The sequence below is a fragment of the Cucumis melo genome, chromosome 12 (assembly GCF_025177605.1).
Source record: "Cucumis melo cultivar AY chromosome 12, USDA_Cmelo_AY_1.0, whole genome shotgun sequence".
NCBI classification, from domain to species: Eukaryota; Viridiplantae; Streptophyta; class Magnoliopsida; order Cucurbitales; family Cucurbitaceae; genus Cucumis; species Cucumis melo.
In genome coordinates, this window is record NC_066868.1 from 21,780,952 (window position 1) to 21,853,040 (window position 72,089).

Consider the following 72,089-nt stretch of genomic DNA (forward strand, 5'->3'; position numbering starts at 1 on the left):
TTTGTCAATATTTTTCTCATATTTCAGTTTTGACATTATTTTTTAAAATAATATTATTAAAAAAATTTACCATGTGAAATGTGTACTTTGATTAATACAATTAATTAATTTTCAATATAAATATATAAGGGGTCTTTTCAAAAATATAAAAAAGCGTCAAAATATTTACACTGTATAGAACAATTCCAAAAATGGAAAAGGCTGAGAGGCCCACCGTGTAAAAAACAAAAATGTTTCGTCAATCATGCCGTTAATAACACTCGCGTAATATATTTGCGATCGTTTAGATATGGTTCAAATATACGCGATTATTTAGATATGACTATAATTTATACGCGATCGTTTAGATATGGCTATAATTTAAACGCGATCGTTTAGATATGGTTCAATATATACGCCATCGTTTAGATATGCTTCAATATATACGTGATCGTTTAGATATGGCTATAATTTATACGCGATCATTTAGGTATAGATATAAGGCAATCGTTTAGATATGATTATAATTTATACGTGATCGTTTAGATATGGTTCAATATATATGCGATCGTTTAGATATGCTTCAATATATACGCGATTGTTTAAATATTGCTATAATTTATATGCGATCGTTTAGATATGGCTACAAGGCGATCGTTTAAATATGGTTATAATTTATACGCGATCGTTTAGATATGGCTATAATTTATATGCGATCGTTAAGATTAGCTACAAGGCGATCGTTTAGATATGGTTATAATTTATACGCGATCATTTAGATATGGCTACAATGTACATGATTGTTTAGATATGACTACAATTTATCTTTTTAATTCTATCGTTTAATTTTGTTACACGATCATTTAGATTTGGGGACCCAAATCTAAATGTTTTTTTTTTAAAATTTGGTACACGATTTTTTTTTAATTCTTTTGGTACACGATCGTTTAGATTTCTTTACACGATCGTTTAGATTTATTTACACGATCGTTTACATTTGGCTACTCCAATCCAAATGATTTTTTTTAAGATTCTTTATACACAATCTTTTATTTTTTTTACACGACCGTTTACATTTGGCTACTCCAATCTAAATGATTTTTTTTCAAGATTCTTTACACACAATCTTTTATTTTTTTTACACGATCGTTTACATTTGACTACTTCAATTTAAATGATTTTTTTTTCAAGATTCTTTGTCTTATGCACAGTCGTTTAGATTTGGTTACCCAAATGTAAACGCGTAAAAAAAAAAAGAAGAAAGATGATGGAAAGATTAAACAACATAAAAAAGAATAGAAAAGAAGAAGATATAAATATTAAATGATGTAAAAAAGAATCATAAAAGAAGAAAGGCGGTTGAAAGAAATCAAAAAAGAAGAAATACGATAGAAAAAATTCGCAGTGAAAAAAAAAAAGAAGAAATATGATGGAAAGATTTAACGACGTAAAAAAATAATTGAAAAATAAAAAAAATGATGGAAAAAATCGTAGAAAAAAAAGAGGAAAAGAAGAAAGACGATGAAAGAAATCGAAGAGGAAGATGATGAAAGAAATCGCAGAGAAATCTTGAGGAAGAGAAGGACAAACCTGGAATATTTAAAAAATGGCTAAGTTTATTGGCTTTATTACACGGGTTGTAAATAGTTTGGTGTTTTGTAAATTTATGTAAGTTTTCCAATATATAATATCAAATTATTAAATAAATAAATAATTTATGTATATATATAATAATAATAAAATAAAATAAAATATAAAAAAATGAAAATTAAGAAAAATTTAATGTATATTCTCATCACTAGTGTAATTGATGAGTAAACTTTGTAAATATTCTATTTTACTCTGTAAATATTGTTCTGTCATCCAGAAATCCAGGAAAAAATTGAAGACAACAAACGTCTATAATGACCAAGTCCAAGAGCTAAAATGAAATTATGTATTTCATGGAGTGTTCGACTACGTTAGATGGTCTCGACCATAAATCGGAATGATGAAGCGCAGTGACTCTGTTAGTCAGTCAGTAATCCATCGTAAGGAATACGATTAATGGTATACATGATTTACTACTTGCAAAAAATGCCAACAAATATGGAAAAAAGCTTCAATTTCTCCATGGATCAATGACCGAAAAATCTTTTATATTTTCTCACTTTGTAGATAATAAATACGCCTAATAAATAGTTGTATAAATATGCATAAATATGCTTACTTATTAAAGCTAGGTAATAGGTTTTAATAACTATTTATTATGGATATTAAAGAAGTATAAATAAGTTTAAGTTTTCCAACGTCTTTTCATTTTTCTTTTTGTATAAATAATTTTAGTTTTTAGGATTTTAAGATCAACGAGAATCTTATCAGATAAGGGGTCATGTCCTGTCTGATTCGATCTTATCTTTTTTTTTTAATCTTATCGGATAAGGGGTCCTATCCTATCTGATTCGATCTTATCTTTTAATTTTTTTCTTAACTTTAACTACTTGTTTCAAATAAATCAAGTATGAAAACAAGTAAAAACAAATGACATGTATTTAAGATAAAAAATAATCATATGTTTCAAATTATCCAAAAACCCAAAAGAATGTCCTAAAAATGTTAAAACACGATGCAAATAGCCTAATAAGTGTGATTTTCAAACCCAAAATCTACCTAAAAAGTCCTCAAAAAGTGTCTAAGTGACATTTTAAGTCTTAAAACAACACTTACATGCCCAAGTGCGACTTTGAAACTAAAGTCTAACAAAAAAAAATGTGCTAAAAAGTGTCTTAACTCTAACTACTTGTTTCAAATGAATCAAGTGTAATCACAAAACACAAAACCAACTACAATAAATCTTAAACTTGTCTAAGTGATACTTCTGCAAACCATAAAATCAACTACAATAAATCGTTAAGTTTTCTAAGTGATACTTCTACAAACCATCTAACAACCTAATTGTGAAATGTCGTTGTATACATGATTGACTACCGAAACTGCAGGATAGCCACAAAATATTTCAACTCAAATACAAATATAAATGTGAAATGTATGCATGATTGGCTACCGTAACTACATGATAGCCACACATAATTTTGAGGCATGCTTTAACAATATAATTTTTTAATTTTTAATTTAGAAAAATACCTAAGTGTTTGAAGATGCATCCTCTTCCTCTCCTAGGTCCAACTTTTTTTGTTTATTTCAGCCCATCTTTGTTCGCATTTTGCAAGTTTATGGGTTAACTTTTCATTAGCTTCTTTAACGTCTCGTTCTTCTCTTTCTCACATGTAAATGACACACATTACTACCTAACGATTCACCACTTTTTGGGTTGACAGTTTGCATTGGACGACCACAAAATAGTACATAGTCATATTTGCAAGCGTAGATAGAATCATATCCTAACTCAAAGTCACAAAAGATTTATCTTAAACTTTTCTTTTTTCTTTCTTTTTATTAACCTTTCATTACCACTCTTTTACTATTTCTAGTTTAATTTCCACTTTATTTCATTTTCATAGATATATATATTATCTTTCTTGGAGTGTTGCTTTAGTTTAATTAGTTTAAGTTTTAAATATATATAGTTTGTTAATTTTTTTTTAGTTTTAATAGTTAAGTGTATAATAGTTGATTTATAATGTTTGAGAGTTTCTTAGTTTGATATCTACATTTTACAATGTTTCAACAAAAACATGCCAAATTTTGAAAACTTAAAAAAGTTGTTTTTGAATTTTGGTTAAGAATTAAACTATCTTGTTTAAGAACAATGCAAATCAAACCATGGTTTATACGGTAGTATATCAATAATATATATCCATAAGATTTATCAATGTTCATAAGAGTTATCAAGATTGAATTATCAACATTTAGTGAGAATAATTATCAATGTAACATTCAATCATAAGAACTATCCATAAGAGTATATATTGTAGCATATTTCTAAATGTAACAAGTTGGATCGAACTTACAGCTGGGAGGGTCTACGAGCCGACAAGAATTTCAGTAAGGGATCCGTTCATCGAAGAGCAATGACTGCAATAAATGAAACCGGAGTCAGTCGTTCTGTGTGAGCGAAGAAAATCTGGGTACTCGGGTGCGGTGAGCTGTTCAGCACAAAGAAAATCAGGGTGAGAGGTCGTCGGCAAAGGAAATCGACGGAGAAGGGGAGTGCGGCCATTTTTCTTAAGTCTGTAGGCGTTCCAAGTGAGTAGAAGTTCGGGTGAGGGTTGCCTACAAAGAAAATCGGTAGGTAGAAGAAAATTGGGTAGAGGGGTCTATGGGTATTTGCGTAAAGAGAAGATTGGAGAGGCTGCGATAGGGGAAGGGCGGCGGCAAATTGGGGGTCGACGGCGAAGGAAGGATTGTGGCAGAAGAAAATCAGGGGGGGAGGGTTTATGGCTATTTGTGTGAGAAGAAGAATGAGTTCACGTGGGGTTGCCAACGAAGAAAGTCGTCGAAGCTGGGAGTTGGGAGAGGTGGGTTTCGGTGAAGACAATGGGGAGTAACGCCAGGTTTGCATGAGAGAAAAGAAGGAAAGGGAGGGGAAAATATTAGGGCTTTTTCTTTAAAACACTTTTGCTCACGTTATAAGTCTTGTGTCGCCTTATGTATAAGTCTTGTGTCGCCTTATGTATAAGTCTTGTGTCGCCATACCTATAAGTTTTTTGTTGCCAAAAATATGTATAAAAATGTGGGGTTTTTCGCCATGTAAATTACATCGGGAAATATTTAAAATATCTATCTACACATGAAACGTGGCCATAAACTACAATAAATGTTGGCAGAAATTCAACTAAAAAATTTTCCTTTACACTACACAAATTTTTTCCAACGTATATATTTTTGTTGGCAAAAATGATGATGTGCCCACGCAATACACAACCTTTTGCCCACGTATATATTTTCGTTGGCAAAAATGAAGATATGCCTACGCAATGAATTTAGTCGGCACATCATATCTTTGCGCACATTTTTTTTCATTGCTAGAAAAAATTGTCAGCAGAACCAAAAATTCTTGTCGTGAATTATCGTTTTACCTCCAAAATTGCATCTTGTTTCTTAAGCCTCAGCTGCTCATCTGATGAACACAATTGGTTTATGGTCTAACCAATAAATTGAGTCTCTCTCGAGTCAATGAGAGGGTGGTCCTTTTCATCTAAAACTTGGATTCAGAACTTAAGGAAACAACCTCTCTATTATTTCCCTAAAAGTCTTATGTCCACCAACTATCCACCCGATTTTACCCTTAAATGGAAGATATATTGGGTGAGAGCTAATAAGTTATCCTCATCTATGCAGATCTAAGGATAATCTTACGTAAACGTGAGTTCATATTTAGTTATGGATTAAGGTCATAAGTTATACCTAGATCATCAAAGTCGAAATAGTTTAGTTTCACACAGTAAATAATTATGTTATGATGTAAAAGTGATTATTTCATGGTTCAGCCTTATATGTAAACTCTTTTACATATAATGACCTCATTCACATGTCTATACATGAGCAATTCGAAATCACACCCCTTGTACTAAAACAAAGTGGCCGCATCCATACTTTCTCGAGAATTAATAAAGTGTCCAACCGACCTACTCATATACTATAAACCATTTAGATTATCTACTCGAACTTGATTCACATTTATGTTAATACATAAAGTTCAAGTACTCATATTATAGTCAATGAACGTTAGTTTATTAAATTATAAGTTTATAACAAGCAAATGTCCTATTTAATATAAAATTATTTAACAATACCTCAATAACAAATTTAGTGGATAATAAAGTAGTTAATATTCACAAATCACGGGTTTTAGAACATAAAACCAAACATTTCGTTACAACATAGTTGAGAGAAATTTTAACTTCGAGTAGTTACCGATAATTTTATATTTTACAAATTATCACCTTGAAAACAGTAAGGTTTAGATGAGGTAATTTTTGTTCATTTCGATTATCTCCTTTTAACCTTTTCCAGGTAAGTTGAAGTTGATCTAACCCAAAGCATTTTTGGAACTTGATCCTGATTTAAAGAAAATCATAATAACTTTGAATGTGCCATATGTTTTATAGAAACTAAGAGGAAAGCCCATTCTTTTAACTTTTTTTTTCTTAGACATACAAAGTGTACACACAAAGAACACAACATCAAAATCATCAAACATGTTTTAAACTTTTCTGAGAAAAGATTATTGGGTTGCAGAAAATATAAAATTTTAACAATTTAAGGATGGAAGAATTGGTAAATTTGTGAGAAAGAGTGGGAGAAATTGGTGGGTTAATTGGAAAATCAGCATAGTTTTGAAGAAAAAAATTGGTGGTTTTAAATCTATTTAGAAAAATAGGATAGTTTTTTTTTATTATTATTATTATTCAATAAATTGTTTTTCATAGATACCCATATGCATTTTAAAATTAACTGGACGTGGAAGTTGAAACTATGAAGGTTGTATAACTTTTCCACCAAGTAGAAAGAAGAAAGAAATTGGCTGTATTTTCTCCCACAGATTTTTATTATTAGTAGTAGTAGTATTCTTGTGTTATAAGTTTGTACCCATTGATAAATAAGAAACTCTGGACCACGACCAATTATTGCATAAAAGATTTCTTGAAATTTTGGACCAAGTACGACCAATTATTTAATAAAATATATGTCTATTACAAATTTTTAGACGCAAAGTGATGTAGTTTATATTTTTCAATTTTAATTTCTTGCCAATAAATAAAGACAAAAAAAGATAAAGAAATACACCAATATGAAAATCATGGGAATTAAATTGATATTTTTTTTTTCCAAAACTGTTTGATTATTATTCTCATTCCTCAACTACCCCATTGTCTTTCCCTCCCTCACTCCCCCACCTTTCATCCTCTTTAATGTATATAAGTTCGTTTCATATAATAATTTAGGTTCTAATTTACCTTGTTACTCAATTTTTGTAATACTATATTCTTTTCCAATTTGTAATGTATATAAAGCTCATTTCATAAGCTCCACGAGGATACCTTTAATCTTTTAAAATATAAAATCAATAATAATATAAGTTATAGTAGTATTAGACTAATAATTATATTTTTATAAAAATTTTAATATAAAAATTTTACATAATTTAGAGTTATATCCCATCATTTTTTACTTCTATCTAGAATTATGTTTCATTGTTAATTATAATTAGTGATAGAGATGTTTCAAAATTAATTTTTATAGAATAGTGAATACAAACTTTTTTTTAGTTAGTCTCTTTATTACAAATTTAGTTATGAATCAAAATATGATAAAGTTTAATTTATTTTTTAAAAAAATTAATATTATATCTCTAAATTATATATAGATTAATTTTGAATTATATTATATCATTGAAGAATATTGAAAGAAGTAGAAGTTATAAGGAAAAAGAAGAAAAAGAGAGTTAAGTAATATATAGAAACATGATAACAATGACTCTTGGAGAATTTGAGGTAGAAAATGTTCGTATATATAAAATATTAGTTTTTTAGAAAATTAAATAGTTAATTTATTGTCTTTTATTCTCTTAAAATTTAAATGTTTGTAACAAATATTTATAAGACGTCCATAGTAGCTATGGAATATAAAGGTCATATAATATTGTTAAATTAAAAATTTGAAAATGTGTATCTAAAATTATTGATTTGAATTTAATTAGTTTATTTTCATCATATTTCAGCTTCCAACTCAATTGGTTTTATGCTTATGTCTAAATATTAAATTAAGTTTATCATCTAAAAGAATACTAATTTTAAATTTTAAAACACATCCTCCAAGAGAAAATGTTTGAAATTTTAGAGTGTTGATCTAAAACAACTTATGGAAGAGATATACTAACTTAAGATAAAAGGCATAATGAAATATAAGGTCTTATATCATTTTTATTTTCTCAATTTAGCTAGAAAAAAAATATGATAGAAAAGAATATGCTAGAAATTTTTTATTCTACTCACGTATATAACTAAAAATAACAACAACAAAAAAAATAGTTTCAAAGAAATAGAAAATAAGATAATATTTACGCATAAATGAAATAAGATATTTGTATAGATTACTAACACTAAAGAAATAGATCTTGTTTCTTACTTTTTCCTCTCCACCAAATTAATTGTGCAATTTTCTAGATTCACTTTTTATCTTTATCTTCTAATCTTTCTTGTCTCTTTGCACTTCTCTCTCCATTAAACAATGACTTGTTGCTTCAAGAAAACAATGAAATACCATACATTTATATATTGAAACGGTTAGAGAAATGGAGAAGAAGGTTAAAATTTACTCATTATTCATGCATTGAAGTTGAATGACAAAATTGTCATCAAATGAATAATAAGAACATTTATAATCAAAAGGGTAAAATGGCAACTAAAAATATTCTCCATGTATAGAAAGCTTTTATAGATAGTATGGATAATATGAAATATATATTTACAAAATAACTAAATGTACATGGGATGTATATATGATAAATTAGGTAAATATAATCTTGTATATATAAATAACCACACATGAATAAGAAACCGTAAAAAATAGATCAACTGATAAAATATTAGTATAGTTTTGTAATTTATGTAACAATAATTATTCATTGAATACAACCATTTTGAACTTTAGGTTAAAATCTGAAATAAGTAAACAAGGAAAATGGGAGAGAATGTATTATACCAATTTAATATGAGAGATACTGTATTATAAAATAACACAAATATTTCCCTAAAATTAAGGGATATATACCATTTGCATTATTGAATAATTCAAAAAATATTAAGATTTTGCAATCTTTTCTAAAGTTTATTTAGGTTTCGGGGATATTATAAATATTTTATTAAAGGTTCTATTTTTGAAAATTTCTTAAAATCTTTATAATAAAGATTAATTATTGAAAAGATATCTCTTAATGATTATTATTAAAAACATTTTTTTTTTCTTTTAAAAAAATGGTTGTAATTATTAATCTTATGATTAGAAAAGAAAAGTAAGATACTAAATGCCACGGACCAATTATTGTTAGAAAACTTGAACTGATGAACAAAGGTAGATAAACAAAAATAGACCAAGTTCGAAATCGTCTACTTAATTTTCATAGTCAATTTGTGAGTGATGTTTTTATTCTTTTTCTGATTTTTTTTCCTTTTCTTTTTGTTTTTTGTTATTGTTGATATGTGGATTTTATGGTATGGGGTCGATGACAAAGGCAGCCATCCTTGTTGAGGACGGCAACATATCGTGGCCCCACGATTGGAGAATGGTGAAGAGCACGTTGTTAAATTTATTTTAAATGTAATATTATTATTAACGTGACCGGTATGTATTATATGTTGTTTTATTTGTTTCAGGCCTAGTACTTTTATTTTATTAAGCATATTAGGTAAAAAGATAAAATCTTAATTAAACACTATGGTGAATGATATCAATAAATAAAATCTTAAGGACTGGTCGTTCTGTCTCATTTAGATAATTCATTATTTCCCATCAAAAAGTATAATTAAGTTTTAAAGGAAAAAATTTGCAAAATCTTCTCATTCAAAGATCTTGACATATGTTATTTTATACAATATTAAAGTCTTATTGTATAATTATGAAACTAAAGTTTACGTATGTATCTAGGACCAAGTTTCATGAACACGCAGGAAGTGGCTCTTCTTGATCGGAAAAGGCAAGAGGATGATAAGAACAAGTAATCACAAAACATGAGGGTTTTTTTTTTCTCTTTTTCATTTTGGTGTTAGGTTAATAAGGAAGAGTTATTAGGTGGGGTCATCTCATTCAGTATAGTTGTTGTTTGTTATTATTAGTTTTTGAAACAACCCATCATTAAGTTAATTTTGCACACCTACATTTGGTACAAAAGTAGAAAATAAACAGATTTATCCTTCGTTTTTCAAAACCAATGTGTTATACTTAATCAAAGATGTTGTCTACAACTATGAAAGTCTCCTGCCTCTGTCCTTTGTTTCAAAAGACTCGTGATCAAAACATGCATAATTCCAATTTTCACAATTTATTCTTACCAAAAAGCACATGGCAACTTCAATAATAACCATTTTGTTAGGTTTACAAAATGATTTAGAATCCTCCCACTGCTAGAAATTTTTTTTTGAACTAAATCTAAAATGTGTTATGTTTGTAAATAGTTTCAATTTTTTGCTATATTTGAAAATAAAAGAGATATGGTAGATCAATAGGTGCACCCGAGCATCTCCACTAGGTGGACACAACGTCCTTAATGTCTTCATCATTTCTGTTTCATTAATGATAACACAATAATACAGGAAGCAAAAAATGTATAAAAAAAGCCAGAAATAAACCTACACAAGGGACCCAAAGAGATAAGAGTATCAATTCCCGGCTCAAGAAAATGACCCTTCATAATGACATTAACATTTTTCCGCATTAACTATCAACTATCCGCACGTTGAAAATATTTAAAATCTCACATTCTTATAAACAGTTGCTTTTTCCATTATTTGTTAATTTTGAGGTAAAACTTCATACCATCTAATATAGCATCAAAGTTGAAGCCAAAATGAATATTAGATCTAATAAAATGAAATGAAAGTTTAGATGAAAAATGTGAGCCTAAAATAGAAACACCATCTTAAGAATCTTTACATTGAAAAGCAAGAGATTGACTCTCATACCTTCTTAGCTTTATATATAAAATGAATAAGTGATATTATTTCATTCCTATTATCAATTGATTTTGGGATGAGAATAAGTATTATCTAATACTAATTATGTTCAAGAATCATGTGTTAGTAGTTAAGCATTTGAAACACTAAAAGAGAATAATCTTAAATATGAAAAAAAAAAAAAAAAACTTGTTTTTCTAAGATATTTTGAATTATTTCTTTATGTGTGGTGTTATTAGAGGTTGATAAACTTTTGACATTGCTCCCACTAAAATAGGAAGGAAAATTGGAATGGTTTTAAATTAATTAAACTATAAATAACTTTATATATATTTAGGAGGAATAATTATTATTATGGTAGAAATTCCAAGAAAAAGTTGACATCTTGACATGAAAAATCTCGAATAGAGGCATGAATTAAGTTCTCTTTCAATTATCATTATTTTTCTTCCTCCTTTGTACAGTTACTGTGTGAAATAAAAGGTAGAAAAACCCAAAGTAAATACCATAAGAAAAATTATTGATGTCATATTTTATGAAGGATCTAATAATTATTTCACTTCAACACATATATATAGTCTCAAACAGTGAGATTCAAATACTTTATACAAAAAAACTAGACAACCAAAAATAAATTTGAAAACATTAGTTTAATAAAAATGGAGTTGTATTTTATGTTTTTAGATATGTTTTTTTTTAATTTAGAAATTTAGTTCTAATTCTAAAAAATATTTAAATGTGTTTTGATACTATATCTTAGAGATATTCTATTGAAATTATTTACAAAATATAGTAAAAAAAAAAACTTCAATATGCTACGAAGAATTTGATCTATTTTGTTATATGTTGTAAATAATTTCTTTTTTTTTTCTTTTTTTGCTATATTTGAAAATGTCTCATATAATTATTCTCTAAGATTAAGTTGACAACAATTTATTATTAATTTATTTATAATATAATTTAGGTTAAATTATAAAAAATGTCCCAAAACTTTGTGATTTGTGTAAAAAGTATCCATAAACTTTCAAACAATTTTAAAATGTCCTTAAACATTAAAAAACGGTTCGAAAATACTCTTACCGTTAGTTTTGGATGAAAACCGTTAAAGTTTTGTTTCAAAAATAGTACTAAACTATTAAAAAGTTTCATAAATATCCTTAAAAATAAAAATAAAAAATACTCTCGTTAATCCAAGTTTTGCACCAAATTTCTTAGCACTAAAAAGAAAAACCAAAATTTTTAATCAAAATCTTAGTTTTAAATTTTCATCAACACGTCGATATTTCTGTCAATATTTTCATATTTTCATGAGTTTATACTAACAGAGGTGGTGAATCAATATTTCCATCACATCTTAAAAAACATTCAAGTTTGCAAATTTGGAATTAATAAACTTTTTATTTAATAATTTAAATTTACTTTTTGATTTTTTATAATTTTTTCAAAATTATCGATCAACAAAATCCCACAAAGTTCCAAAATAAAAATTTGTCCTTAAAACATGCTAAAACAATAATTAATCAAACAAAAAATCTCACACTGATAGATTTATCGAACTATTACTGTGTTTATAGTCAAATATATTTTTTATTTAGCAATCAACAATATGTTTATTACGGCAATAACTATAGAGATTGGTTATGTTCGTGATCTATCGGTGTGTATTAATAGTTAAATAAAATTGAAATTATGAATTTAACTTAAAGTTTAGGTTTTTATTTTAGTTGGTGAGAAAATTAGACTGAAATTTGAATGAATGAGAGTATTTTTAAATTCTTTTTAAATTGAAAGATATTTATGAATTTTTTAATAATTTATTGATATTTTTTAAATAAAGTTTTTACGATTTTCATCTAAAATTAAGGGAAATAATATTGTTTTGTACACCCTACAAAGTTCAAGAACACATTTTTTAGTTGAACCTATAATTTATGTTTAAAATATTGGTTAACGTGACATCCTAAGATTAAAGTAATTCTTAATTTAGTTATCTTAACTTTACGTTGAGTTGATATTGAGTGTTATTTTTATGAAATTAATTAAGTGTATGTATGTGTTCAATTAATAAGGTGTGGTTTTGATGGAAATAGTAGTGGTTGTGTGCAGGGGTGGTGAAAAGAAAAGATAATTATTGGAAAATAATTAATGAGGAGGGAAGGGTTGATATGGTGAGGAGATAAGAAATTAAAAGAAGGTCAGAAAGAGTGGATTAAATATGTATAAATGTGTATATATTTAACTGTTTGGGATAAGGAAGAGGGAAAAGTTAATGGAAAAATAATAATAATAAAGGTATTAATATTATTAGTAGTATTTTATAATTAGGGTTTCTTCTAAGTTGTGCTAATTAAAAAAAAAAAAAAAAGAAGAAAACTGAAAAACCCTTCTTCTTCCCTAATGGAAACCCTAGCCGCCGCTGCCGCCACCTCCGTGTGTCTTTGTCCGACGAACCCAACTATCTTAATTATAATATGGTATTCTCACAACATGTGCTTGCTCAAGATGATACATCTTTTGGATTCATCATTTTTGATCAATCTCATTGTATTTTATTGGATCGAATATAATACTCATCTGTCTCTTATACTATATTTGATAGTACGAAATTCTATATAAAAGCATTCTTATAAGGAATATGTTCTTATTGTGAGATTCTCAACATACCTCCTCAAGATAATGTCTCTTTTGAGAGTTCATCAATCTTTTATTAAATCTCAATTTCATTTTATTAGATCTAAATAAACGTTTGGATTTTGTGGGTTTTGATATTATATTTAATAATATGAGATTCCATCTCAAAATCAATTTAGCAATGAGAGGAGCAGTAATCCCTTTGATCTTTACAACGTATGATTCTTAGCAATATATATGTTTGAAACTTTAACATGGGTTAGGAATATTGTGTCATTCGATTTTCTTGGTAGGGGGATTGAACCTCTAATTTCTTAAATCAAACGTCATACCACTAAGTTAAGCTCACTTTATCTTTAAATTTAAATAATTATAAGAGATTACAACCTAGGTAACAAAATGAAAAAGTTTATGAAGTTGACTATCTTTTTTAATATTCCAGCTTTGCTCTTCCCTTTTATCTTTTTTCTTCTCCTCGTGCAAATTTTTTTCCATCTTCTTTCTTCTCTTCCTTTTCTTGTTTTTTTTTCCAAACTGTTATTTGATTTCAAAATTGTGTACCAAAGAAAAGATCTATTTTTTTTTTCAAACTGTTATTTGGTTGTTCAAGATCATGTAGTAAATATAAAAGATATTGGAAAAACTTCGTTTGGATTTGGGTAGCAACTTCTAAATGATTGTGTACAAAAAAAAATAGTCAAATTTAAACGTCTACCAAATAATCTTTAAAAAAAATCATTTAGACGATCAAGTACCCAAATCTAAAGGATCGTGTAGCAAAAGAATCTTGGAAACAAATCGTTTAGCGAAATCTAAGCGATTGTGTAGTCAAATTTAAAAGATCGTGTATAGAAGATTCTTACAAAATTTGAACGATTGTGTAACCAAATTAAATGATCGTGTACAGAATCTTGTAAAAAGATCATTTAGATTTAACTATCGTAGACCAAACAATAGTCCAATTTAAAACAAATATATTACGCGTGTTCTTGACGACATGGTTTGATAGAACATTTTTGTATTTTTCACTATGGGCCTCCTGTACTTTCTTCGTTTTTTAAATGGTTACTTTAGAAATATTTTGACGCTTTATATTTTGTTTAAGATGGATTGATTATAACCTTTTCATTTTGTCTGTAATTCAAATATGGAAGCATTTCTAAAACTATCAAATTTAGAGATGTGTCCAAAGTTTCTCTTATATAAACAAACTTCAATAGGGTGGATTAAGTCGTTGCTAAAAACATTCAAACGGTATAAAAGCTTCAAATTTTCCCAATATTTATACAGAATCATAAAGTAAATTGAACAGCTCCAAAATGTTGTTATTTTCACGATGAACAAAATTCATCAATTTCAATATAAAAAATGATAAACTAACTGGAAGTGTCTTGAGATCTCCCTAGCTAATTATATAATCTCAAGACCAAGTGCATATATGAATTTTGATTATTTAAATGTTTGTAAGTAAAAAGGAAATGTGTATAAACTGTTAGGGAAGTGAATCCATACGAACCTTAAATCATATCTATAGATACAATTGGAGTTTGATTTGACGCATCAAGATTCCATAAAATTTAAAGATATGCAGTAGAAATATTTGAAAAATAATAGATGATGATTTTAAAACTTGAGGGCTTATTCCTATCCTTTCAAACCTTTTTGTGAGTGTCTAATACTTCTTTTGCAGGCGATTTTATCCAATTTTCAGAGCAAGCTCTCCTAAATTTTATTTTGGTTTAAATCATCACCTACTCTTGGTATCTTATTTTATTTTGGATCCTAATCTTTTAAAATTTCATTAACTCTCTAATGAAAATGACGAGGTAAATAAAATAATCTTGAAAATCTAAGATTTTAATTATTAACTAAAAGTTAGATGATAAATTGATATTTAATTATATCAGATAACTCAAAAAGTTACTATCTTCAAGATTTTGATCATCATCGTTATAGTGTATTGTCATTCTAGATATTACTTTTCAACTAATACGTTAGATGTAATTCATCCACGTATAAATTTTTAGTGCCTCAAGTTTCATATTTTTTTTTCTTTGGGTGGGGTGGGGTTGTGATTCATTTTGTGAATACTGATCTGCAATTTTGTAGAGTTTATTTTATACATATGTTGTACTTATTTTATTTTTCTAATTTATTTTACCTTGTTATGAATATTAATATTAATATGTAGTCTTATTTTAAAATATTTTTTTATTCTATTCAATGTTGTCCTTTTGATTTGTTTCAAGATTTCAATTTGGAAAGAATAAATTAATAGAGGGTTGGGGAGTCTGGAGAGGGAAGAGGTGAGATGTGAGAGATTTAAGTTTTAGAGGAAAAAGAACAAAATTAGTTTTAAATTTTGATTTATCTAATTTAAGTATGTTGATGATATGTTTCTATGTTGGAATAAAAGAGTCCTTATAGAATAAATCTGCAAGATTTTTTTGGTTATATAAATTTAATGAATATGAAGAAGAATCTAATCATCCAAAGTTACATCATCATTTCCTTAAAGTTAGCAAAATTTTCAATGCAACCACAAACTAAATTTGAAGTTCGAAAATCCAAAATAAAAATTTTAAGAACCAAAAATTTTATTTTTAAGTGTGTTTACAATATTAATCAAAGGTTTTAAAAATATTTATAGCAAATGACAATGAATTTCATAATCAATTAATTGGAATTTGTTATTATCATGTCACATCTTCGGGTTTGGTAGGATATAATTAATTAACTTGTTGCATGAGGCACAATCATTTTCTAGGTTAAGTTACAAAAATTCACCTCTTCCATTAAATGTAAATATAATAAAATGAAATAAACACAAATTAAACACCAAATAAATGCTACGAATTAGGTTGGCAGATTTGTAAACTATTTTTAACAAATCAAAAATTTCGTCGGTGGGTACTTTCTGTATTTTTTTTCTACGTTAAATTACAAAATTTAGTCAAATCTTCAATTAAATATAAGTATAATAATAAACATACTAAACATAAATGAAAGGTAAGTAGATATGTATAATACTTTCGATAAACTTAAGGGGAATTAAATTAAATTTATTTTACTGCATGTAATTTTATTTTTTTTAAGAAAAAACTCTCCTACCAACTCCTTCTCTATATAATACCATGCATTTTAGCAGAATGAACATCACAAACCATACAAAATCAAATTATATCCCTTTATAAATTTTTGTGATCCAATTTTGAAATGGGAAGCATCAACGATGAAATCGCTGACATCGACTTTAATGTCGTCAACCCATTAGATCCAGAAGAATTCAGAAGTCAAGCACATAAAGTTGTGGATTACATAGCTGATTATTACAAAAAGATTGAACAATTCCCAGTTGTTAGCCAAGTTGTTCCTGGCTATCTCCGGAAAACCATACCCCAAAACTCTGCTCCAAATTCTCCCGAATCTTTAGAATCTATTCTTCAAGATGTCAGCCGATATGTCGTTCCGGGTATTACTCATTGGCAAAGCCCTAACTTTTTTGCTTATTTTCCTGCTAGTAATAGCACTGCAGGTCTTCTTGGAGAAATGCTAGGCACTGCCTTCAATGTCGTCGGTTTTAACTGGCTTTCGTCCCCCGCGGTCACCGAGCTTGAAATGTTGGTGCTTGATTGGTTTGGTGAGATGCTCAATCTGCCTAAAGCCTTTTTGTTTTCCGGTGGTGGCGGCGGTGGTGGCGTTATTCAAGGGACTACTTGTGAAGCGATTTTATGTACATTGGTGGCTGCAAGGGACATGAAACTTAAAGAGATTGGAAGAGAGAAGATGAGTAAGCTTGTTGTTTATGGTTCTGATCAAACTCATATGTCCTTACAAAAGGCCGTGCAGGTTGCAGGTTGGTGAATCCCACTTATATATAAACATGAAATTTTTATATATTTTTTATTTTCTGAAATGTATCATTATACCATTAGACTCAAATTTAAAGATAAAAGAATAGTTTTTGTAATTGAAAGAAGATATATAGGCAAATACTGAAAAGGTATATTATTTTCTTGTTGCCATCTTTCTCAAAACTCAAAAGAGAGAAAAAAAAGGTTGTCTTTATTTGATCAAAAATCAAAGTATATATTAAATGCATATACGTGTTTTATCACGAAAACGACCCTAAATGCTGTTTAAATTCTATTTCCATACTCAACTTTGAATTATTGTTCTACTTTTTTTTTTTCAAAATTTTGAAAGGGTTCGTTTAGTTCTTTTAACTTCTAAAAGTTATTTATTTTGGTACTTAACTACTACTTAGATCTTGTTATATGCTTAATAAAATACTTAGGTAAGTTATATTTTTAAATGAATTCCGAGATTGAACCAAAATTGATAATATAAAGATCAAATTCATCATTTCAGAAATACAGAAACTAATATCAATTGAAAATAAATGTAATTTTTTTATTCAAAAAAAAAGTTAGCGTTTGAACTAACAATAATTCTATTTATATATATATATATATATATATATATATATATATATATATATATATATATATATATATAATTCAATGCTGTGCATAGTTAGTAGAGTTTTTCCAAATGAACTTAAATGTTGTGCATTTATTTCAAAAACATCCAGTTATTTATCAAGTCTGGTAAAAGATAGATCAATGAATTTTAACCACATATGGAAAAAGATATAGTATTGGTTGGAATCTATTATATATATATGGTTAGATATTGAAATATCTATAATAAGTCATTCATATTTTTATCATAGGCTTTTCTGAGGAAAATTTTCGAGTCATTAAGACAACAAAATCAGAGTCATTTGGATTGTCTCCAGCCTCTCTAAAAATGGCAATTCAATCCGACATCCAAAAAGGCTTTATCCCACTGTACCTTTGTGCAACTATCGGAACGACTTCAACGAACGCCGTCGACCCACTTGACTCGCTTTGCGATATAGCACAACAAAACGGAATTTGGGTTCATGTGGACGCTGCATATGCAGGAAGCGCTTGCATTTGTCCGGAGTTTCGGCACTTCATGAATGGCGTCGAGAAGGCAAATTCGTTCAGCTTGAATGCGCATAAATGGTTCTTCTCGGCGCCAGATTGTTGTTGCTTGTGGCTGAAGGATCCGTCAGGGTTGAGAAACTCTCTCTCAGTGAACCCTACGTATTTGAAAAATAGGGCAACTGATTCGGGTGAAGTGGTGGACTACAAAGACTGGCAGATTACGCTGAGTAGAAGGTTTCGAGCAATGAAGTTATGGGTTGTGATGAAAAGCTATGGAGTGGCAAATTTGAGGAAGTTTTTGAGAAGCCATGTGAAAATGGCGAAGATTTTTGAGGGGCTTGTGGAGAGGGATGAGAGGTTTGAGGTTGCGGTTCCAAGGAATTTCGGGATGGTTTGTTTTCGATTGTCCCTCGATGAAGTCCAGAAGTCGAATATGTTTAGCTTGAAATTTTTGGAGGGAATTAACAAGACGGGAAGAGTTTACATGACACATGCAGTCGTTGATGGAATGTATTTGATTCGATTTGCCGCCGGCGGGACGATGACGGAGGAACGACATGTCATCATGGCATGGAAGCTCGTGCAAGAAGTAGCCGAAAAGATCTTGAAGGGGGTTTAAGGTTGTTTTGGTTGGTTATAAGTACGAAGGAAACCATTGAATAAAAGAAAGTTAAGAAATTGGTAATAAAAAAGTTCTTTTTCTTCAGCAGAGAAGTGATGAAGATTGGAAACTATATGGCCCTAAAGAAAAAAAATGGTGTTTTAAATTGTTGAATTATATGCACGTTCGCATTTTTATTCTCTTATTTGTTTGGAATTGAATTTGTGGGTGATGAGCTTAAATGTTATGTATTTTTTTTTTTAAAGCACTTACATCTCATGTATTCTAAATCTCACAGGATGATAAAATAATAATATACTATATTTAATAGTTATGATGTTTTCATTTTATTTTATCCAATGTTGAAATTGTTATTACCATCGGTCTTATTGCCTAAATATGTTTTTTAAACTCTCTAACATTTATTCAATTTATCGGTTGTTGTCTTAAAGGTTGTTTTGTGATTTTGAAAGTCTACGGATAAGAATGACGTTCTAATTGTTTTAACCCATTAATATTAGTAAACTATCTTTCCTGAGCATACTACCTTCAAATGTAGATGTTGTATCACCGAACTTGATTACCAATCTCCGTGTGTTTTATTGTTTTGTTTTTCTTTATTTTTATTGTAGTTATTAATCATGTTAGATAGGATATTTCGTGTGACATCTTACACTCCACAAGAGAACCATCATTATATAATTTCGTACCCATAATTTCAGAAATTAATTTAAACTGACTATGTAAAAAAAAAAAATGGAGCATCCACACTAAAGCTAGCCGCCCTAGCTTGTTGAGGAAGTCTAAAGCCCAAGTTCTCAACTATGATCCAGTGTCTCCTTCCAAAGTATGAAGAAAATATTGGAACTTTAGACCTCACTTCTAAAACAAATTTATATATCTTTTTTTTTTTTTTCTTTTTACATTTAAGGTTGAATACAGTAGTCTTCTCCTTTATTAAAGGGATCAAATATATGCTTCAATTCTATTGTGGAAATGATAGAATGATTGGTTTGGTTTTCCATTAGAATTAAAACCATACGAAAACAGCAAAAGGATTAAGCATATGAGAATTATATATATCTTTGTATAGAAACTACTCATCTGCTTCTGGGTCTTCTCTACGAGGTTTTCTTCACTACGACTTCTGTAAGAATATAATCTGTCTCGATGAAAGCCTCCTTTGTACGTAGGGGTAATCAATCAGTTAGGCACGTCGTTTTTGTACAAAAACTGAGGTCTAAAACTAACTTAATCCTAACAGAAACCAACAACCAACTGTTGAATAACTGAACCGATCAACCAAACCGCGAGTCGGTTTCAGTCGGTCGGTTTTCTGCCAGTTTTTCCTTTTTTTTTTTTTTTTTTTTTTTTTGCCATCAATGGCCCATTGGACCTGGCAGAAAACCAGGCCCTTAATGGCCCATTCAGTTCATAAGGACCCTCGAATATTTATATTATATTTATTTATATAATATAATATTAAATAATATTTATCTTATATATATATAGATATATTATATTTTATATATACACACACGAGGTTTTGTTCGGATCGGTCGGTTTCAGGTAACAAGGCGGTCAGTTCTTCGAACCCTTTTAATTAAGCCAACAACCTATCATATTTTTAATAAAACCAACCATCAAATATTTGTTCGGTCAATTTTAATTGTTTTGATCGATATTTTCGGTGTCCATGCTCACCCCTATTCCTTTCATAAATTCAAAAAAATTGGGAGGAAGAAAAATGAAAGAACTTTTCTTTGTATTTCTTGGAGGAAAGTTAGAGAGTTTTCTACAAATTTTTTTGAAGAATTTAATACCTCTCTTTCTAATTATTAGTAGCCTAATTATCTTTTAATAAATCTATATTTGTCCTTATTGGTTTTTATAATTGGAGGATAACTTTTCAATTCTTTCTCTTCTTCTTTTCGGTTTATTCACTTTTTTTTTCGAGTTATTCATGTGCTTTTTTAGATATTTTTTCTCTTGAACATTTTTCCTCATCTTTAACAATATTCTTCCTCATCTTCGACAATATTCTTCCTCTTGAATAGTCTTTCTCTTCTTCGACAATATCAAGATCGTTTATATTCCTCTGTCAAGATTGTTGCAGTAAGTTTTTTTTTTGTAAGAATTATTATAAATATCGTTTTTGTCTGGATTGTTTAGACAATTATAAAATTTCGTTAAGAATTCTATATTTCGTAATGAAGATCATTTTTGTTTGTGGTAAGAATTATAAATTTCGTTTTCGTTTCAAATGTTTAGAAGATCTAAATATTACTGTAAAAATTCTGTATTTTCATTATGAAGACCGATAGTTTGAAGTTTTTTACGATCATTTATATTGAACTATATCTAATATCTATCAAATGTATCATGTGTGTATCAAGTGTATCAAATTTATGTAAGGAGGATATTTTGACATTTTAAATTCTGTATGTGGGTTGAGCATTGCTTTTGCCATTTTTGCAAACAATAAAATTATGTGTTATGGACTTAATTATTATAAATTATTTATCATAAACTTTATTTTATTTTATTTTATCAATATTAAATTTAATTAAAAAATTACTTATTTAAATATTTTATTTATAAACTAATAAATTATTATATATAAATAAAGAATATTGCTCCTTTCATGTATAGTAAAATGAAAAACCTCTATTCTTTTTTTTTTTTTTCTCATTTTGCTAAGAAACAAAAATGGGATACAGATAAATATATAAATTATTTTGAATGACAATGCAAATTAGTTTAATAAAATTTAATATTTGCTAAAAAACATGAAAAGAAAGTGTATGATATAATATGATAAATAATTATGTAAAAAAATAGTAATATTATATATATTTTTTAAAACAATAAAAGAAATGGTTTCGTAAAAAAGAAAAGGAAATGAAAGTAATTTATACAATGGGTTTCACCTCAAATAAGCATTCCAAACTCCAACGACAACATTTCAATGAAGATAAAAACAAAACTATACTATTTTCTTAAAAAAGTTTAAAACTGATGTAAAATTGAGGAATGGAACGGTCTCCAAAAGGCCACTATTAAGAAGATATAATAATGATAGTAATGATAATATAATTAGAAAATTGAAAAATATATAAAGAAAAAGAGAAATAAAATATGGAAATAAAATAAAATAGAAAGGAAGAGGAGAATTATGGATTTTAGACCAATGTTCGTTGATTTTTCTTTACAAATTAATTGTATTCTTAGATCCATTATAATTTGACAAGTAGGATGTGAGGTTATCTATACACTGAGGGTGTATGGATAACTTGACACATTGACAAATAAGGTGACCTTATTTAAACATTAAGAGCTTATTTCATATGGTTCTTTTTTCTTGTTTCCTGTTTGTGTTTCTCATTTTTTAAGAAAAAAATTGTTTGATAACCATTCCCATTTCTTGTTCCCAAAATTTAAAAAACGTTTCTAAATATTGGATAAAATTAGAGAAACAATTCTTTCCCATTTCATTTGATTCCATTTTTTATATATTTCAAATTTTTAGTTGGTTCATTGGTAAGAGACATGTCTACTTTCACTTTTGACCTAAAGGTCTTGGTTCAAATTCCAAAGTTTGACGATTTTTTTTATTTATTTCTTTTTTATATTTCTTAATTTGTTTTCTCTTTTCTTATTTTATTAATATTTTTTTGTATTTATATGTTTAATATTTGGTTAATTTTCATAAATATAACAAAACACCAAAATATTTACGATATGTATAACAAAATAAAAAACCCCATGAAACCAGTCAATTTTTTTAGATATTCCAGGTTCGCCTTTGCTGTTTTTGAATTTCGCGCGACTCCGATTTCTTCCTTCTTCCTTTCCATCTCTTTCACAGCGGCAATCACCGGTGGTGTCTCCTCTTCATCTTCTGCAAATTTTTTTATATTCTTTTGAAATCATGATCATTATATTATTCTACAATTATTATTATTATTCTTTTTCACTACAAGTAATAAGAGATATCCCGATGCCTATTTCGGGGTCAGGATAAAGGACGTCGTAAGAAGATTCTTTTTGTGACGTAGTAGAGGAGGTATCGGCATTGGTGTGCTATATCGACGTCGACGTGATGACATCAAGAGAGCATAAGCCTTCCACGGCGCCGTGCATGAAGACGTCAAGGAAACATTTTATTTAAATATTAATATAAATTTTCGTGACACATGCATGTACACGTTGTCATTGTTCCGGCCGACGTGGAAGAGCATGACGTCGGGGGAAGTTGAAAATATTATTAAAAATGATATAAATCACGACGCGTATAGGCATGGCGTCGGTAGTTGGTCCATCTACGACGATGTTGCGTTGACCACGTCGACAAAGGTTGAACTATTAAATAATCATGACAACCTTTCCGTGATGCCAAAGATGAGCACATCGTGATAGATCAACCTTTTTCCGACGTAGAGGTTAGTAACATCATGAGAAACTGTGAGGTTTTGACTAATTCTAAAAATGTTTTCATGACGTCATAAGTGACTGCGTCGGCCTTACATGAAGAAAAAATGATGCAGCCTCTTATGGCGTTGCTATTGGAGGGGTTTTCTCACGATGTTTTTGGGATGCGTCAGAAGAACCCCTGTTATTATAGTTTTGTGTTCACAGAACACAGACGAAAGAAAAGAGAAAGACGATAGAGAGATCGAGTTTGAGTCGTTTGCCATCGACCGTCGGCACCGTCCATTTAGTCCTTGCCCGCCACCGCCACCGTCCTCCTATCGTCGTCCACTTAGTTCGTCGTTTCTACCTATAAAAATGTTGTATTTGTTTTTTTTTTCATTTCTAAAAAATATATGTTAATATATTGTATATTTGTATAATTTGTAGATTGTGTATGTATAGGTAAATTGGTAGATCCAGAAAATATATTAATAAGGGGCTAAAAGGAAAATATGGAAAGTAAAATACATCAATAAGATTTGAACCTAGGTTGGAGAGGGACTAATAGACGAAGTAACTAGAGGTGTAAGAATAACCTGAATAACCCGATAACCCGGACTACCCAACCCATATAATATGGGTTGGGTTGGGTTAGTTTAAAATGTGGGTTGGGTTAGGTTGAAAATTTTGGTTTTTCTCGGGTTGGGTTGGGTCTCGGGTTGGGGGTTGAAAAATTCGGGTCAACCCAACCCAACCCGAATTAATAATTTATATATATATATATATATTTATTTATATTTATATTATAGATATTTTATTATTTATTTAATATTTATGGATAATGTTTAAAATGTTGAACTTTTATGGATATTTGAAACTTTGAATTTATAGATGTTTGAAACTTTGGATATGAGTGTTTATCGACATCGTACAACAATTTTAAACCGTACAAACATCAAGAATGAAAAAATAATAATACAACCCGACAACCCAACTCAATCCAACCCTTTGGGTTGGGAATATAATATGGGTTATTCGGGTTGTCAACTCAACCAACCTGAAAAATATGGGTTGGGTTGAAAATGTCCCTCAACCCAACCCAACCCAACCCGTTTACACCCCTAGAAGTAACCATTAAGCTAACTATAGATATTAAAAAATAATTAGTTTTCTTTATATATATTATATAAAGACGATAAAGTTGAGAGGGGCTCGAACCCCCTAGGCCTATACTAAATCTGTCGGTGGTAGGTTGTATATTGTATGTATGTTTATTATTAAATTTGTTGCATTAATAAGTAAATGTTTTTGGAATTTAAATTAAATTGTATGTATAGATTGTATATTGAATTTGTTAGAGTTTTTGAATTAAAATGTATATTGAATTGTTTCAAAATCAAATTATATATATATGTGAATGGAATTTTGAAATTTGTACTATGTTAGAGTTTAAATTATTGGAATTGCGATAATAATTATTGAAATTGTGATTGCGATTGTTATAGAGAGATTTTATTGTATTAAAATTTTTAAATTGATGAAATTGATGAATTTGAAAATTTTTATTGATTTGTTGTGGCTATCCAGCAGTTATGGTAGTCTGTAGTTAATTATTTGTGAACATAGTTTGTTTATTAGAAGTAAGGTAGCATTTATTTAGTTAGAATTATGGTAGCCCTTAGTGCATGTTAATTTGTTCGCAGTGTTAGGTAGTTTCTAAAGCTTGTTGGTTGGAAGCGTTAGATTTTTTAGTTTAAACTTAGATATAGTGAAAGTTGGGATATTGGGTACTTTTAAGGTGTGGCTTATCCATGGAGTAAAGTTAGCATTTGAGAGGAGATAAGACTAAGTACAAGTATTTATGTTCTAGGTCTTTGACGATTGACAAGGGTTGGATAAAACTTATGAATAAGTTATCGGTTGAGTATGATAGGTAGTTTTCCAATTTTTAGAAGTTGCGAAGTATCACGTCGATGAGTACAGATAGATAAGTTGTTCATACAAGAGATGTATGAACTAGAATTGGGACTCATTAGTGGGTGTGGAGAGACATTTATAACGATTGGAATATGTCATTCTTACATAGATTAGGTGTATCATGGAGAGTCAGTGAACCTGTATAAAGGTATAGAAAGACATCATGGAGCATTTCCTGATTGGTTTATAGATCAGGTATGTGGAGTATATAAATCCATTTGGAACTTTCCTAGACTTATTTTAGACTTATATTCATTAACAAAACAATTTTAGGTCACCGAAACGCGTGAGAGGGATAACCTTTCTCATCGAAACGCCAAGGAGGTTAACGAGCTAAAACCTCATCTTCAGGAAGTAGAAAAAGAAAGTTACAGAAAGCACGAAAAAATGCTCGACAAATGGAAGAAATGAAGAAGATGATTGAAGAACTCACTCGGGTAGGAAGAGGACCTTGATTTCATTAGGGTATGTAATTTTCAACTTTTATGTTCTTTAATTTCTTATTGGTGATATATATTTAAACTTAATTTCGGTATCATTGTAGGTTCGAAGGGATGGAGGAACTGTATTCGCACCGCTTATATTATGTTTTAGTTTTTTATTTTTATTTTTCCTTATTCATGTACTTTCCGAACTACAAACGTGTATTTTTTGTATATTTGAATTAATTTTAATATAAATTCGATTTGATATTTTATTAAATTTTACTTTAATTGTTTTTAGAATTTGAATGAATTTAAAAGAAATTTGATCCCAATAGCAAAAAGAAAATTAAATAATAAAAAATTATAGAAAGTTTTTCCCGATGCAGCGTCGGTCCAAGGTATGACGACGCCATATCAATCGTTTATTTAAGCTGGCGTTCACGATGACATCAACAATACCATATTGTTGACGTGTTGATCGGACGTCGGCAATACCCTATTGTCAACACTTTGAGCAAACGTCAACATTACCCCATTGTCGACGTGTTGCCATGTCGGCGAAGCATGCATCGGACAAAAGCCTTTGTTGACGTTGCTCATTTGTGCGTCGACTTTTTCTATCACGATGTCACGCGCACTCACGACACAAGTCGTGACGTTTGCTTTTGCATCAGTATAGCCTTTCCTGATTCATTTTTTGATTTCTGACGACACAAGTATGCGTCGACAGAACTCATACTTCTTGTAGTGTTTCATTATACTTCTATTGTTATTATCTTTATTTTCAATCACTCATCAATCTTGTATTATTTTTTTTTAATGTGTAATGGACAGAGATTGACTACATGACACTACAAGAAAATGGAGCATTCCCGACGCCGAAAATCACGTCGGCATAAAGAACGTCGGGAATAAGGGCTTTCCCGACGCCCTCAACAACGCGTCGGGAGCTGCGTCGGGAAAACCATCTTTCCCGACGCACCACGAAGGCGTCGGCAAGAATACGTCGGAAAAAACCCCTTTTCCCGACGTCGTGAACAGTGCGTCGGGAGAGGCATCGGGAATAGGGGTTTTTCCCGACGCCGCGTGAAACGTCGGGAAAAGGGGTTTAATGAGCGTCGGGAATTCCCCTTTTCCCGATGCATTTTGAGGGATTTCCCGACTCCACGTCACTGCGTCGGGAAATCCCCTTTAAATTCGTTTCAGTTCTGTATTCACAGAACCGAAACCGAGAGGAGGAGAAAAAGAAAGGAGAAGAAGAAGAAGTCGCCGCCGTGCATAATCCTTTTGTTCCGCCGCCGTCCGTCGCCGACCGCCCTCGCCGTTGTTCCTCGTCGCCGTCTGCCACTTTAGGTAAGTGAAATATGTAAATTTATTTAGTTTAAGTTTATGTTTTAGGTTTTTTTTGATAAAAATTAGTTTAGGATTTTTTTTTATGAAAATTAGTTTAGGTGTGTGCTAGATCATGCTGACTAAAAAATACTATGATCGGATTAACTCTGTTTTACATTGTTCAAATAAAAAATGTGAGTAGGGTCTGCAGTTTCTCTTCTTTATTCTGTTGCAATTGCTATAAAATTGGCTTGATTTTCTATTTCGTTGTTGATGATTTTATTGTTTGCATGGATGTTGTTTCTGGTTGAGATTTATGTGGTTAATGTTGCAGAAATAGGAAAGGAAGATGAAGTATCGGGAAATATTGGTTCTGGTTCTATGTTTGCTTGGGTTTGTTCTTGGAGCAGTGAGCAATTTCTTCTTTCTTTCTTTTCTTTTCATTGTCGATTATAGTTTCTGCAAGTTTTACTTCTTTTGGATTAAGTTTGTTGCAAAATTTAAGGTTCCTGTTATTTCCTTGCATTATTTTAAATATTTGCCTTGATTTTTGGCTATGATTCAGTATGGATTGTTGGAAAGGCAGTGAATAATTTCTTAAAGAAAATGGGAATATCATTACATTTTCACCCATAGGTAAAGTGTTTGGCTCTAATGGAAGTGGAATTCAATTGGGTAAAGTTAAAAGTGTTTGATAGAGGGTGAGATTTACTTATGCAAACTGATTTTAATGGTTTAAGTAGGAGAATTCAGTTTGGTGAAAGAAAATGTTTGAATGGTGTTGTAGGTGTTTGATACAGTAGTCGGGGAAATTGCAATTATTACGAACTGAACCAAGTTCCACAACAGGGCTGATCATAGTTGCGCCAGTTGAAGATTCAAAATCCACGTGTTGGGTGTTCTTGATATTGCTTGTAGAATGATTGAAGTCATATCAAACTGAAAGCTAAGCGATTGTGTAGAAAGTCAGACGATCGTTGAAGGTTTGAGAAGGCGTTTAAGATTTCTTATTTAAGTTTTGTATTAGGATCTTGTTTCATGTACCGTTGTAGAATATATAAACATAATATAAGATTCCATTTTGTGTATACAAATGTAAAAGACAAATATTATAGTTTCTAAAATAATATTAATTTTATTGATTTATTGGGGTAAAAAAATATTTATCTACATGGACTCAATGTCGGTTTATAAAAAATGGACAATAATGAAACATTTTAATAAAAATAAAATTAAAAAAATGGGCCCAGAACAAGGCAAAGATGTCGTTTTTAAACTGACATTAAAGAGATCTTTAATGTCGGTTTAGAAACAACATTAAAAGCATCTTTAGTGTCGATATAAAAATATTTCCCGACGTTCATTACGTCGGGAAAAAAACGTCGGAAAATAGGTTTTCCCGACGCATCTCCCGGCGTCGGGAAAGCCTTTCCCAACGCCGATTTGGTACGGCGTCGGGAAAGCCTCTCGCGACGCATTTCTCTCGACGTTCTTCCCGACGTCGTTTTGTACGTCGGGATATCCTTTCCCGACGTACTTTGCATTTTCGCCGACGTATTTGTGCGTCGGGAGTACCCACGTCTCTTGTAGTGTGATTGTTTACCATAGGACTTCTCGAAACCATTGTGTGTCATGAAACTATACGATCATGTATCATAGACTATACGGTCGTGTATCATGATGATCTACATGATCATTTACTAGGGCTTTTCAAAACCATCGTTTATCATGAACTATACGATCATCTATCATGAACTACATGATCGTGTATCATGAATTACACCAATCGTTTATTAGGGATTTTTCAAAACCATCGTTTATCATGAACTAACAATCGAGTATCATGAACTAAGCTCTTGTGTATCATTTTCTACACGATTGCGTATCAGATCATTCGGAAGAACTACATGCGCGTGTGGCCGGTGTTGATACTACCTACACGATCGTGTATCATTTTCTTCATGATTATGTATCATTTTCTACATGATCGTTTATAAGAAAAATCACACACGTGCGTGTGATCGATTAATCGCATGTTAACTGGGACATTTTTTATAATTCCTATTAAGTGTCTATGGGTCTTTTCCTTTCTCAAAATTGTTTTATACAGTATAAATATTTTTTGATTTGTTATCTTTTTCAAAAAAAAAAATCGCTTAATATTTCTTAATTTTTTCTTCCTCTATTAATTTTTCATATTTATATTTTAATATTTTTTAATTTATTTTTTTCCTTTCCTTATTAATCTTTAATATATGTTTAATATTTTTTAATTTGTTTTTATTTTTTTCTTCTCTTTGTTTTTCTTAATTATATGTTAAATTTAATTTAAATTTTAAATTTTCAATATTAATCTTAATCTTAATGCATTATTTGATTATCGAATCTTACATCTAATTTTAAAATCTCTTTTCTATTTAGCTATATTTATTTTATATTTTATATTTATTAATTTTTTATATTTATGTGTTTAATATAATTTTGAATTTGAACAAGTTTAATATTTAAATTTAATATTATTTAAGTTTTAAATTGTGAATACGTTTATTCAAATAAAAATAAGCCATTTTAGAAAATAGCAACATAATAAAACTATTTACGAAATATAACAAAATTCATTAAACTCTCTATATCTCATTTAAATTTTTTACTATATTTTGTAAATAATTTCATTTTGTTTGTTATCTATAGTCATTCCTCTTTCTAAATTTTAAATTTCAAAATTTAAATCTTGCAATAAGGATGTTTATATGTTATTTTAATTTTAATTTTATTATTTTTAATATAAAAAAAATTAGTTAAAATTTTATATTATACATTTTTTACTAAGATAATCATTCAGGTTATCTTTAATATTTTACAACTATGACATTTTACATACTAATATAATTGAGTTGAATTTGAGTCAACATTATTTAAAAGAAATGAATTGAATGAAAGATTATATTTCAAATCAAATTTTAACAGCATATGATTAATAAAAGTTATTGTATTATAATTATTAACTTTGCAATGAGATTTATATGTATTTAATAATGCTAATATTTTATAATTATTTTTTTTCATATTCTAATGAATTCTATATATTTTTATTTTATACATAATTAAATTATATTTAAACTAAAAAAAATGAAAATGTTTGAAAAAATAACCCAAAAAACGAAAAACAAGAAATACTTATCAAATCAATTTCTATTTAAGTTTCTTTTTTTTTTCCTTTTTCAAGAAACAGAAAATGAAAGATAGTTATGAAAGATCTCGTTTTTTTATTCTAATAAAACAAAAAGCAAGAAACAAGAAACAGAAAATAGGAAACAAAAAACAGAAAACAAGAAACAAAAATGTTATCAAACGGATCCTAAATATCTATAAAAGTAAGACACGTGACATTATGCACGAACGACTACACCATTATTATTATTATTATTATTATTTATTTATTTATAATAAAAACGAGGTGTTTTCACTAATTTGTTTTTCATAGCTAACGTGGTGCAGTAGAAGTAGAAGCCGAAGTTGATATAAGAATAACTTTTCCACCAAGTAAAAAGAAGAAAGAAATTGCTTGGAAATTGGGTGTGATTTTTATTGTTAATATAAGTGGGTACCAATTAATAAATAAGGAAATTTGGACCACGACCAATCTATTGCATAAGAAATTTCTTGTTTCTTCTTTTCTTTCTTTCCAATCAACATAACCAAATCCTGACTCCTTTTTGGCGACTCTGTCCGTCAACCTTCTCCTCATTTTCCTACGTTTTGTTTTTTATATGTCTAAACATAATTTATATTTTATATACCTACTCATATTTATTCCAATTGTTTTAAAAGTTGATGAAATTTCACAATATTTAATTCAACTTCTAATTGTTACTTTGTTATGGACTCTATTTTAAAATACAATATTCAAATAAATAAAGTGGGTAACAGATTCAATTGGATTTTTGAGGCATCTCAACCTCTCAATTTCTATATTTGACTTAAAGTTTAGTGCTTAAGGTTTCTTGTGATGATTCTTCTTATTCTTAGTGTTGTGAAATAGTGTTTGATTTTCTTTTTCAATTTTAAAATAGAAACACAAATTATTATTGATTGATAAAATATAGCAAAATTTTATATTTTATTAATGATAGACTAATTGATAGACACCGATATGCTTATATTAGTCATATTAATAGATAATAATAGAAGTCTATTAGTGTCTATCGGATTTTACTCTATGTGTTATAAATACTTTAGTTTATTTTATGTAACACCCAAAAAATTAAGAAAATTTTGGAGTTAATTATCTTAATTTTTTTTAATTAGATTTAATTTATTGGGCGTTATTTTGAATTCATTTAATGAGAATTATTTAATTTTTGTGGGAATTGAAATTAATTAAATATTTGTTAGATGAATATTTAATTAATTAGAGGTTTTGGCATGTGGTGTTTGTTGAGTTTTGATTAAATGGTATGTTATGAGGATTAAGTAAACTTGTGGATTTTTTTTTTGTATTGTTGAAGTTGAATTAAATTAAATAATTATGGATGTTATTTAATTAAATTGTGGTGTGTTAAAAGGAAAAGATAATTATATTTATTGAAATATAATTACTTATAGAAAAGATAATTATTTTGGAGAAAGATAAATAATAGTTAATTATTGTAAAAGATAATTAATTATTTCAGATAAAGATAAATAATAATTAATTATTTTGGTAGATAATTAATTATTTTGTAGAAAGATAAATATTAATTCTGGAGTGGAGTTGTTATGGTTGGGTTAAGATAATTCATGTTAGGAGTTATAAGTAATTTATTGGAAAAGATTTGATTGATTAAAATAATAGAGGATTTAAGTTAATTTGAGTTTTTGGAGGGAAAAGTTGGTTTTTGGTGAAATTGGATTTAATTGAGTATATATATTTATTTATTTATATATTTAATTAATAATTTAGAAAAATGAAGTTAATTATATGACGAAATATAATTATATTTGTTTGGAAAAGAAGATAATTCATGAGTAGAGAGATGATTGATTTGATTGGACGAGAATATATATATATATATATATCTAGAAGATAGATTAATGATTTAAATAAATATATGTTTAATATAGATTTTGGTGAGAGAAAAATAATAATAATAAAGAAGTATTATTATTAATAATGGTTATAAATGCCTAAAATATTATGCATTTAAGACATTTATTGAGTAAAGATAATAAGAATAATTTTTTTTTTTGTATTATATATATATCCTAAAAGGAAAAAAAATAATAATAAATATTATTGTTATTATTTGAGTCTATAAATAGCATTGGAGCTTAAATTAGAAAGAAAAGGAAAAAGAAAAAAGTTCTTTATCTTCTTCTCTAAGATAACTCTCTGTCGCTACCGCCTCACTTGTTTTAGTTAAAATTGGTCTCTTTGGAAAGCTTGAAGATTTAAAGTGATGAATTTTTTATGATTTAAAGATAAGATAATTTTTCAACCTCCAGTTAAGTAACCTTTGTAAGCTAATGAAATTAAACTAATATTTTGTTAATTTAATTTTGGATCTATTTGAGGATTCTTTAAAGGTTCAATTGACTAATTTTTTAAGATTTAAATCTTGGATTTTTCCCAGTCAAGGTTGAATTTGTTTCAACCCTCAATTTTTAGAAAGTTAATTAATTTGGGAGAATTTTTTGATGTTAGCCAATTACTGATTTTCATTAATTAAGATACTGAAATTTTCCTTTTATGATTAGGATCAAGTTAGTTGGAGAATTTTTTCTATCAGCTAGGGAGTACTTTGTTTGGCTAAAATCTCTAGGTAAGAGATTTTTTTACTAGACTTTCCAACTGAATTTAAGAGACCGCATGTAATTATGATTATTCATTGATGATAGCTAAAATGAACTACCTTTAAATGTGTAAGAGCGTTTTTGCGTTTTGATCAGCCATTAATGCTTTAAAATCAACATAAAAAAGATAGTCATAGTAGAAGATTGTGACAACGACCACTAGTAGGGTTGTTAGGCCACCAATTCTCCAAGAAAAGAAGCAAACACTTAGAAACTATAAGATGTTTCAATCCCTATCTCAATGTTCATCCCATCCATTCTTACCCATCCCAATAATAGATTATATCATAGCAATTAACAACTAATTGTCTGCATCACCTTGATAAATTCGTGAAGTTAATGACAAAATTTGGTAGAGAATAGAGATTTACATCAGTTTTAGTTCATCATTAGTCTATGAATTTCCACACAGTAGTCTATAATTTCTACAAACCCCAAAGATCTATGTCATATAAATAGCTCCTAAGTGCAATATAGTTTACAAGCAACAGAATCCACACTAAGATTTTAATCGAAGACCATCATTCATGTTTTAAAAAAACATGTAAGCATGCACCTTAAAGTGCTATGTAAGAAACCATAGCAGAATATAGAACCAAGTATCCAAATAATTTCCTTTCATTCCAAAATTCATTACTTGAGAAACAATACTAATTAAATTCTAAGACTAAATATTCTTTTCAATAAGAGAGGAGATTGAAATTCTTCCCCTACTAGAAATAGAACCTAACACTAAATATGTATGACCGTAACAACTAAACTCTAGAAATTACTTAAAGGCCCTACACATCACCAAAGTTTAAAATCTAACCATTCATTTTCACTCTTTTTCTCAAAGCTTCCTCCCATAGCCATGAAATCTCCCTTGGCCTTGATTTCCTAATTCAAACAAACAAAAATCAATTAAAAATCAATCAAATGCTTCATTGAGACATTTCATCAAACACATTGTAAGCTACCAAAATGCTTCATCACATAGCCAACGATATATTTCACAAAACCATCAATATACCTTTAAAGAATCACAAAATAATTAAAATGCATTTTTGAGTTATGGTACCTTAGGGAATGGACAAAGGCGTTGTTGAGTTAGGGAGAGAAAGGGAGAGACAAATAAGACAAGAAATCGGTGTTCTTTATGTCTCTAGGAACCCTACTTCCACTTGAATTTATCAAGGTAATTTGTGGGACTGTGCACATGGAAAGAGATAAATGGAGGGAGAAGAGAACCGAAAAAATAAAGAACAAGAACTCACAAGCGATGCTATGGGTCTCCTCGCCATGGGTCTCTGTCGTCGAGAAGAAAGGACGTGGGGATGAGAAGAATGGGGCTAAGGTTGGGGTTTTTGTCATGCGTCGTTCGTCGTTCGTGAGGGACGGGATTTTGAAGAAGGAAATGGGAATGTGGGTGAAGAAGGAAAGAGAGGGATTTTGAAGAAGGAAAGTGAGGGATTTTGCTTTTTCTTTATGTTTTTTATTTTAATAAAAAAGTATTTAATTAATTTTTTAATGCCCTTACATATTATGACAGCAAATAACTGTCATGTATTTGGACATTCCGAAATCACCGTCTTTTCCCGCCAAAAATCCACTTTTTGACATTTGGTGACAGTTATTTGTTCCATCCTTTCAATTTGGGATGGAACCAACTGTCATAATAGAAACTTTTTCTTGTAGTGATTAATAGAAAAGTCGGTTTAGAGAAAAAAAATATTTTACTTTTTATTATTGATTGCTATAAATATTATTGTTGAATAAGAAATTTTGGAACCAATTACAAATTGCCACGTCATTTACTAAAATAATTGTATTTGAGATTAACTAAAAATTGGCATGTGTCCCAAATTAAATTTAAAGACAAATTGGACAATTCTAATGATGTCACATGTTTTTATTAAGACAATTGGATCAAATTAATTACTTTGGTTCAATTAAATATTATTTACTTAGGCTAAAGTTCAATTGAGCCCAAAAATAAGCTTAATTTAGCCCAAAATTAAATATAACCCAAATCCATGTGATTGAGTCCATGGACCGGACCAGACCATGCCCAAGTTCATAAAAGCTCGTTAAAGAATTTTATAAATAGATAAGTTTTCTTCATTTCTGGGAGTTAGAAATTTTTTACTCTATAAAAGATCTAGAGAGAATTCTGCCGTCGACCACCCTCGAAGATTGAAACTCCTTTGAAAATACAAGTTTTCTTCCAAGACTCCAATTTCCAGAACATCACGTGCTCCGCTTCCTCAAATCAAGCATAAGCATCCAACCGAGAGAGAATCAGAGGATCAAAATCTAGTGGTTGAACCACATCACATCGAATCAACATAAGTACAACATCACCACAAGTTCAACTCCACAAATAAAATTTCTCAAAAAATTTCGTGTGAACAAATTAGTATGTCCGGTGGGACCTCTCTACCTTTCATCTTTCTCTTATCATTCAAATTTACAAATAAGTTAATGGAACTACGAAAAGTTGCATCCAAAGCTTCTGTTGGAAACGACTCTTACACTGGACTTGTCACCCAAAGTCACTCAAAGAGAAGCATGCAAGAACAAGAACAAGGTTCTGTGTCTTCAAGAAGAAAAGTTGGGAACAACTGATAGAATCTCCTAAAGGCGGGATCATCATCAGAGAGAATCCTTTGTTCAACAACTCTACACCTGCTTCTAATCTATTAGACAAAGAATCACACTTCGAAGTAGTGTCTGTCATGATGGCAGATGTGACAAGTGAGGCAGCCATGGCAGAGATAAAGAGAAAAATAAATTTCCTAATGAAAGTTGTTGAGGAGCGAGATCATGAAATCGGCGCCTTGAAAGATCAAATGAAGGCTTGTGAAACTACTAAGTCTAGCAAAACTCCTTCTATCAAAGTTGACGATAAAGGAAAGTTGTGTTGCAGGAAAACCAGACGCAACAGTCCATGTCTGTTGCCTCCCTATCAGTTCAATAGTTTCAAGATATGATCACAAGCCCCATAAGAGCTTAGTATGGTGGACCACCACAAACTTCTTTCATATACTCCAAGTCATACACTAAGAGAATCAATAACCTGCAAATGTCTGTTGGGTACCAAATTCCAAAGTTCCAACAATTCGACAGAAAGGGCAATCCAAAGCACATAGCTCACTTTGTTGAAACATGCGAGAACACAGGATTAAAAGGAGACCAACTAGTAAAGCAGTTAGTTTGAAACTTAAAAGAAAATGCTTTTGAGTGGTATACTAATCTATAGCTGGAAGTAATTGACAGCTGGGAACAGTTGGAAGTAGAGTTTCTCAACCACTTCTATAATACTAGGTGTGTCATCAGCATGATGGAGTTGACAAACACCAAACAACCGAAGGAAGAGCCAGTCATCGATTGCATAAATCGATGGAGAGCTCTAAGCCTGGATTGCAAAGACAAGCTTACAAAACTGTCTGTAGTGGAGATGTGCACCCAAGGCATGCATTGGGAACTTTACTATATTTTACAGGGAATAAAACTTCGCATGTTTGTATGATATGGAGCTGAGTATCGCCAATAGAGGAGCAAAAGATTTTTTGGTTCAAAGAATGAGGAGTGACAAGAATAAAATCATTGACACTAAAAAGATCGTAAATAGTGTCATAAATAAGTCTATGGTTGTTCAAAAGACTTCATTGAAACCTTTCTCTAAAAGAAAAGAAACAAAACTTGAAAGAAAGCATGATAGCGATGAAAAGCGACGTCTAACTCTTAGAGAAAGATAGGAAAAAGTTTATCCATTGCCTAACTCTGATGTTGCAGACATGTTGGAGCAATTGATAGATAAACAACTTATTCAGTTTCCAGAATGTAAACGACCAGAGTAAGTAGGAAAAGTAGATGCTTCTAACTATTGCAAGTATCATCGGGTCATTAGTCGCCCTATTGAAAAGTGCTTCGTATTGAAGGATCTTATCCTAAAGTTGGCTTGTAAAAAGAAGATCGAGTTGGATATTGATGAAGTGACTCAAACGAATCATGTTATAGTCAAAATGACTTCAAGTGTTCTGTCATCAACACTGCTTTATGATCAAAGGGAAAGTTTGATTCAATTTGGAACTTTCAAACCTTTACTTGTTTGATTCCAACAAAAGATCATGACGACAAACTCTCAAAAAAAAGAAGAGCTTATTAAGGATGATTGTAAAAAATGGATAATCGTGGCTCGTCAAAAAGGGAGACAAACAAATTCCATTCAAATGAAACTGCACTTCCCTCAAAAGCATTTAAAAGGAAGCATCTCTCATAAAAAGAAGGTGAAAAGAAATAAAAAGATGTGGAAGCCTAAACCTATCAAAAGAAAAGACAATGACTTCCTTCGACCTCGACGATCGGTAACTTTGATAAAATTCCTTCCAAGAAGCTTCCTTGATGATCATCCAGAGGAAGTATTAGAAGTTACTACATGTCATGTTGTCAGCATAGCAAAAGTCGATAACAATTATGCATCTTCTGAAGAAATTGACAATTTAAATGAAATTAAGCAAATGACTTGTGTCTTTGGTCATATCAAGTCTTCAACTACTCGATCTTTAGTCTTTCAAAGATTGAGTATGGCAACAAAATAAGAAGAAAATTAATGTTCAATATCTACTTCCACTCGAACTTCAGCTTCCAAAAGGCTAAGTATCTCCACATTGAAAAAAGATCGACCTTCAATATCTGTTTTTTATCGTCTAAAGATGACAAGCGATTAACATGAAAGAGAGATGAAAACATTGAAGGCAAAACTATTTCTTGAAGAAAACAATGATGATGGTAAGATCCACACTTGTGTCCCATCACACATGAAGAGGAAGTTGTCTGTCGACATAAATACAAAAGGTTCCTTGATGGTGAAGCCAAGACTTATTATATTCTCTAATCCTACAAACAAATGAGGTAAACAAACTCTTGATGAAAATATGAGTTGCTAAATATGCAAAGCTCCTTATCGTAAGAGTCTAAACTACATGGTGCTCCTAGCTCACAAGAGCTTAAAAGATGAATAGCAAAAAAAAAAAAAAAAAATGAACTACATTATGACTTGATCCCTATATTATAAAGGGTACATAGGCAGCTTAAGGGAAACTTTAAGTTCAGTCCAATAAAAATAAAAACTCAGTTGAGAAGAATGGAAAACAAGAGTAGTGACATGATCACATAAAACATGACACTAGCAATTGATGATTTTCATTCTCATCAAAGAATATCAACTTAAACTTGAAGATGCCCTATTAAAGGCAATATAACAAATCAAAAAGGTGTTGCATTTAAGAGCAAGATGCTGCAAAGTTAGATGTTTATAAGGTGGCATCACTCCTCTGAAGTTTCAACACTCTATCGTCAAGTTTAGAAGTTTCTCATAATCAAATTTTGGGGCTTGATAAAGTTTCTTATAATTTAAGTTGATAGAAATTTAGAAGTTCCTCAAAATCAAATTCTGAGGCTTTGTTTTTGTTTCTTCAAATTCAAGTTCAAAAAAATTCCATAAATGCTTATTCAAATTCAAGGCTGGAAACTTCACCGATGCTCCACCGGCTTTGAGGATTGCATGGTTACTTTTCTATGTACAAGATCGAAGGTTTCATCTATGCATCCTCATATTCAAGCTCAAAGGCTTCATTAACACTTCCTCATATTCAAGCTTGATTATGCATCATCAATGCTTTCTCATATTCAAGATCAAGGGTTTCATCGATGCTTTCTCATATTTAAATTCAAAAATTTTGTCTTTTCCAAGCCAAAATAAAATTAAAAAGAAAAAAATCTTCGTCATTGCCTCTTCAAGTAAGTTTGAAGACTTTAGGCTTCATTGATATAGATGCGGCTCTGCCTCCTCTAAAAAAAATGTTGATGAAAAAAAAAGTAACATTTATGACATGTTGTATTCTCTAAGCTTCATTGGTACAACAAGGCTACGACATTGGAGAAAGAATACAAATCTACTACAGAAGTTTACTAAATATTTTATAAACTAACCATATTTATTTAAATTTCTCGTTAAATAATATATATAAATATAATAAAATATATATCACATATCTATGATAGATCACGATAGACTAAGATATATTATTGTTTGTGTCTATATATGCATATATATTTTGTAAATATTCAAATTTATTGTACTATATTTACAAAAGAAAAAAAAATACATGTATATATCATGAATACCGATAAAAAAAAGCAATTATATGTATAAGAAAATAATTGAAAAATAATTGTTACAGTAGTTTAAAATCTAATTTCTAACTCACGTGTTAATTATATGCATATTAGTCAGTTATCGTAATTTAAATATATTCATCATTATTTAAAACTATTTTTGAATTTAAGGCATAAATTATCCAAATATAACTTCTTTTAAGGAAAATGATACATATATGTGATAGTTTTTTTCTTTTGAAAAAGTACGTGCATGTAATTGTTTGTTTTATAAAACTAATTAAGTAAGATTTATGATTAATTACTTTTAATTACTACTTCCAGTTACTTAAATCTTAGTCATATAATACTTATGTTACTCAATTGTATAACATATGCTAATGAATGCAAAATGAAATAATGTTTAGTTAACGATCAAATACATCTAGATAGAATAATTTTTCAAAAAAGAAAATTAGATATAATGTAAGAAGATTTAATGCAAACTTCGCACACACAAAAAAAGAAAAAAAAAAAAACTTCCACTTATCCAAATAAATAAATAACATTCAATGGTAAATGTATATAATTACTCCTTCTCTCTTTGCTTTACTTAATCAGTAATTCCTCCAGCAATAATAGAGTGTAATTTGAAGGCAAAATATCAGTTTATACCTTCAATTCTGGAGTACATCAATTTAAACCCTAATTTAATAATTACATCAATTTTAATTAAGATTTTTTATAAGTGTGTCCAAATAAAAGATTTAAATTGATACAATTACATGTTTCAATTAATATATTAATAAAAGCTCATGGTTAGAATTTAAATCTAACGTTAAAAGTTTCGGGTATGGGCATAAGTTCATATTTAACTTAATTAAAATTATTTTATTTGGTCAATATCTTAGGTTCACAGGTATAGAAATACTATATTTATGTTACATTAAAAAATGGAACTTTTTCCCTTCCAGAAAAATTGGGAAAAAAGAAATAGATATATCAATATTGACTCAAAGAGAAACGCAGCCATTTAAAAAATATATATATATATATATATATATATATATATATATATATATATATATATATATATATATATATATATATATATATATATATATATATATATAATATTTAGGCGAAGGTTTGTTGAAAATCATTCCTTTGTGCCTAATCTCAAGCCATTAACATTAAATTAACTAGATTTCCTTTAAAATTTTGATGAAAATTATCATTAAACTACTATTATCATTACAATAGGTTGAACTTCCATTTGATGTCTTAAATGGTTGGTAATTTTTGTATTATTTATATCATTAAAATGAAGAAAAGATATTGAAGTCTGGATGATGATGATGAAAAGAAGAATGAATTTGGTATATTATGAACCAAACCCTTTACTGCATTAGGGCGGCTACGATAATTCAATTGTACTTCCCAAAAATGTTCTTCACGTACTTCTCTCTTTTGTCTTCTTTTTCTAAATAAAATATTTGATCATCATGAAGAGATGTTGACAAATATAATATTTATATATTACCGACAAATTATTGATAATTTGTCTCTAATCTTAACGTATATATGAATGATAGATGAGATGTATTTTATCATATGATATATTCATATTACATCACCCCTTACTTGTCTTATGGATTATTTTACAAAGAAATACATGTATTTACTATATATTTACTAAATCTTAAGGTCTGAAACCAAGTTCTTGGAAGCTTCAGATGGAGTACCTAATCTATGAGACCAATCGACCCTAAGGTGATATATATATTATTAGCAGCCAACCATGGCAGACATATCCCCACAAATATATATATATATATATATATATATATATATATATATATATATATATATATATATATATATAATAAATTCTATACATTTCAAAATTACTGAATTCTTACACGGCGGCTTTGAAAATTTTCCCAAATTTTAGGTCCCATTGATCCTGGATCTAATCTTATTTTATTTGCAAATTGACCCTTTCTTCCATTTATTACAAACCCAAATTTCTATATTTTTCTTCACAATGCACTGTTTTCCAATTGGTTTTTTTTCTCTCTTTTACGTGGAGTATATAACATGTTATTTCATCTCTAATAATGGACGGACTAGCTCATGTATATATTTTGAAGTTTCTTAATTTTTTTGACAGGGTTGATTGGCAGTTGGTAATATATGGATGTTTGTTTAGAATTTTATGGCTCTCATGTTATGTTAGAGATTCAAGGTTTCATCTAACAAATAATTTGCACCAATAAAAAAAAAAGAATATCTTATGTATCTTATAAACGTTCCTTGTTCATGGTTAAAAAATATGTGTTTGTCTTTAAACTTTCATGATGACAACAATTTAGTATATGACCTTTAGTATGCAATAGTTAACTGCATTGTAATTCTAAATTTGTAACAATTTATTCTCAAACCTATAAAATTTTTCACAATTACATGTTAATTTGTATTGTTTTATGATTTAAACTTTCTGTTTTATAAAAAAAAAATTGAGAGCCTCTAATTAGTTTACTGTTTTTCGTATAATAAATTTTGTTAAATCTTAACACTAATTACCAATCAAAAGGATTGCTCCTTGTAAATATTAAGTACATAACAATTAAACGAATACTTCCAAATCATTGAAAGTATATAAGCGAAACAAAATAGTTACAAATAGAAAAGGATTATTTTAACATTTTTGAATCTATGATCGGATGGAAAGTGATTATATACTCCAAATCACTTTTGCCAAATTTAAAATACTTCCAAAACATACATTCAATTTCATTTTCATACTGAATTATTATAAGTATTTTGAGAATAAAAATAATAATAATAAAAGAAAACCCTTCTAAAATCACTCTCAAGTTGAGATCCAACGTCATGTTTGACCGAGTATTATGTTAGTCAAAATGAATAGTAAGAACTTTCTTCCATGTGACCTACTTGGTCCCTCAAAAACGTGTTGTAAAGTAAAATTTCAATCATTCAAATTCCACGAAACCATCATCTTCACCTTCTATAAATTCTCGACAGTCCAATCCATTTCATCCCAAAAACACACATAACACTTCTATTCTTTCAGAAAAAAAGAATAATCCACACTCTCTCTCTTTCTCTCTCTTCACCTCGCCGGCGACCAGAATCCATTAAGTTTCAGTTCAACCATGGAGGCGAAATTGGCTACACCGAGAGGAATCCCAGTGAAAAGAACGACAATGTTAAGAAATGGAACAAAGAAAACAAAATGGTATTGGAAACTTAAACTCGGAATCCGATTCAGAGCCATTAAAGCCGCCCTTTCCTCTTCTTTACACAACCAACGCCGCCGTCTCACATGTTCCACCGCCATAACCACCACCACCACCCCTCAACTCACTCCCACAAACGGCCTCGTTTCACCTCTCGTAATCCACCAATCCAAACCCTCGAAGAAAAATGACCTCCGTTTGGCCAAACCCCTCGCTTCCCTCCTCCGTATGCCACTCCGCGCCGCCGATTTCATCGATTTTGGGAACCACATGACCCCCACACTCTCCCCTCGCGACAACATCTCCGCCGTCTGGCGAGACCTCCACGGCGCCTCCGATTGGGAAGGCCTCCTGGACCCCCTCCACCCTTTCCTCCGCCGAGAAATCGTCAAATACGGAGAATTCGCTCAAGCTACCTACGACGCTTTTGACTTCGACCCACTTTCTGAATTCTGCGGTAGTTGTAGATATAACCGCCATAAACTCCTCAACGAATTGGGTTTAGCTCAAAATGGGTATAAAGTTACTAAATACATCTACGCTCTATCCCCTGTTGACGGCCCTGATTGGTTCGAAAGCTCCAAAATCGGCGAAGTTTGGAGCCGCGATTCGAATTGGATGGGGTACGTCGCGGTTAGTTCTGATGAGGAAAGTGATCGAATTGGCCGGAGAGATATCCTCGTTGCTTGGAGAGGGACGGTTACACCAACGGAATGGTACATCGATTTGAAAACCAAGCTCAAAAAGATCGACCGGAGTAATAAGAAAGTGAAAGTCCAACGTGGGTTTTTAACAATCTACAAATCCAAAGACGAAGATTCAAAATTCAACAAGACCAGCGCATCAGAACAAGTAATGGAAGAGTTACACAGACTAATCGATTTCTTCAAAGAAAAAGGCGATAGAGAAATCAGTTTAACCATAACAGGGCACAGTCTCGGTGGTGCTCTATCTCTGTTAACAGCATACGAAGCGGGGGTGACATTTCCGGCCGACGTACACGTAAGCGTGGTGTCGTTCGGAGCTCCAAGAGTTGGGAATTTAGCGTTTAGAGAGAAACTAAACGAAATGGGAGTGAAGACACTTCGTGTCGTGATAAGACAAGACATTGTTCCGAAGCTTCCTGGTCTGTTTGTGAATTCGATTGTGAACAAGTTAGGTGCTGTGACGGGGAAGTTGAATTGGGTGTATCGACATGTCGGGAAGGAGTTGAGGATGAATATGTATATGTCACCGTATTTGAAGAAGGATTCCGACATGTCGGGGAGTCATAACTTGGAGATTTATTTGCATTTGGTGGATGGGTTTGTGGCTAAGAAGGGGAAATTCAGGTGGAATTCAAGAAGGGATGTGGCTTTGGTGAATAAAGGTAGTGATATGCTTGTGGAAGAGTTGAGAATTCCTGAGTTTTGGTATCAATTGCCACATAAAGGGTTGATTAAGAATAGGTTTGGGAGATGGGTTAAGCCAGGGAGAAACCCAGAAGATATTCCTTCACCGTTTTCTCAACCTTTACAAGTTTGACATTGTTTGGTCTTTTTTCTGTTCGTTTGTGTTCAATCATATATGTGAATTGGATCCATTGATGTAGATGATTTGATTAATTCTTTTGTTTGAAATGAGGATTTTGGATAAATGGATGACTCATATATTTTTACAAATTTTACTAGTTTAGTGGACTATTTTGTTATACTCATAACTCTTTATTTAAATATTCGAACAAGATGCAATGTTTACGGTGGAGGTGTCTTACAAAAGGACTTGTGTAATGCTATCAATTGGAGAATGAATTAAATTTTGATTTAAATGTAGGCTTGTAGTCTTAGTAAGGATGTTGATGAAAATTATATACCAATTCATTATAAAAATCCAACTCTTCCCACTAAATCTTGACTGTTTGTTACTATGCATAAATAATTTGGAAGATAAAAAAAAAAGAATTTATCATTTTATTAAATAAAATAAATTAGAGTTGTTAGGATCCTTAAATCATTCATGGAATAACAAAGGATATAGCAACGTTTTTAAGGATCACATTTTGAAAAATTATAAAATCATTTTTTCTTTTCATTTTTAGTCAATGGCACTTATGGCACATACATGGTATTTTTATGAAACAACAAAGTACTCGCATTCCTCAACTATAATTATTTGTCTCTACAGTGTAATTAAACTTTTTAGCAACTTTATTCCATTCTAGTATTTTCAAAATAACTAAATTATTATTTTTTTATTAGCTAAATCTCAATCTTTCATTTTATTTCAAAATAATCTTAATGGTTAGAATCTCAACCATTAATAATTAAGAAATTAAAACTAGTTTTCATATTCGATCTTATTTTGTTTTAAAAATTTGAATTTAAAAAAAAAGAAGTCAATATGTCTTTATCCTCTCGACAGAACTAATTTCCTGACATGAACCCTAAACTTTTAAGAATATTGTTCAATAGTAGATGGGATGAAAACAATCGTAATTATCGTAACTTTCATTTGGTGCATGTCCTATTGAACACATCTTTCAACCAACTTATTTATATAATTCAATCTAATCTTTTTCCTTCTTTTGAATATTTAATTTCTCGTATTACATTATATCGTGATGGTTGCAACAATCCTAATGTCGTTACTATTGTTGAAGACAAAGATGTGTTGTGGTTGTTGTTCCTTATTTCTGGTTCCTCTTCTGATCATGTTTTTGTTGTTGTCGACCATGACCCATCTTGTTCATCAATTTTTCTGCGTTCGTCATCAAGAACTTCATTGATCATCTAATGTTGTTGACTTAGTAAATTTGGATTCATGTGCTGCAGACTTCAACACATAAAAAAATGTTCAATTTTTACCAGCAAAAATGCCTTAAAAAAACATGGAGTTCATGTCGGTTATGATAAAGCTTGGAGAGCCCGTAAGCTTAGTGTGTGGGTCTCCATCATCATATGCTTTGATTTGTTGTCTACATTCTCCAATACGTTGATTGAAAATAATCCAAGTAGATATTACATTATAATTACAGTGTCATTAAATCATAATTATACAATCTATCATTTGTTTATTGACCTATGGTTACTTTTTTATCTAACTTTTGATAGGTACATATACAGCACAAGAAGTAAATGATGATGACATATTCAAATATTATTTTATGACTCTTGTATGAAAGTGTTTTTCATTTGAAATATTTATGAATTTATGTGGCAAGTACTTGTGAAATTTTTTTTCTTATGAACTTTCTTAGATTGATTATATATATACTTCAATTTTATTTACTTATATATTTATAATAATATTTACACTATAATGATCAAATCATATTGTTTTTGTGTTTACCATTATTTAATTTTAAGTAATAATGATTGTTCAAATGTAAGTTATTTTATCAATCCTTCTTTTTTCATGCTCTTTTTGTTTAAGTGAGAACTCGCTAATTTAATTTGTTTCCCAATATTTATTATTAAATTCAACTTAACTTATTCTAAAAACATAGCATTGTGTGTGTATATATATAATTAGTCCAGTACCATTAATTCTTACAATGGTGGAGAGAAATTAAAATTAAAAAGTCATTACATTAATTGTGTTTAGAAAGACTTTTAAACCAAATTAAAACATATTCGTTTGACTGAGTAACATTAATTAAATTATAATTTCTATCAATATTGGTTTAACGTCTATAATTGAAGAAATAAAGTATCAACTAACATGATTGTAGGAGTGTGCCACACGTGCATAGTATTTTATACAAGATCAAAATACCCACATCTGTAAACTGTAATTATTTCAATATGTGTATTTTTATCAAAAGTCTCTTAAGTGTAATTAATTTGTGATATGCACTTATGAGTATGTAATTAATTTGTGATATGCACTTGTCATTATCATATTTAGTTTCTTGTTCTTTGTTACCTCTTCTTCAATACTTAAAAGTTCGTTTGTTTTAGTTCATTTTTCCAGTCACCCATGTAGCTCTCAATCGATCATTGCATCTTGCATTCCTCATGGTCTTCATCTCTTTCGTCCATTTCAATTATACGCAAAAAAATGGTTTTAAAAGATTTACTATTCTGTTATGAATTTTTTTTTAATAATGTATTTTTCGAAAATGTTGTAAAAAATAGGGTAGAAGGAGAACTATCCACAAAAATAGAACAATTTGGGGTACACGACTTTGCTTGGAAGTCGTAGACGGTGTCCACACTTCAATGCGTGAACCCACTTTTTCTTTCTTCACGTTATTGTTAATATATCGTGGACCCTACACCCTTTTAAGATATTTAGTATATATATATATATTTAATGTTTAATATATTGTGAACCCCACATTTTATTTTTAAGATAATTAATATATATATTTTTTATTAAATATTTTTTCAAATTCCAATTTTCAACTTTTAAAAATACATTTTCTTATTTAATATCTTTCCAGATTTCAAATACCAATATTCAATTTTTTTAAAAAAATATATATTAACAAAATATGTTATTAAATATTTAAATCTTCAAATTACAATTTTCAAAAATATATTTAGAGATCGAAAATATATAAGAATTTATAAAGATTGGAATTTGAAAATTGGAAAGACCATTTTTTAAAATTGAAAATTAGAATTTTGAAATATTTAATAAGAAAAGATATTTTTTAAAATTGAAATTTGAAAATTTAAATATTTAATAACATATTTTGTTAATATATATCTTTTTTAAAAAAAAAATTGAAGATTGGTATTTGAAATTTGGAAAGATAATTAATGACAAAATTTATTTTTAAAAATTGAAAATTGGAATTTCAAAAAATATTTAATAAGAAAGATATTTTTTAAAATTGAAATTTGAAAATTTGAAAATTTAATATACATATTAATTATTAAATATACATATTATTTATAATAAAGTGTGGGGTCCACAATATATTAAATATTAAATTTATATATATATTAAATATGTTAAAAAGGTGTGGGGTCCATACTATATTAAATATTAAATATATATATATATATATATATATATATAAATATATATATATATATATATATATATATATATATCAAATAATGTGAGAAAACAAAACTGTGGGATCATTGACAAAGTCGGAAGTGTCCGGTATACACGATTTTGCCCAAATTGCTCTATTTTTTTTTTTTTTTGTCTTCTACTCTATTTTTAACAATATTTTTTAAAAATACATTATTAAAAATAAATCTTCTTGTTTTCTTCCAACAACATAGGCTATAAGATATTGTGTTTTTTTTGATAAAATCTCCCCAAATGTTGTCTACATTTTATTAATTAAATAATATAAATAATTTTGAAAAAACATTGACCAAAATTTTCCTTAAGAGACAAAGAAGATGACACTTTTGTAACTTTTTTCTTCCAATGAAGGTTTTTATTCTTCAACTCCAAGTGTTTGAGATTGCAAGTTGTAGACTTTGAAGATCAAAGATGGAATTAAAGATGGAAAATGAAGATAGTGTTTGCGTGCTTCAAATAGGACCCTATTTTGTTTATATTCTTCTTTTTTAAAATGCGTTGAAGATGGAACTGAAACTTCAAATAATGGAACGATAACTTGGAAAATGGAGGATGGAGATTAGGGTTTGCTCGCATCAAGGTGGAAAGATTAGAGTTTTCCCACTTGAAGAAGATAAAATCAAAAAAGAAAAATGAAAAATGGAGACAAAGGAAGATGGAGAATAAAAAAATTAACAAAAATGAAAAATGAAGATCACGGACTAAAAAATGGAGATGAAGGGTTCTGATTTTGATTGGACAAATATGTAGGTATAATTATGTTTCTAAGTGTAATTATGTTTCATTTTAACATTTGTACTCTATATTTTAGTTTTGTAATTTTATATTTTAGTTTGTTCTACATGATTATATTTACCCATTTCTTGAAAAAAAAAAAACAATTTTATCTTTGAAATTGGTTAACAGAAGAATCATTTTTAAAAACTTTTTTTCCCCATTTGTCCAAATTTTATTCTTTACTGTTATCATTTGTTTTTAAACATAAATCGTTCTTATTAATTAAGTTTTTTTTATGTGTTGATAATTGGAAGAAAAAAAAAAGAACCCACCACCCACATACTCAATAAAACCTTTTTTTTTTCAATAATTAAGTTTCACGGACAGTAAAAATTTCTAGTATGGAAAAGGTGAAAATAAGTTTATTTGGAAAAATGAGAATAAATTTAGGGAAAAGAAATAGTTGATGTGATTGGAATTTAGGAGGAAAAAGAGAAAAATAGGATGTACTTAAAAGAGAAAGGAAAAATAATATTAATAATAATATTCATTATTATTATTATTATTTATAAATGGGCCTAAAACTTTGTGCAACTAAAAAAAGAACGTGAGTCGAGAGCCGCACTCCTTTAGTCCGAGCCGTGAGCCATACCACCTTCTGTCCAAGCCATGAACATTGAACAGCATCCTCTTCTGTCAAGCTATGAGCCGCGCCTCTTTCTGCCAAGTCAAAAATCTGCCTTTCGCCCAGCTGTGAACCAATCAAGAATGTGAGACGTGAGTCGCGCCCTTCTTCCGAGTCGTGAGCCATACCCATTCTAGCCGGAAGCCGCCCCCTTTCTGAGCTAGAAGCCGTACCCATGCGAGCCTTGAGCCACATCACTTTCCGTTCGAGCCGTGAGCCACGTCACCTTTCGTCCAAGCCACACCACGTCACTTTCATTTCTTCCTTAAATCCATAAAGCTGCTTAAGAAAGCAAGCTTTTGAAGGATTCAAAATCATCAAAGATACGAATATTATTGATTTTTTTTTTTTTTTTTTTTGTGTTTGCAAGATACAATAAAACTTGACCAACCTAACAAAAAACAAAGACTCGAGCAGCGAGGAAAAGATGAGCAATATTAAAATGTGAAGGATATTTCAAAGAGAAGAACAAAACACAAGGTTTTTCAGCCTCTAACTCTATCACTTAGGACTATTTGAGATGAGGCTAGCTCGACCCTCACATATTTGTTCGTGTCGTGGCAGAAGGGTACGCATCTTTCATCATCGCTTGAAAAATAGAATTTCTAAATGAACTCAATTTTAATAGCATAAACTATAAAGATGCTCTCTAGTGATATCTTGAGATCAGCAAGCTGGGGGACACAATTCTCCTTGACTTGCAGAGGGGCTTGGTCCTCCAAGGATAAGCATCCACATCATACATTCTCGAAGCCACAAGCAATACTTTTAGAAAGCCACAAACAATAGGTAGCCACTACATGCATCCTCGAAGCCACACACTTTCTTCTTGTTTTGTTTAAAAATAATAATAATTCTACAAGTGGAAGCCACGAAATGAAAGAAAAAATTGAGTTTTAAGAAAATTCAAACGCATATCCCTCTCTACCCTTTCGACTACTTAACAGTAACAAATCCACACCATCGCCACAAGCCTCTGTCTTTCACCGGTTATTTAAACGATCGTCATTACTATCATGAGCCACCGACAGAAACAATTCACGACGACCATAGCGATTTAAACGTCCATGACTTCAATCTTGCCACCAACAGTTTTGTAGCAGCGTTTAATCCTAGCAACCATCTGACAAACTACTCAAACCATCATATTCTGGATTGCCCATGGCTAAAGGAGTTTATATTTGCAAGCTTGAACATTTTCGATCACAAATTAGCAAGCATTCGAGCCTTTTTCGAACGACTACTCAGGTAATGATAAGTGTTGATCACTTTCAAACTAATTTAGTGTAATGAGGTAATGACTAGTTCTAATCATTTACAGAAAAATTTATTGGCAGGAACGTTGCTAATGCAAGCATGCATTGTTATAATTGATAGCACTAAAAATGTACTACCTAACTATGCTTAATTCGAGATCATTTATGATTCTACATTTTTTATTTGGCTCACTATTTTATAGGTTTCGAGCAAACTAAGGGTAGGATTTGGTGTTGATGTGGTTTGGAGCTAAATTGGGCGAAATTGAGATTATTATAAGTAGGGGTGTAACCGGGTTGGGTTGGGTTGGGTTGGGTTGGGTTGGGAGACATTCTCAACCCAACCCATATTTTCGAGTTGGTTGGGTTGGCAACCCAAATAACCCGAATTTAGTTTCTAACCCAATCCAACCCAACCCATATTTGGGTTGGGTTAGGTTGTCGGGTTGTTTTTTTTTTTTTTCATTTCTAAATTTTAATTTTTGTAAGGTTTTAATATTGTTTTTTTTTAAAAAAATCAAAATCATTATACATTCAAATACCAAACATACATAAATTCAAAGTTCCATACATACATAAATTCAAAGTTTCAAAAGTTACAAACATACATACATTCAAAATTCTTAAACATACATAAATCTAAACATTTGTCCTAAATTCAAAGTTCTTAAACATACATAAATACAAACATACCCATAAATGTTCATGAAATACAACTTTAATAATAATCAGAAAGTTCTTAAACATTTGTTGAGAAGCTAAATATAAATTTCTAAAGATCCAATAAGCATCCCAAGCATTTAAATTTGTAGGGTGAGAGACGAACAGAGAAGCCGAGAGACGAGGAAGAGAGGCGCGTCGCGTGTTTTCTTTTTTAGTCTAGGGTTTCTAACTTTCTTTTAACTTTATATTTTATTAAAAAAAATATAATATTAATACATATATATATATATATATATATATATATATTAACTCGGGTTGGGTTGGGTTGAACCGAATTTTCAATCCTCCAACCCGAGACTCAACTCAACCCGAAAAAATTTAAAATTTTCAACCCAACCCAACCCAACTCACATAATATGGGTTGGGTAGTCCGGGTTATTTGGGTTGTCGAGTTAATCTTACACCCCTAATTATAAGGCGTCAACCTGTCGCAACTCGGAGGGGCCGACGTCCTTAATCATTTAATCTTTAATAATAAATAAAATGTTTGGAGTCGCCACCAATCATATTAAGGTGTGATTTGATCACCAAAAAAATTGGTTAACTTAAATTCAGATTTAAAGTTCGGGAGTGTTAACACCCTACAAGACTCATAAAAATGGTTACCAAAATTTATAACTAAATTAAAGAAATTCACAAAACAAAGTTTTCTATTTCGTTTTTCAAATGTCCCATGGTTATCAATTCACATCCAAGAAAAAAAGCTAAGCATGAATTGATAATTATATGGGTGGCATGGAGCCATTAAAAAAATGGAATTTATTTTTATTTCAAAAGATGATTTTTTATTTATCTCAAGAATATTAAAATATCAAACTTTAGCATTTTTATCTCAATCATCATAGGTATTTAATGGAAAATTTCATGTATGTAAAGAATTAATAAATTCGAAAAAACACACTACAATCCCATTTTAAAATATAAAATTGTTTGATATATTTTTTTAAAAAACAATTTACTAATTAATTATTTAAAAATGAGAAATTTCATGTATTTATGAAATTTAAACCATAAAATCCATAAATGAATATTACTTCTCTTCCGTTTCAAATTTTTATATTCATACGACAAAAAACAAATGAATTTTTTTCATACATTTTGCAATTGAAAAATAAATAATAATAGAAAATCAGTATGAAATAAGAGAAATACATGTTGGGAAATAATTCAAGTTGGTATACGCATATAAAGGTAGGTTGGAAAATGATTTGGCAAATAATACAACAAACAATACAGCCAAATAATACGGAAATAATAAACACATGTTGGAAAATAATATATTGAAAATAATATACAAGTTGAGAAATAATGTTCGGGAAATAAATAATATGTAGGTGGTGAAATAAATATTCTGCCTTTCAACAAGTCTAATCAATTAATATCAACATATTTAATAAGCAGTAAACAAAAATTAACAACAACCAAATTAAACCCTAAATCTAACAAATTTAAATTAAATGGCTTAAACCTAATAATAAATTCAATTGGCTTAAACCTAACAAAGTTAAAACACAATAAACTAAAGTAAAGCAGAGGCACAACTTGATGCAACAAATACATTCAAATAAACCTAACAAAATTAAAACGTAAAGCATAATTTGATTCAACAATATTCAATTGGCCTAAACCTAAGAAAATTAAAAAGTAAAGTAAATTAGAGGCAAAATTTAATGCATCAATACATTCAAATGGTCTAAACTTAACAAAATTAAAACACCATAAACCTAACAAAATTAAACACACTAACGTAAAACATAGACAAACATTCCATTGGCTCAACCTAACAAAATTAAAGGCACTGTAAAATCAATTCAATGAATTTAAAACAAAAACAAATTTGAAAAAAAATTCACATTATAATCCATCACAATCTCAAAAAAGGAAAAGGAAGGAAAAAAACTTATCTTTGAAGACCAAATTGGCATAATAGTTTCTTTGCTTTTCTTTTAACCTTTCAATTGATCTCCCGTTCTAACGTCCCACAAAAAATAAATCAATCTAACATAACTCAAAAAAGAAATCAATCTAATGTATCTTCCAAGAAAATCTCTTATTTTCTTTTTCCCCAAAGGAAATTTCATCCTTTGTTTTTATAGGGCAGGTGGTGGTTTTTTATACTGCTCAGAAGAAGACAGAATCGTGTTTGTGAGAGTGGAGAATCGTGAAGAGGGAGAATCGTGAGGAGGGAGAGGGAAAAATCGTGGAGGGAGTGGTCGAGGGAAAATAGGGAGGAGATGTGGGTTCATTTTTTGTTTTCTTGCTTTTTTGTTTTTCCCTTTTTTAAAAAAATTAAATTCAAATTCAAATCAACTTCATTTTAAAAAATAAAGTAATAAATAAATAAATAAATATAAAAAATAAAAATAAAGGACCAAAATATGGTATTTACAACTTGCTCCCTTTGTCCATCCTGAAAATATTTAAAGGTGGACAAAGGAAATAGATAAAGTATTTGGAACAAATTTTTATTTTTTTAGAGAGAACTAAAAAAAACTATCAACCTTAGCTCTAGGGCTAGGTTTGATAAATAAAGGACCTGATAGACAGGCTTCAGCTTCAGATATGGGCTTGATTTAACCAAATTTGAAAATACATCAACCTTAGCTCCAGGGCAAGGTTTGATAACAAAGGACCTGATAGACAGGCATTGACCTCAGCTTCAGATCTGGGCTCGATTTAACCAAATTCGAAAAAACATCAACCTTAACTCCATGGCTAGACTTGATAAATAAATGACCTAATAGACAGGCAACGACCTTAGCTTTAGATCTGAGCTTGATTTAACCAAATTTGAAAAAACATCAACCTTAGCTCAAGGACTAGATTTGATAAAAAGTGGACTCAGCACTACTTTTGGACTGGGTAAAAATTTAATTTCGAAATCAAATATTGTGATTTTCAAGGAAACAAATAGTTCACTGTTCCATTCATCAATTCTATTAACAATTGATCAACATGGTCACTGGATAGAATAAGATACATATATCATGAAAGCTTTTTAAGTTGCCAAATTCGCCACTTTTCGTATAAAACAAAATGAATCAAAACTACGAAAGACTGCACTATGTTGTAAAGACCCAATGTTATTTTAGTCTTAGACATCACAAAACATGGATCCCTTTAGGATGTAGACTTCCAATTATGATAATTCACAATCATAGCAGAATTTGTCTGGACTTGTAGACACCTATATTTCCTTAAATCTTATCAAAAGAAAATCATAGTTTTTACTTGGTTTGGAAATACAATAAGTTATATTGGATCCTTGCTAATTAACAAAATCTAGAATAATAGACTGATGAATCATGAATGTTTACTATAATTTGATAATCTTTAGAAAGGATAAAAAAAAAAAGATTGACAAATAAACATATGTTCAATAAATATAATAAGAAATGACAGAAAAAAAAGGTGACAACGATGTTTAGAATAGGAGTACAAAGAGAGGGGTGAGAGAAAGTTTACACATTTGGAAATAACATTCTAAGAACTAAATGTAAGTTTCTTAGAAATACTCTAACTTCTTTCAACACTACAAAACTCTCTAAGAAAAGGTCTCATGCATAATATCTTCGAACATAATCTAAATTCACATGATTTTTTAACTCAACGTCATCCATATTAGTCAAAAGTAAAGCTCCTCCTGAAAAAGCTTTTTTCACTATGAATGAACCTTCATAATTAGGAGTCCATTTTCCTCGATGATCCTTTTGAAAATGGAAGTATCCTTTTTAACACCAAATCTCCATCTTTAAAGCTTCGAGGGTGCATTTTCTTATTGTATATATGCTCGCATTAGACTTCTTTGGTAAAGTTGCCCATGACTTAATGCTGCCAACCGTTTTTCTTCAACGAAATTCAACTGCGCTCAAAGCGACCTCGTATCCATTCAGCTTCAACTAACTTAGCTTCCATGAGAACTCTCAATGAAAGTATCTCAACTTTTAAAGGTAAGACAGCTTCCATACCATAAACTAGAAAATGGTGTCAGCCATGTTGAAGTACGAACTGACGTGCGATATCCATGCAGCGCAAACGGTAGCATATTTCATGCCAATCTTTATATGTTGTCATTTTCTCAATGATTCTTTTAATATTTTTGTTAGCTGCTTCAACTATCCCATTCATCTTTAGGCGATATGGAGTTGAATTTCGGTGATTGATCTTAAACTGCTCACAAAGTTCGTCCATCATTTTGTTATTAAGGTTCTTAGCATTATCCGTAATAATACCCTCTGAGAGACTATAATGACATATGAGCTCTTACTTGATAAAATTGAGCACTAATCCCCTTGTAACATTGCAATAAGATGCAGCCTCTATCCATTTAATGAAGTAATCAATGATCACAAGAATAAAACGATGGTCCTTTGAGGCTTTAGGATAATTGGGTCCAATAACATCCATTCCCCACAAAGAAAATGGCTAGGGTGCTGCATGGATCTTATCCATATAAATTTGACACTTTTTACATTCCCTTGCATATTTTATGCAGTATGATTCCATCGTTGTCCTATAATAACCAGTTCTAAGTATTTGTCTAGCCATCATATGTCCATTAGCATGTGTTCTACATATTCGTTCATGAATTTCTATCATAATTTGTTTTGCTTCATCCTCATCAATACACCGAAGGAGCACCATATCGTGGTTTCTTTTATAAAGAACTTCGCCACTTTAGAAAAATTTCATGGTCAACCTCCTTATTATACGTTTGTCATTCTCTGAAGCTTCATATGAACATTTTCTACACTTTATGTACTGTTTGATGTCAAAATACCATGACTTGTTATCATTTCCAACATTCATGCAATATGTTGGTACATCTCGCTTTGTAATTTAGATTGGATGAAGTTCAAATTCAATATTAAGATCAAACATCACTGCCAGGGTGGCTAATGCATCTGCCATTCGATTGTCTTCCCTATGAACATGGTCAAATGAAATTTTCTCAAAATTTTGAGATAATTTTGTAACGTATTGGTTGTAAGGCACCAATTTAGCATCTCTTGTTTCCTATTCTTCCTTGACTTGATGTATTACTAACATTGAGTCACCCAAAACTTTCAACTTCCTAATACTCATATCACATGCTACTTAAAGTCCTATAATGCAAGCTTCATATTCAGAGATATTATGAGTGCATTCAAAACATAACTTGGTCGTTAGGGGGAAAACCTTTCCTTCTGGAGAAATTTGAGGCACCATTGAAAAGCATAATTCATGTCTCATGATCTGTAGCATCGTTTTCAACTAGAAATATGTTTTCATGCGGTAAAATCAACCCTCATAGGCTCGTAATCTGCTACTAGTTGAGCTGCTAAATGATCAGCAAGTGTACTTCCTTTTATTGCTTTTTTAGTAACATAAACAATATCATACTCTGACAACAAAACTTGTCATTTTGTAATCCTCATAGATAATGACAGTTTTTCAAAAATTTATTTAATTGGATCCATTTTTTAAATAAGTCATGTTATATGATATAACATATATTGCCTTAAAGATGAGCAGTCCATACCAAAACACAACAAGTTTGCTCTAACATTGAGTATTTAGACTCCATCGGTGAATTTTTTGCTCAAATAATAAATGGTCTGCTCTTTCTTCCCCGATAAGTCATGTTGTCCTAGAACACCATCCATAGAACTTTCTAATACTGTCAAGTATAGGATTAACGGTCGCCTTGGAGCTGGAGGTATCAATATAGGTGGGCTCTGCAAATACTGCTGAATTTTGTTGAAAGCTTCTTCACAATCCTCATTCCATTTTTCTAGGTTGTTTTTACGTAAGATCTTGAAGATTGGTTTGCATATTGGTGTTAAATGCGAGATAAATCTGGATATGTAGTTCAATCTTCCAAGAAAACCTCGAATTTCTTTTTCTGTTTGAGGGATGACATTTCCATGATAGCCCTCGCTTTATCTAGGTCTACTTTGATCCCTTTTTCACTGACAATGAATCCTAATAGCTTTCCTGAGGTTGCCCCAAATGTACATTTGGATGGATTTCATTTCAATTGATATTTTCTCAACTGATCAAATAATTTTTGGAGTGTGGTTGTATGATCTTCATCTGCCTTGGATTTTGCAATCATATCATCAACATATACCTCTATTTCCTTATGCATCATATCATGAAAAAGTGTAACCATTGCTCGCTGATATGTTGCCCTATAATTTTTCAAACCAAAAGGCATTACTTTGTAGCAAAATGTTTCCCAAAGGGTAATGAATGTCGTTTTTCTCTATCTTCTTCAGCCATTTTTCTTTGATTATATTCTGAAAAACCATCCATGAAGGAGAAATTTGAGTATCTTGTAGTGTTATCCACCAACATGTCAATATGAGGTAAAGGAAAGTTATCTTTCAGACTGGCTCGATTTAGATCTCTATAATCCACACACATTCTTACTTTTCCATCTTTTTTAGGCACTAGAACAATTTTTGCCACCCACTATGGATATTTGGAGACTGTGAGGAATCCTGCTTCAATTTACTTCAATACTTCCTCCTTTATTTTAATTAGCCCATCAGGCTTCATTTTACGTAGCTTTTGTCTCACTGGGTGACATTCTGGTTTTAAAGGAACACGGTATACTACAAAATCCGTATTTAATCTCGACATAGCCTGATAACTCCAAACAAAAATATTTGAGTACTGACGTAACAAATTAATCAGTTTTTTCCGAGATTCACTTATCAATGATGTGCCAATTTTTACCTCTTTTGATTCCTCTTAAAAACTCAAATTGATTACTTCAACTAATTCTTTGTGAGGACCTAGAAGCTTATCTTCTTCTTCTACCATTCTTAACGATTTTGAGGATATTCCCACGACATCTTCATCGTCACTTTCCTTGTCAGATTCTCTAGTGTATATTAAGGTATCAAGGGTAGAACTGGAATCACTAACATCTTCATTCTTATGAATATTGTCTATGAAAGTTTGAACTTTTGTGTTTAATTTGCGAATGCAAGAAAGAAAACAGAGAGAAGAAGAAATTAAAACAAATGAAATAGAAATGAGAAAATTTTATTAAATAACAGAAAAACAGTACATCAATGTTGTAAAACAAACAAAATACTATGGCCTTGGATAGAGTCGTTAGAAAAATAAAAATTTTAAACAAATAAGCGCTTAATCATTACTCTTGAAATCTCTTGAAAATGTAGATAGATCTACAATATCCCAATTGTTAAGATCAAAATCAGGTGAACATGCATAAATTTGTTGCCTTTAAATGATGCTTCTTGTGCCACTACTACAATCGACAAACTCTCCATCTTCGTCAACAAACCATCCTTCCAATCAAAGTTGTGTGATGTGTAACTTATACTAGCACTCTTGAAAGTGTCATATAATGCTGGTATAAATTTTAGACTTGGATCAAACTCCCTCATCTCTAGCTTTGCCAAACGCTTTTTCTTCTTTTCTTCTTGAAGCCTAATCTTGTCATATATGGATGGCTTATACCCCAAACCAAACCTCCCATCATTGCTCGGTGTTTTTAAAAGTGTCTTAAGTTTTTATTCAAATAATATCCTCCACCTCCCATTATCCTAGTGGTCACAACTTCAACTTTAGACCTGTGTGGCTTTATCACTTCATCTACAGTTGCTTCCATCATAGTTGCATGATCAATTTCAAAAGAGCGAAAAGGACACTAATGCTTCCTCTATCGCCTCAACATAGGGTTGAGACCGGTTTTGTTATTAAGAAATATTCCTCTTCCATCACGCAAATCAACTTACTCCTAACAATAAATTTCAATTTTTGATGCAACGTGGATGACACCACTCCTGTAAAGTGAATCAAGGACATCCTAATAAAAAACTGTATGTGAGTGTTATCTCCAAGACTTGAAAGACTATATTGAAAATACATGAGCCAATTTTAATTGGTAATTCAATGTCATCCATTACTTCTCTGCCTTTCAACAAGTATAATCAATTAATATCAACATATTTAATAAACAATAATAAAAATTAACAACAACCAAATTAGACCCTAAATCTAACAAATTTAAAGCAAATGGCTTAAACCTAACAAATTTATAGCATATTGACAAAATTTGATGCAACAATACATTCAATTGACCTAACCTAACAAAATTAAAGGCACTGTAAAATCAATTCAATGAATTCAAAACAAAAACAAAATTGAAAAAAATTCACATTATAATCTATCAAAATCTCAAAAGGAAAAGGAAGGGGAAAAAAAACTTATCTTTGAAGGCCGAATTGGCATAATATAGTTTCTTCGCTTTTTTTTTAACCTTTCAATTGATTTCCCCTTCTAATGTCCCACAAAAAGGAAATCAATCTAATATAACTAAAAAAAATCAATCTAACGTACCTTCCAAGAAAAAATCTCCTATTTTCTTTTTTTCCAAAAGAAAATCTCCTCCTTTGTTTTTATAGAACAGTGAGATGGTCGTTTTTTTAGACGACTGAGAAGAAGACAGAATCTTGTTTGTGAGAGTGAAAAAGGTGAGGAGAATCGTGAAGAGGGAGAGGGAAAAAATAGTGGGAGTTGTGGAGGGAGTGGTCGAGGGAAAATAGGGAGGAAATGTGGGATTTGTTTTTTGTTTTCTTGCTTTTTTGTTTTTCCCTTTTTTAAAAAAAATAAATTCAAATTTAAATCAACTTCCTTTAATAAAAAATAAACTAATAAAATAAATAAATAAATATAAAAAATAAAAATAAATGGCCAAGATATGGTATCTACATAACCAAAGATCAGGAATGAAGAAAAGGGTCATATTAACATCTACCTTGCAACGCCGCAATGTTGTAAAGTAGTAGCATTGATTTTTTCCAAAAAAAGTGCATAACGTCGCACCACTATCTTAGACTGTTGCAATGTTATGAAGTTGAACTGCGTATTGTTTTCCCTAGCATCATTGTGCTGCCCCTAGCACCGCAACACCATTACGTTTCATGTATATATTATTTTCATCGTTATGTTTAAACTACCTCAAAATTCCAATAGCCATAACACGTTTTCTCCCAATTGTTTGAGCTTTTTTTGTTGGTTCGTGTTTTCTATCTTTTCCTCATCATCCAACATGTAGGTAAGGGGCTAAAGTACTATTTTCTAGCTAGGATTTCTACGGTTTTAATTTATTTTATGACATTTGTGACAATTTGAACTGGGGCATCATAATATGTTAGGGTTAAATTTTGTTTTAAATGATTCCAATTCATATTGTGGAAGCTTGTGGATTTTATGATGTTAGTTTACTTGTGTAATTCTATTGGTGGGTGCATGACAATTGCATGAAACATTGAGTTAGATTAGATTGCTAACAATTTATTTAAGCGATATATTGTTTCAATCAACTCTAAATCAATCCATCCGAATAATTAATTAGAGCATGGAAGTTAATTTTTTGACCTAAGTTTGCCTTAATATTAATGCAATTAGATTGTTTCGAGTGGGCATGCTTTTCATTTGTTTGAATTAGGCTAGTTTGATTTTTAGAACAACTTAATTAGTTAGCTTTTCTAATTAAATTGGTTAGGTGTAGGCAATGGATGGTATCTAGTAATAAAAATCCATGAACACATATTACCTTGGTTTAACCTAAGCTATGATTCTTTTTATATTGAGTTCCTCCAATTTTACTATTTCTTAGCAATACCCCTCCTTTCGGTTACGTTGAAAACGATTTTGCTTGAGAAATTTACGTGCTTCTTGAGTACGACCTGACTTACATTAAAACTTAACTTTTATGGATAGCTCGGTTAATTATTTTATCTGGATTTGGATGACTAAATCAGCTTGATCAATAATAACTTGGGTTCGTACCCTAAGAAATTAAATCAGATTCAGTTTTTCATTAAACAATACAAACAATGCAAATCGATAGTAATAAGAGCAAATTGAGGTGATTTTGGATAATGTGCAAAATATTTTGATAAATAGAAGTTGAAAGCATAGATTCGACCAATATAGACTTCATGTCTATTAAGCTATGCAGCCACATCATGTCCACAGCCCCCAAAATGGACAGAAAACTTCTCAGATTCGGTCTCTATGGGGACATTGGGGGCGAAAATAAAGATTCCGAGGTAAAAGAATTATGATAATTTTTTACTATGAAAAATGTTATGTTAGGATAACATCTGCTGAGAGGATTATACAGGAAGGATTATAAATTTTTTTTAAAAAAAAAATTGTATTCTAAAAAATACATAAATATTCATATATTTAATTTACCAAATTGTTATATTTTCGTAAAACAAGTTCCATTAGTTTTCTTAAATACGACCTGGCTTACCATTAAAACATTTTTTTTACGCAAGTGTTTCGTGTCAATAAATTATTAATTTTTTTAAAATTCGTATTCTAACTCCAATACATAAATTATATATATTTAATTTACCAAATCGTCCTAATTTACGTAAAACATTTTTTTTACGCAAGTGTTTCGTGTCAATAAATTATTAATTTTTTTAAAATTCGTATTCTAACCCCAATACATAAATTATATATATTTAATTTACCAAATCGTCCTAATTTACGTAAGTGTTTCGTGCCAATAAATTATACTTTTGTTTTTTAATTGATATTCTAAATGCAATACACAAACTGCGTATATTTAATAATTAACCTAAACTAAGGACTGGCAACATAATTTCATTCAAACGAAACGATTTACAAAAAAACAAAATAGTTTCTAGGAAAGGAGTTATAAACTGAAGTCGATTACATGGAGCACAATGCAAGAGTAAAAATTATTAATTTTTTTTTAAAATTTATATTCTAACGCTAACACACAAATTTCGTATATTTAATTTATCAAACACGACGTCTATTTTCAATATTTTTTACATAATCGTTACGTGTGAGTAGATTATTAATTTTTTAAAAAACTCATATTCTAACTCCAATACACAAATTTCGTATATTTAATTTACCAAATCGTTCTAGTTTTTGTAATGCAGGAAAAAACTATGGGTCAAACAATATAGTTACAATAAATTACCTAATTCAAGAGTAAAAGAAAAAATAAAAATTTAAATTCATGTAATCGCACCACATTCGTAACTTAAAATCAATATATAATTTTAAATATAAAATTTAAAATTAACTAAACTCATAAATATAAAAATTATAAATTATTATGTTATTATATATTTCTATGATTTGAAATGGTAAATTTGAAATAAGCAATGTAATAAAATAAGTAATTATGAAAAGGTTAGTTTGATAAGCTTAAATTAAGTAAAGATAAGTACAAGTTCATGAATTAAAAATAACCTTACTTGAGATATTTTTTTAAAATAAACTCCCAAAGTTTTTTTCTTTTATGTTTATTTAACACACAATTTATCTTATTTTTATCCTTTTGGGCCTTTCTCTGAACCCACTAAAATAGAGGGAATACCCTTTTCTATTGGGTCTAAGCTGAGGCAATCAAATTGAGCCCAATCCCAACCCTCCTTCATCTAATGCCTCTTAATGCTTCATTTTTCCCTTGCCCTTGCCCTTGCCCTAAACTTTCCAACATTTCTAGATTCTCACATACCTCTCTTTTTCTTTCTTTTCTTTTTTCTCTAAGTGCTGTCATATAACATATTCTTTATCTTATGTCAGTGCGTAAGTTAATAAATATATTGATATATATATTAGAATTTTGAAACAAAATAAATTATCATCGTCCATTTTTAGTGTGTATTTAAACTATTAACTATATGTCAAATATTTAAACCTCTTAAATTTTTGGTTGGTGATGTATCCACGATTGTGGAGAATTTCGCTATCCTCTAACTACCAAACACAATCATTCATATACATTTGAAGCTCTATTTTATGCTCATGTTTGAACCAAAAATAATACATTTTTTTAAGAAAAAGAAGGCAAGAATGTATGGATTTGTTGCGAATGATTAACAGATTCTCTTCTCTTTTCTTTTCTTTTCTTTTCTTTTTTTTTTTTCCTTTTAAAAGTTTGAAAATCAACAGCTTTTTGTTTGTGGAGATTAATGAAATCCAAATCAAAATTGTAGAATGTGTATAACAACTTGAAAGTCTTTAAAAAGAAAAGTTTGTTGTTCCACCTATTTATATTGTTTATTTTAATTGCATTAAATTATATGCTCCTTTCTGGTCTACACTCTCTTTTCTTGATGCTCTTCTTCAGGATCTTCAAAGTGCTTTTTCTTCTCTAATTTTGTTATTTTATCATATTCTCAATACCCCAAATCTTAGTGACTGTGTTTTAAATACAGCAATTATAATCATCTAAAGTATTTGTAGATATAACGTAATATAAACACATACCAAAATTTAGATTCATTTTTCAAAATCTATATGTGATCATTCATATATCATATATATATAGAAAATAAATAACAATTAAACAAAACCTATATAAAAATTAAATAAACTTGTAAAACTCATTTCATTAAAAAAAAAATAATAATAATAATAAAAAGAACTTGTCGAAGAATCAAGTTCTCTCTCACACTTCCACATAACTCTCCTAAAAAAGGTGGGGGGAAAAGAAACAAAAATAGAAGTATATGATATAGTTGGGTATAGATAATTAAAGTGGGGATTGGAGAAAATTAAAATAAAGTTAAGAAATAATCTCTCCAAAGTTGGATTTAAATGAATAGATTAGTACATAAGATTGGCAATAAAGTTTTAATTAAGCAATGCTTTAAGAGACCTAATGATGTGTATTTAGAAGTGGGCCCTCCATTATTAATAATTAAGTATAGTATATATTAATTAGATTCTTACTTGGACCTCAAATATTCTTTCACAAATGCTTCTAATTTAATGATCCACAAACATAAAGTTATTTTCAACTTGATTTCACCAACATATAATGGCTGCCTAAGCTTAATTTTGTTAATTAATTTGAACCCTATCAAGATCATCACCTTTGTCTTTCACTAATAATTAATTTAAAACAACTATACATACTAAATATATCATATAAATGATCACATTAACTCTGTTTAGTACTAAATAATTTCATAATTTTGTTTGCTTATAAATTTTCTAACCTAAGTATATAAGTTAAACATAATTATAGTTTAGTATTGTATACTTTAACCAAAAAAGTCAATATTTTAGTTTATGGAGGAAAAATCTTACTTCTATTACTTTTAAAACATTTCTAAAACCCTATGATATGTTTAGTTTAACTTCAAGGTTTGTCTTTGAAAAAAAATATCATAAATTTAAACAATCATTCCTAATAAACTTTTTTTTAAATTATGAAATTAAATATGTTTTAGAAAAACAATTGAAACCAAATTTTATAGGTTAAGGTATTTCGAGGGTCAAATGATTAATCTAACGATCTCTATTTGTAATAATACATAATATATTATCTTTCACATCATGGTTTTCATTGTTTATCGTGTCTTCTATCGGTCACCTTTGACAACCAACCTCGTCTATAATCATGATTTCTAATGATGACCAATTCAAACAACTAAATTAGATCAATCATATTCTAAAAACATGCAAACAAATCTCAACCAATGAAGGAGATTTCAAATATAAACATACAAACAATTCTGTCTGTATTTACTGCACTTAAAATAATAACAATAGTATAATTTCTTTTTTACTTTTCAATAACAAATTTTAGGGATGTGAAGGGCTCTGTTTTTACACTGAGATTTAGAAACATAATACAAAAATTATTAGAAAATGGTGAGCAAAAAAATGACACTAAAAAAAAGAATAATAATGCTAATAAAACTTTCTTTTGTCACCCAAAACTGAAAACATGATCATCAACCAAATCTCAACACTGTTTTCTTTCTGTTTGGCCCCCATTGCCATTGGAAAAAAAAAAAGTAAACAAAATTGTTCTTTTATTATTATTATTATTATTATTAGGGGGAAAAAGTCAAAGTCAAACCCTAATTGATATGTTTTTTTTAGATTATTGTTGATGTTTTCTCCAGCATGCATGGTTTTGGCTTCTTTTTGGAGGATAATGTTTAAGAATGTCCCATTAATGCCTAAATCTCCTTTTGAATCATTAATTATCATCCATAATGACCCACTTAACACATTTTTCATTGTCATTAATCACTACTCCTATTCCATCATTTAATCCATATATTTAGGGGCTCCACCACTGAACTCTCTCTCTTTCTCTTTCTCTCTCTAAATTAGGGTTTAGATTTGGAACTTAGAACTTATATAAATAGAATAATGTCGGATTGGAATTAATTGATGAGATTAATCACGGGTCTATGTCTTCATGTTTCTACTTAATTAATTTGTTAGTTTGTATGTTTTAAAAGTGTTCATTTTGTTTTGGTCTTGGGGAACAATTAATTATCTTTTTGGTTTAATCATTCCTTTTGTCTAATTTTTATTTTTCTTCCTTATAAATCCTCCATTAATTTTTAACTTTGCTTTTTTTTTTCTTTTTTCTTTTTCCTTCCTTCTAAGTTTGGTTCAAACTATAATTTGGTATATGGTATTCTTATTATTGGAGAGTTTTGTTGAGACATTCAAAATTTTCAAATTACTATTTTTTATTTTTTTTCAACCTTGATTCATTTTGTCCCTGCATTTTTATAACTTACATTTTGGTTCTTGTATTTTTTAAAAGGGGTCATTTTAATTCTTTATTATCATTTTTAAGAGATCGATCCTATAGTTACTGGTTAACATTTCAAGGATCAAAATAACTCAAAAAGAATTAAAAACTATCCTAAAAACTAAAATAAAACACTTTGAAAATAAAAGATCAATATAAACGAGATTAAAAATATGAAGACTAAATAATTAGTATTATTTAAGTGAAATGTCAACATATGTTCAAAAAATGATAATAAAGATTATAGAAAAATTGAAAGAAAATATGATTAATCCTTTTAGAAAAATTTTAGGATTGATACAGTGGTTGTATATTGTGAGAGGAAAGTTTGAGAAGCATAATTTATTGTTCTCACCCCTTTTTTTAATAGTTCAAAATGACAAAAAAAAAAAAAACACTTTAAAATATCTTTAAATGAAACAAAATGATATTATCATCATTATTAATATCTACCGCTAATAATAACGATAATTATTACTAATAAACAATCAAATTTTATTATATTTATAAATATTTAAATTTATTTTATTATATTTAAAAACAACATTTTAAATTTAACCAAGAGCTTAAAAACATCTTTTAAATTTAAATTAAAAGTCAAACAAAGTTTTTATTATAGTTCACATATTTTTTAAACACTTAGCTTAAAAGGTAAGATTAAAATTTCTAATATGCATTTATAAAAGACGTAATAGCTAGTTGAGTTATATACTTGAATTGATTCATAACCAAAAAAATTCTCCTCATAATTCATTACATGTATGTATCAAATTTTACATATATTCATAGATAAAAGTGTTGCTATTAATTTTTAATTTGGTCGAGTACACATTTAACTAATTTAAATATATATCTATCCTAATATATTACCAAACTGTCTTATTACACTCCTATAGTTCTTTTGCCTTTTGAGAGGGTAAAAAAAACCTTTAGAATAGTTGAATTTTCATGCAAATTCAACCTTAACATATGCAAACAAGTGGTTTCTTTTTCGTTTTTCTTTTCAACATAATGACTAATAAAAGCTTGCTCTATTATGATCAACGATTTGTTCTTTGTTAACTTTTTGTCTCAAATGGAATTGAACATCATAATTACATTTTCAATTTGTATAAAGAAAAAGAAAGGCAAACTATGGCATTTCATGATTCATGTTTAATATTTTTGTGTAGTTTGTTTTTTTTTTTTTTAATACAGTCTGTTCAATATTTTTTTTTTTGTTTAATTTCTTACTTTTATCCCTAATAATAAAAGATTAAATAGTTATAGATTTCTTCCATTTTAACTGTTTGACATATAGTAGGCAGCGCTGTTGAGGTTTCACCTTAAATGGTATAAATTTTGAGTTTCAACCAATTTGTAGTTAATAGTCAAAGTCATGTAATTAATACTTAGTTGATATAATTAACCATGCTAACTTAGTCACCTAGGTTAATGAATGTTTTTTCTTTCTATTTATTGTTTTTTAATAAAAATGAATGGAGTTGAATTGAAATACTTGTTCACGTTCCATATAAATAATAGAAAAAAAATGAAAAAAATATCCTTTAAAATTTATATATAATATAACAATTAAAAGAATTATTTTTCTTTTAATACAAAGAAAAATGGATAATCTAAACGAGAGATCTCATGTCCACGAACATTTGTAATTAAGCTAGATTCTGGTTGGCATACGTAGAAGAAAAGAAAAAGAAAAAAAAAAAAAGAAAAAAGTAATTTATGTGAAAGAGTGTCACTCACCTATGTGAAAAGAAATTAGGAAGAGCAATGGAATCTAGGGAGAGAAATTTGGTTGGACCCACAAATCTAAAATCTCCCCCGCCTGCCTTTCTTGACCGCTACCTTTCTCTCTCTCTCTCTCCCCCCCCCCCCCCCCCCCCAAATTATCCTAAATCCTATTCCCTTAAATTACACTTGTGACTTTTTTTTTTTTTTGTCCTCCACTCATCTCAAACCTATTTAACATATTACTTCTTACAAATTAACATATACTACCGTATCTCATCTATTATACATTAATTTAAAGTATATAATTGTACATTCAAATATTAGTTTACCAAAAAAAAGAGGGAGAACGATATCGATTTGGATTGATTAATTACAGAGAATAGATCAAAGTAAACCTAAAATCTAATGTCGTAGATGGATAAAGAACAAAAACATGAAGAAAACAAGTGATGATGGATCCAAAAAAAAGACCTAAAAACTAAAGCTACAGATTTATATTCCCACAACGACATTAAGGAGTTGTTATAAATTATATGCACCTTTAAGTGACAGATTTGTAATTATTTAGTCTTTTGGCCTAATTTCTTTGTTAGAACTCCATATTGGTCCATTTTAGTTCTATTTTCTCCTTAATATTCCCTTCTATTTCTTTGACTTTCAAAACCTATAAAATAATCAAATTTATAACAATCCTAAGCTAAGCCATTAGATAGCACATTTTTTGTACTATCAATGATATAGGATATATTATCTATATATAGACACACACGTTGATATGCATTTCATTTGAAATATCATTTCAAATATATTCTCAGCAGATTTCCAAATCACTTTTCTAAATAATTGACTCTTGGACAATCTTCAAATCGCTTTATTAAAGCCTCAAATCTCTTTTCTAGGTTACCAATGTTTTTAATTTATTTTATTTAGTTCATGAATTTAAAAAATAAATATGATGGGTATTCTTCTCTTTTTTTCTTTTCTTTTTGTTTCTTTAGTACAAATAATAATGAGTACTGTTCTGATTTTTATGAATCTTTTGATATTTTGTTTAATGAAGTACCATTATTTTGTCATTAATTACCACTCTACTAGATACCTATTTATTTTAAATATTCATTCTCTCACCTCAGTCAAACATTAACATCTCTCTCACTAATGAGCTAAAATCACATTTAATACCAAAAATAAATAATAAAAAAACATTTTCTTAAATTGGATTATAAACTTTTTAAAAAAACCAAACTTTTAGAAATATTAAAAATATAGTAAAATATCACCTAATTGGTTCATATATATATAAATGAAGATAAACTATTATCTATGATTTACGAAATAAAAATTTTAGTTTAAATATTTGAGAGACTCGCATAAAATAATCTTAGAAAGAAGATGTGGTTTCTATCATTTGAAGTTGCACTCCCACCATAATTTATGTGTCAATAATTTGAAAAAGAAAAGAAAAGAAAAAAAAAAAGTTGTTTTGGGCATTATATGTATGCAATTTACGGTGCCTAACCCTACTACCCCATGGTCGGTGTTAAGTTCTTGAGTGTCACAATTCCTCTCCTTGCCGACTTATTTCCCTTCATTTTCTTTAACAATATCGTTTCCTCAAACGTCTAACAATATCATCACCTTTATATTAATATTTTCAACAAAACAATATATATAGATATTTAAGTGTATTAATAAAAGAATAAATATTTAGAGTAATTTTAAGGTTGAAAATAATATTGGAATGAAATAAGGGATGAGGAAGGAAGATGGTGAAGGTTGAGAAATTAAAATATAAAGGACCCACTAAGATAAGAAGCATCAAAATGCATGGAATCCTGCTAAGTAGCAGCACAGCATATACCATACCATCTTCAATAATATTAATCTTCATATTTGTAAAATTGACCTTTTTTCTTCATTTAATATATAGGATACTTTGTCCAACAAAATTCTAAGCCCTCCATAATCTCAAAATCTCTTCTTAATTCTTTTTCTCAATTAAAAACCTATGTTTATTCGATCTCTATTTTTTTTTTTTTTTACTTCTAAAAATAAGTTATAATATTTACCATTCATTTTTAATTATGACTAAGTTCATCAAAGTTTAGAAATAAAATTTTGGAGAAATCAAAATTTTAGAACTATATATAATATAATAATTAATAGTTTATTTGGGGGTGAGGGGGAGTTTAATATATGTATATATTATTCATTCCAAAATTTGTTGTGTTTTTTTTTTTTTTCTCTCACCTTTTCCCTTTCTTAGTATGAATTATGCCTCTGTTTTTGTCTTTAAAAAGTGTAACATATCTTTTTAATTATTATTTTAAAAAAGTTTTAATGTCAATTTATGTGAAATTGATTGAAGTTTCATGAATGTCCTTTGTCCATGCACAGTACAAAAGACAAATAGTAAACAAAGCAACATACCAACTCCATTTTGATGCATATCCTACGTATAATAAAATTAAAAATACGTATTTAAAACGAATAGTAAGAACTCAGAAGTTCAATATTTTTCAAATGTCTTGATTGGAGGGGTGGAGTTGGGTTGGAGATGACTTTTCTTTATTTCCATTTTATTTTTCATTTTTGTCAAATTTTTTACAAAGATTGAGAACAAGATTCTTCAAGCTAGAATCGAATTCTAGTGAAGAATTTCTCATTGTTTGATTTTCTTTTAAGAATAATTTACTTAAATCATTGTAGGAAAATTGTTTTAATTAAATAGTTAAACTTGTTACTGCACCTTTTTATTATATGATCATTAGTTCTACGTGAAATTTAAATTGTTGTAATATTATAGTAAAAATATAATTATTAATCAAATTACTCGTATATATAATCTAAATTCAATTATTCAATCTACATATATTCATTATCTTCCCCAGTAACGTTAAATTATTGTAATAAAAAAAACCAAATAGAACAAGGGTGGGCGTGCGATGGTTTCCATCCCTTCCCTATAGTCTATGAGAGATTTTTTGTGTTTCAGTCTCCCCTTTAATTTAATGAAGATTCTTAATGGAAAAAATTAAATATATCTAGCATCATGTAGTTGACTCATTTCAAGTTCTGTAAAGGAAGAGGTCGCATGGCATAATGACAGATTCCCATCACGTCACACGACAATAAATCATTTACCATTTGATTTTATAATCTAGCCGCATAATATAGAGAGCACATAGAAAATCAAAATGTTTGCTCAAATTTTTGTAATGTGGATTCATAAGATGATAAAAATAGAATAGATATAAATATTTTAATCTCACAAAAAAGAACCATGAAGGTTTGTATTGATAAGATATTATACATATACAGTAAGATGAGAAAAAATAAGATAAGTTTGAGTAGAGAGAACTACATGTTTCCAAAATTGCACAAGACAAAGGATTGGCATTGAACCATAAAAATTCCTGACAGAAACTTGATTTGTGAGTTGATAATGAAAGGTTTAGTTGAAGAAGGGAAGATGATATAAAGAAACATGTGCATGCTATGGCCAACTTTTCAAGAGGGCAAAAAAATTGCAACTCTTCCAATTCTCTCTTCTTTAAGATTTTAAGGCCTTCTTTGCTTTCTCTCCCATACCACATGGGTGTAATCAATGAATTGCTTTTTGTGAGCCTTTTCATATGTAGGCCACTTCTTTTTCCAAGGATATCAATATATATTTATCTCAAAACCCAAGTTAGGTAAGAAATTTGTCATATCCATCTTTTATTTTGATCAAACACTTTTTTTTAGGGTTATGTGAGCGTTTGTGAGTTAGTCTATGGTTATTAATGATCACTTAAACTCTCTATGATATGTAGTTAGTATATATAGTGACTCTTCAAAATTTAAAATTTTGTGTTCAATATGTCCTAATATATTTTGCCTAAATGTAGGAGCTGATAGATACTTTTTCTATCATTTTTTTACGTGAATTATGTAAACATAAAGTTTTGTGGAATCAAGAAGAATATAATATATTTATCATTTCTTGTTGCTAAATTCAATAGAGCTTGACAAGAACTAAAAAAAAAAATCTAGTTTTGATAAGTAATTGGTTTTTATTTAGTTTAACAAAAAAAAATTATTAATTTTATTTTGTAGATTTTTTTTTTCATTTTAGTAGGCCACTTATTTTTTGATGGATTATTTTGTATCTCATATCAAACGTCTAATTAAATTGTCATGAAAAGTTGAGTATAGTGTCATATTCAAGGTGACATAATATATTTTAATAATTGTCCCCACACACACGTATGTACATATAAAACTGAAGTGGTTCCATGACTTACTTGATTGGGATATTAATTATATGTCATAAATTATTCGAATTGAGAGCCCAAATTAATGTGTATAGTTCAACCATCATCTGGAGTTTGAATTTTCATGTGTTAAACTAAAGAAAAATTATTAGAATAAAAATGCTACATTGTAATTCTTATAAAATGAAAATCGTTGAATCGGTTCATTTTTTTAAAATTTCACGTAAAATTAATGATCATAAAAAAAACTACTTTGAATTTGATTACTAGTTTGATTAAAATTTACAAATGAGTCACTATGAACCAACACATTTTACCTACCAAAAAAACCACACAAACCTAATTCAATTTGGTTAATTAGTATCAAATAGCACGAGATTTCATTTGAAAACCAATTGACAGTTGGAGAAGTAGCTCATGTATCATACTTCACAAAATGTGGAATAGCTCATGTATTATAGTTCACGGAATGTACTATTTTGATCAACATGTCCCCTCAAGATGGTACCTCTTTGGATTCACAACTTTTGGATTGAACGATAAGGAAGGGTAAGGGTAGAGAGAGCAGATAGAATGTCAAATCCTAAAAAATGAAAACATATATTGATTTAATACAATGAAAATGTTGTTTTGAGAAGAAATGAAAAACATTAAATGGTATACATGTGTGGTTAGAAGGCAGGAGAAGCGTGTGGGGTTAAATTCTTGGATGTGGTGGCTCCACATCCTACGCCTAAAACGGCCAATACAAAAAGCAATAGTGATTCTTTTAGATCCTATCATATAATATATATAACTTTATCTCTCTTTTGGGTCCTCTCTTCCCTTCCCTTTCATTCTTTCTTATTACTTATTCCTCCACTTCATATTATTATTTTTGACACTACATTATATCCATCACTATTATTAAAGTTACAATATTA

The 72,089-nt window shown here is 29.4% G+C and overlaps 2 protein-coding genes across 2 annotated transcripts; both read left to right on the forward strand.

Moving 5' to 3' along the window:
- The first annotated feature begins 16,389 nt into the window (after positions 1 to 16,389).
- LOC103487999 (tyrosine/DOPA decarboxylase 2-like) lies at positions 16,390 to 19,134 on the forward strand. Its single transcript, XM_008446534.3, has 2 exons — positions 16,390 to 17,079; positions 17,959 to 19,134. The coding sequence occupies exons 1-2, from the start codon at positions 16,440 to 16,442 to the stop codon at positions 18,816 to 18,818; spliced, it is 1,500 nt and encodes a 499-aa protein (XP_008444756.2). The 5' UTR covers positions 16,390 to 16,439; the 3' UTR covers positions 18,819 to 19,134.
- A 22,864-nt stretch (positions 19,135 to 41,998) lies between these two features.
- LOC103487991 (phospholipase A1-Igamma1, chloroplastic) lies at positions 41,999 to 43,857 on the forward strand. The gene has a single exon (XM_008446523.3). The coding sequence runs from the start codon at positions 42,100 to 42,102 to the stop codon at positions 43,705 to 43,707; it is 1,608 nt and encodes a 535-aa protein (XP_008444745.1). The 5' UTR covers positions 41,999 to 42,099; the 3' UTR covers positions 43,708 to 43,857.
- The last annotated feature ends 28,232 nt before the right edge of the window (positions 43,858 to 72,089 follow it).

Excerpts from the sequence above, each read along its gene's own strand:
- LOC103487999 (XM_008446534.3), top strand. The coding sequence starts at position 16,440 with ATGGGAAGCATCAACGATGAAATCGCTGACATCGACTTTAATGTCGTC. Across the intron at positions 17,080-17,958 it reads AAAGGCCGTGCAGGTTGCAG|GCTTTTCTGAGGAAAATTTT; the intron begins GTTGGTGAATCC and ends TTTTTATCATAG.
- LOC103487991 (XM_008446523.3), top strand. The coding sequence starts at position 42,100 with ATGGAGGCGAAATTGGCTACACCGAGAGGAATCCCAGTGAAAAGAACG.